Below are 58,303 nucleotides of genomic sequence, written 5' to 3' on the forward strand. Positions count from 1 at the left end.
TTCCAGCTCCACCCTGACCCCCAAACTCTCCCAAGCAAAGTGCAGAAACCGGTCGGTCCATCCGGGGGTCTCTGCAAGGCACCCCGACCCAGTGCCTGCACAGCGGCTCGGATGGCCCTTCCCGACACTCATGTGCTCCCTTCGTGGAGAAAAAGGACTGAACCCAGGGACACACTTCCCAGTGTGCTGTTTCTGCAGGATCCAGAATCTTCCATGAGACTTGGGTTTGGCTGACACAGGATGTTGCTGGCTGGCCCAGCCACCCCCCTCCCCTGCCACTACACCAACGCAACACCCTACAGACCGGAACTTTCTGTGCTCACAGACACAATGAGGACAGGACACCTCAGGGGCTCAAGGGAACGAGACCAGGTCTTCATATCCAAACAGGTCTCTGGGGTGGGCTGGAACCCCCGGCCTCCACTGCGTGGACGTCCACACACCGAGGCCCCCTGAAGCACTCTGTACATGGGTGTCCCCGCCCTGCGCCTGCTGGACAGCGCACAGCCACAAGCAGAAGGACCCCTGGTCTGGGGGAGTTCTGTGTGGGCTCAAGTTCAAGGTCTGGTGGACTTGGGAGGGGTGGCCCCTCGAGCCTCTCGGAGGAGCCTTTCTCCGCTGCCACACTTGGTCACTGGGGCTCGCCCCCAGCTCTCGTCAGCTCTCCAATCCGCTGGTCCTTCAGCTTTACCAGGTGCTCCAGCCTGACCACCTTCATCTGCAAAATCTTCAGGAAAGCACACGTCTCCGAAAGCAGCACGCTGGGTGCCAGAGCTGGGTGGCCAAGCGTTCGGGGGCTCCCAGCAGTAGCAACAGCGTGAGGGAGGGCGGGACGTGAGAAGAAGGGGGGTGGTTATGGGAGGGGCTGGTTTTCCTGCCTCACCCTTTCTGGAGCACTCCTGGCTCCCGGCTGGCCAGAGCTGGCAAGGCCTCTTGGAGCCCCCCAGCCTGTCCCCTCTGCAAATGGAAAAGCCTTGCCTGGTCCCCTGGCAGGTTTTCAGGGCATGCTTGTGGAATTAATGTTGACCGAATGTATGCACTGCATCTGGGGAGCGTGTGCAACGTTTATTTCTACAAGTTAACAGCCAGGGGCACCTGAGGGGCTCCGCCGGCTGAGCTCTGCCTTCAGCTCAGGTCATGATCTCATGGTTCATAAGTTCGAGCCCCACGTGGGGCTCGCTGCTGTCAGCGCAGAGCCCACTGTGGATCCTGTGTCCTGCCCCCCTCTCCTTGTGCGCTCTCTCTCTCTCATAAATAAATAAATAAATAAATAAATAAATAAATAAATGTTAAGAGCCTAAGGGTGACTGGCTGGCTCACTCAGAAGAACAGGTGACTCTTGATCTCAGGTTCATGAGTTCGAGTCCCACACTGGGTGCAGAGTTACTTAAATAAATAAAACTTAAAAAATAAATAAGTTGAAAAAACAAGAAATCGCCAAGAAAACGTTCTCGGGCGCGTGTTCGTGCAGGAGGAAGCACCAGGCTCCACACCCCCTCCCCAGGCTGTCCTGCCTGGGGTGCCCTCTCGAGCCACATCACAGATCTTCCCTGCTGGAAGCACAGACCCTGCCCGAGCAGCCCAGAAAAAGGAAATAGCTGGACGTGAAAAACCATGTCTGCCCCCGAACTCCAAAGTGAGGTCAACGGCGTGACAGCCCATGCCCCAACTAAGGACAGATGGCTCCAGCCGGTCAAGGCGGGCAGCTGGCGTCTCAGCCGACGAGTCCCTTCCCTGCTCACTGGACAGCGTGGGCCGGCACGCCGCGGCACGCCATCATCCCCTGCGGCTGGCCACGGTGGCCCCACACCGACACCGGGCCACACGCGGACTAGCGCAGTCCACTGTGACGGACGTCCTGCTCCAGCTGACACGGGGGGGCTCCTGCCGGCCCCACAGCTGCCGCTCCCAGGACCCCCCGCACCCCCCACCCCGAGTCTACTCTCTCTCACGGGGACAGCGTCCAACCGTGCCGAGTGCAGCCACCTTCCCTCCAGGCGCCCTACAGCGCGGCAGTCAGGATCCACCATTGCCACCCATTGCCATGGGTGTGGGCACGAGGGTGACCTCACCGCGGCAGCAGCTTCATTTCTGCTTATCACTTCCCTCTCTGCTGCCCTTTGGCAAACTCAAACCGCACGATGATATCACCTTCCTGCTTCCTCAAGAAAACAGCTCATCAACATTTGGGCATCCGCTAGGGAACTGCGCTGTCTTCACAACTCCTGACAGCCCCTTTCACGCTGAGACCCGACTGGGGCGGCCTGCACACCTCCCACCAGCCCTGCACTGACTCAGCCCTACTACCTGACTCAGTGCCCCCAGACCCTGGGCCTGCGATCCAGCACTTCTGGGTGGTGGCACCTGTGACTGGGTGGTGGCACCCTGTGGGCTCTGAGGGCTGGTGACCGGCAGGGCTGGGCGGCAAGTCATAGGGGGCTGGAGGTCCACCATACTCCTCTGCGCTTCTGGGTATGTTTGGAACGTTCCATAATTAAGCTGTGTTCTAGACAATAAAACTACATGCACGTTCTCCCAGCACTGCCAAACTTCACACTGAGTCCAAGTTTCCAGAAGGCGGGGGTGGGGGCAGCACCTCCCCAGAACGCTTACAGCCAGTCCCTCCCCTTCCTGGGGGGTATCTGGGCATCGTGGGGCACCCAGGTCCCTGTACCTTGACCATCTCCTGCAGGAGGGCCAGTGCCTGCTCCTTTTCCTCCAGTAGTTGCTGCACTCTGGAGTCCAGGTGCCCCCAGGGTCCACCAGCTGGGTCCCAACTAGAAGGCAAACACCCAGCCTTTAACCCACAGGCTGGGGGTGGGGGGGTGGGGTAAAGGTGGAACAGCAGACAGGTCAAGAGACAGGGGCCTACCCCGTGCACACACAGCGACCTGTTTTCTCTGGAGTCCTCGGACTCTGTGGGGTCTTCGCACTGGAGGGCGCCGTGGGGCCCGGCAAGCCTAAGGGGTAAGCAGATGTTTATCTGGGGTCCGCCCCCCTTCCCCCAGAAGATCCTGCCCCATGGCAGAACGTGGGGTGGGGGCAGGGCACTGAGCCCCAGAGGGCACCATGCAGGCACGGTCTGGCCTAGTTCAGCCAGATGCAGCCTGGATGTCCCTGAACGGCGTGGCACCTGAGCGGGGTGTAGACAGGGCTGCGGGCCCCCTTGGGAAGCTGCAGCCTGGGGGGCGTTGGGAGCAAGGATGCCCCTGCCCTCCCGGAGTGTGAACTCATCTCTGACGCAGCCCTTCGTGGAAGGCTCTGATGGGCCTCAGTTCTCCAAATCTGGGGATGTGGAATACTACCAGTGTGCGGAGAGGCGGTGAGCTCTGCCCGTGGTCTGTCAGCAATCCCGCCAGAGGGTCCTGGGCCCTGCAAACATTTTAAAGGTCTATGGTAAGGGCAGGCCGAGGAGAGGCTGACCTTGTTCAGACTGGGGGTCGGGGGTGGCAAACAGGAGTGGAGAGAGCCCGGGCTGGGCTGGCCTGGGCGGGAGAGATTCTGCACAGGGAGTTATCACGGCCCTAGTGGGTGAGGCTGGAAGAGGCCTGAGGGCTCCAGAGGGTTGCAGGTATCTGTGGTCTGCAGGCCAGGGCCGTGGGGACCAGGGCCTTCATCACCACCTGGTTCCTGATTTTACTATCATGACAGATAACTGGGTCACATCCCAGCACGACAAACACAGCAGGGTCGGAGACCATACAAAGGTACCAACACGTACGGCTGGGTCAAGCAGGCACTGGTGGGCAGCACCATCCGTCACTTTTTCTCTCACTGCACACAAGATGGGCTCGATGGCTCCCGGCGTGTTGGCCACCACCTTTCGGATATCCGTCTCTGAGACCCACAAACGCAGCTTGTGAAAGACTTTCCTGCGAAGGAAGTGGGGCCACAGCCCTCAGGGTTGCACCTGTAGGGCCAGGCAGGGGATCTGGCTTTCCTTGGAGGGGAGAGGCTGGGACCAGAGCCCCTTCTTGCCTTGCACCCAGAGGAGTCCAGCAGCCATCTTGTCCCCAGCTGTCCCCTCTGGGACCAGAGCAGTCAGGCCAGGTGTGTCCCAGCCTGGGCCTCGCAGCAGGGCTGGCCTTCTGGGCTGAGTGCCCCCTGGCCCCGTGAGGAGGTCCTGCTGGTTCCCCTCCAAGGTGCTCAGAATTGGGACGTGACACACACTGCTAGAGCCACCGACCTCTTGTGTCCCTGGAGTTGAGCAGCGGCCTCTCCCTGCCTCCCCATCCCAGCAGAATCTGCCCAGGTCTCAGCCCTGTGCTCCCTCTAGCCCTCCAGTCTCCGAGCCAGGTCTGAGCCAGGTGGTGGCCTTGGCCTCCAGAGTCTCCGGGGAAGCCTGAGCTCCCCTCCCCGTCCAGCCTCAGGGGCTAAGGGACTCTGCAGCCTGCTCCCCACTGCACCCCTAGGTCACCCACACCTCACTCTGCTCTCATTTTCTCAGGGTCCTGGTCCTTCATATCACTCGTTACAACTGATGCTGGTTACATCTCCTTATTTATCTGTCTCCCCACTGTACTGCCAGCCCCATGGAGACAGGGGCCCATTCACTTCAGTGTCTCCAGTGCCTGGAGCAGAGCCAGCCGTCCACCCGCAATTTCTGCCGAGTCAGGAAGTGAGAGGTGTGGTCAGCACCAGCCTGACTGACGCCCTGCTGAGTGGCTCTCGAGCTGACTGGTGCCGGCCAAGTCCTCTTGGCCGGAAGCCCCCGGGAGTCTGTGCTGAGAGCTTGTCCCAGAGCCCAGGAGGGTAGGGGAGAGGCGGCCCACCCAGGCCAGCCTTGAGGGGAGGGCCCTCGCAGAGCAGCGCGCGGGGGCTCCGATGGGACAGGCAGGGAGGTGGGAAGCCTGCCTGTTGAGGATGCTCCAGTTGCTGAGTTTCTGGTCAGTGTTGCAGGTGGGGACATAGTTATGCAGGTCCACAAGCTGGGGGCGGAAGTGCTTCACAATCTCTGCCAGCATCACTGGAGGGGGCAGGGGGTGCAAGGTGGGCTGGCCTGAAGAGCTTAGCGCCCCTCCTTTCCTTACACATCCGTCTCCCATGGCAGGAGAACCGGGGAGGGCCCTCGACCTGGGGGAGCGGTCACAGGGGCCTCCGGAGCAGGGTGTGGGTGCCCCAGGGGGGCGGGCTAGGAGCCGGCCTGAGGTCGGAGGAGCTGCTGGAGGGAACCCTGAGGCTGCCCCCATCCTCCCCCAGGAATGCTGAAAGGCGAGGGGACCTCCCCCCAAAAGGCGGCCCCTCTCGGCCACATTCATCATCCTCCAGGGGCCGGCAGTGCAGCCGTCCTGCCCCTCCCTTCCACGGCGCCCGTCACGCCCCCCGCTCTGGTGTCTTCCTTCCTTTCGGGGAGCTTGCTGACGGCCGGCCAGGCACCTCCAAGCCCCCTGCCCGCACCCCCGGCTGTCCCCGGCTTCTCCCCGGCCCTCACCGCCGTCGCTGAAGTCCCGGGCCAGGTGGCGCTTGGGACGGCTGAGCGGGAGCCCGTCCAGCCAGGCGCAGAGGCCGCGGAGGGCGCCGGGCGGCAGCGGCGGTGGCGAGGCCCGCGGGGTCTGCCCGGTTGCGCCCAGCATGGCTGCGGGACCGGCTGTTGGGGCGGTTGCCGGGAGACGGCGCCCAGGGGGGGCCTGGGGCCGGAAGGGGAGGGCCGTGGGGTCGCCAGCCACGCCCCCCGGCCGGTACCCTGGGGGCGGCGGACTTCCGGCTGAAGTCTGGATGGGAGAAAAGGTAGAATTTTGGCGTTTTCCGTTTCCAGTGTTCATTTTATTTTAACAAGCACAGGGCCCTTACGTGTTATCAGTTGAATTCCACGTTATTGAGCACACACTCTTTCATCGATTTAATAGGAATCTCACGTCATTGAGAACTTGATCAATAACTGTCATAAAATACACACTTGTCCTTGCGGTTTCGGTTGCAGGCGCGCCAGGGGCCTCCAGAGCAGCAGCGGGGGCCGCAGGTGCCTCTCGGGGTCCCGGCCCTGCCAACTCCGTTAGCACTTCTCACAGCGGACCCGGCCCCTCCGAGGGCGAGGGCGGAGGGCAGGGAGCCCGGAGGTGGGGGTGGGGGGAGCGCGAGGATCCGGGCAGGGGGCACGGCGGGCGGGGTGGGGGTGGGGGTGGAGAGCGAGTCCGGCCCAGTTAGCAGTTCTCACAGCCACCCGGCCCCTGGGACAGAGAGCGGGGCAGGCCCGGTCCCTTCAACATGAAGGACATCTGCCCCGCTGCGGCCGGGGCCTGGCACCCGAGTCACCTTCTCTGCACCGGTGGCTTCAGAGCAGTCTTGGGACCGACTACGCTCTGGGAGGAGGAAAAAGAACCGATGCCGAAATCCACCAGCTTCGCCAGGAGCACAAATTAATCTCACTTCCTTTCACATTTAAGATGCAGGTCTCGGCTCATGCAACATGCAGTGGCTTCCGTGCAGTGACAGCAGTGAGGGCCGCAAGCCATAAGACCGACAGCTGACGTCTTGTAGCCGTTAGACTTCTCACTTGTACTAACAGGAAGAAAAGGCAGACTCGCAGCCAGTAGGAGTGGTGGTCAGGGAAAAGCCCTCTGACCGAGTATAAAGTGGATGTTATATCTACAGCCCTAACTTTTCCTTTCCTCGGACAGGGACAGTGTCGGGACAGTGTCAGGGCAGTGCGGTGGGGGAGATGCTCACCCTGCTACCCAGAGCCCTGGGTGTGAGAGGCTCACCTGTGGCGGCGGTCCAGGATGGGCTCCTCCAGCCCCAGGCTTGACCGGTGGCATCGGGGGTGGGAAGATCGGCTTGACAACCTGGAGGACACAGCCGACGGTGGACACCATCTGACAGCCCCTGGGTGCAAAGCTCCCCAGGTCTGCCCTGCTCCTGTGCACCTTGCAGAGTGCCCCCAACCCGTGGCTGCCACCGTGGGCAGCATGAAGCCCAAACGTGGCAGAACCCCATTCCTGGGCCCATCACCACCTCCCCCTCTCCCTCGACATCCCTGCCCCCACCCCTCCCAGCCCACTGTTTCCCAAGAAAAGCTCTTAAATTGCCAGAAAGTGGGTCTTGGGAAGTTCAAAAGCCAAGAATTCACTAAAACTTGCATCTGTGTGCTGGTCAGGTTCAGGAGGAGGCCCGGGGAGGTAGGGGTGGGCACTGGTCACCCATCCCCAGGAGAGACCCTGGGTGTGCCGTTCCCAATCACCACTCCTTGGCCAGAAACCTTTCTGTCCCAACTGCCCCCGTTTTCCTGTCAAAGTCCCTCCTGAGGCTATTTTTGCAGCTTTACTCTAAGTCTAAAGTTAGTTTAAAAAGTTACAAAGAGAAAGGATCTCCATTAAGCAAACGCCACAGTAATGGTTGCTGCTGGCAGGCCCACGGACAGACACAGACACGGGGGTCACAGTGGAAGGAGTAATCGACTATGTATCTCAGAGCATCTCCAGACATCAGCTCCAAAGGGACGCCAAGGGCTTTACGCAGAGAAACCGCAGACACTGGCCACGGAGCCCCTGCCACCAGCGAGGGGCACAGGTGTAGCTGGGGGAGGCTCTCACCTGCTTGGGCTTCAGTTCAGGGAGGGGCTTGGCAGGCGGAGCAGGTCTGAGCTGGTGGGAAGGAGGGGCAGCGATCAGACTAGGCCTGAGCTCGGCCCACCTAGGCCCCAGGTCTAGCACTCGTGCTGTCCCTCCGGGCTGGGCCATCAGCCCTCCTGAGATCCCCGCCCACCAGATCCAGTCCCCAGATGGCCTGGCTGCCCGGGCCCACCGCTGCTCACCTGGTCTGGGGGCGGCCAGGTATACACAGGAACTGTGGGGGGGGGTTTGGACGTGGCAGCTGGAGGCTGTAGGGAACGGACAGGTAGACTGGGTCTCACAGGAGGGCTGCCTGCCTCCAGCTGCGCTCCCAGCGCAGGACCCAAGGTTCCCGCCCCTCCCAGAGCAAGAATAAAGTGTGCTCTCCCTCACCCCGCTGCCCAGCAAGGCCTGAGCCCGGCTGTGCCTCCCATGCTCCCTTTCCTCAGCCTTGTAGGGGGCTCGGAGGGGGTGGACAGCAACGGAGGGGATCTGGGCCTTAACACCTTCTGACTGACCGTGCAGAGGCCAAGAGTCTCAGGTTCAAGTTCAAGCTCCAGTTCTGTCACTGGCTCACGTAGGTTCTCAGACTGCAGGCCCTAAAGCCTGCCTCTGCTCTGCGGGCCAGCTCTAAGCCCTGTTGTGAGGGATGGGGCGGCCTCCAAAGCCCATCGGGGACAGCGGGATGCAGTGCTTACAGCAGGGGGCGGCTGCTTGGGGGTCGCCCTGGGGACCGCGGGCCTGGCGGGCTGGCTGGGGTGGTGGGGGGGGCCCGGAGCCCCACCCTTGGCTGGCACACCACGCCCCTCGTGGAACAGGGGGTTGGAGAGCCCAATGGCGGTCTTGGGTGCTGCAGTCCTGGGGAGAAAGCAAGACTGGTCACTGTGTCCTGGCCTCAGGGTCTGACCCAGGGACCCAGGGGCTCCTGGCATGTCCTGCACCCAGCAAAATGGGGTGAGGTCCCACGGCAGCTCGGACCCTGGCTGGTACGGGCCGGCTTCTGCAAGCCCACGTCATCCCACGTGTTCTGGTGCCAGCAGGGGTTGAGGGGTTGTGTGGGGGGACAGAGGGGCAGACCATCCACCTGTCACTAAAAGTCATCACCTGTTCCCCCCACCTAGTGAGAGGCAGAGGCCCCAAAGCCCTCTCCGGGAAGGGTTATGTTTCTTCTTCCTCAAACAGCAGCGGGCATTTCCCAACTGTGAGCAGAAGGTCTCCCTGCACATGACAACGTGTGTGTTGCAACCCAGAGCAGGCTCACCCCCAAAGGTTGCGGCCCGAGGCCTTTCGGTAGATGACTGCACCTGCCAGGAGGGCCAGAGCCACCAGGAGCACCGCAGGCACCAGCACGACCATCAGGAGGCTCCTGGACCCTGGAGGGGTGCACAAGGCCAGATGTCAAGAGGGTAGTGAGGGCTGGGAGGGCCAGTGAACCCAGAACCCTGGGACCCTCCCTAGAGCCCAGGGCTTGTCTGAGGACCCTCAGCCCAGAGACCCAGTACATTACAACAGCACTCCAGGCTCTCAGATGATGAGTTGGAGGGCTTAGTGGTGGCTGGCCCCGGGCCCACAGTGACATGAGCCAGGTCTGGCCAGGCCCTGGAGGGGGTGGTGCTGTGGCTGGCTACACGCACAGTGGTTGCTGCAGAGGAAGACACGGTGGCAGTGGGGGCCCACAGACTCAGAAGGGGGCTGAGGACCCAGCAAAGGGGCTAGCGCTTCCTGTCACTGCTCCTGCGCCCTCCCTCTAGGATGGGCCTCTCGTCTGTCTCATTGGGGCCCAGGTGGCCACACGGGCCCAGACCTGTGGGGCCAGAAAGCATGGGGTTGAATCTAACAATGCCCGGAGGGACCTGTGGGCACATGGTGTCCTTGTCAGCCCTGACCATGTGGTCTGGACCCCGTCAGGCTGTACAGGCATGCGGGCCCCAAGGCGGCCGGGCGTACCTGTGTGCACGGAGGGCAGCAGCTCTGTGCAGTGGGGTGGTGCCCAGCCCGGGTGGCACTGGCACTCATCCTTGTGGTTGCACACCTGGGGGTGAGTGGGGGTCAGGGCCAGGCCTCAGGCCCAGGAAGGGCTCTGCCGCGGCCCCCACTGATGGAGGACAGGCCGAGCTCACCCACGAGCTGCCACGACCAAGGCCAAGGGAACGTGCTGACAACAGAGGAGGGCCCTGCTTCCCAGCACCGCATGCGCGGGAGGCGCAGGCCGGGCAGCTTCTTGTGGGCCGTTCTCGGGGCCCACCCCCAGGCCTCCCTGAGACGGGAGCCCCCGAGAGGGGCGCTCCAGCCCCTTGTTTCAAGCTCTGGGTCCCGGCATCACCACACAGGTTACTGAGAACTGACCACAGTAGCCACATTTCACAGCGGGTCATTTCAACCACAAGCAGCCCACAGGTTCCCCAGCACGACTGCCCTGGGCCTCAGTGCTCACATGGGACGCCCAGATCCCCACCAGCTCAGTCCCTCAGCTGCTGGCACCGCCCCCCGGGCACTGGCCCTGTCCCCTGTTCACCTGGGCTCATCTTGAGCACTGCCTACCAGTCTCCTTCAGCCCCAAAAGGCAGGTGGCGGGATGTCCCGTGGACTCACGTACCCCATGGTTGTTGCACTGGGCGGAGCAGTTTCTGGATCTGTAAACTTGCAGGTGCTCGCAGCGGCCTTTCCAGCAAATCTGGAGGGCAGGGAATGTCTCCTCGGGCAGCCATTCTAGGGCTGCTTCAAGCCCCTGCACCCCAACTTCTAACGTCGGCTGAAGCTGCCCCACAGCCTGCCCGGTGAGCTTTGGGGGAGATTGGCTGTGGTCCCGGCATCCAGGCTTGGTGTAAATGCCCTCTGCCAGCTGGCCGGCCAGCCCACCAGGGCCAGAGGTCTGGCCCCACCCTTCTAGGGGTGCGGTGGGTGCCTTGGGGGGACTTGCCCAAGAGAAAGGTGAACAAACCACATGAACAAAAGACAGAGTCCCTGTGCACAGTCCTTGGGTCACAAGTTTAGGACCTGTGGGTCCAGCAGCCTGACTGCCATGTGGGACACGTCCGGGCTCACGGCCCTCAAAATCCCCTAAAAGCTGCAGCCAGCTGATGTGCCCTCCAGCAAACGGGGTCGGGGGGCTCTGGGCGCTCACCCTCTCCTCGCCACACCTGGTGCCTTCGGGCACTGGCTCGTAGCCAACACCTTCCTCCAGGACGAGGGCCTGGCAAGCAGCCGAGGAGGAGGTGAGGGTGCAGGAGCTCTGCTCTGGGGGTTTCTGTCCCCCCTCACAGTACAGGACGCCACACCTGTTGACCCTGTGCAAGAGGAACATGCCATGCTCTGCTGGGTCTCCTGTCTGGTGCGTGCTGACCCCACCCCCCTTAGGAGGACCGGGGGAGCTGCGGGAAACGAGGTCCAGAACCCTTGGACAGGCTGTGGGGTCCACTGATGGGTACTCCACTGAAAGGCAGGCTGGGCCCCCTGGAGAACCCCCTGACTCGGTCCCCGGGCAGCCCTGCTTACAGGGACATCCCGTGGTCCCGGACCCAGGGCAGTCAGGCTACAACCGCTCACCTGCTGGAGCCAAGGGGGATCCTGCCCCTACAGTCGGGCGAGATGCTGTAGGTGTAGCATGTTTCCATGGCAGCCCGTGAGCCTGTGGGGGCAGGAGGAGGTCAGTCCTCCCGCTCAGGACCCGCGGCTGCCCGTGGGCCTGGGGGCCCCTGCCTCACCTGGCCCCCACAGGTCCTGGCACCTCTGGGCCAGCGTGGGGCAGGCTCCGTTGTAGCAGTAGCCCCCCGGGCAGGGTGTGCCGTTCTCCTGGAAGGCGTCCTCTGGGCACCCCGGCTGCTGGCCGTCACAGTGCTCCTCAAGGTCACATGCGTCCTTTGGGTGACGGCACAGCTCACCGGCGGGTGTCACCTGCCCGGAAGAGCAGAGCTCACCTGGGGAACACAGGCCCGCAAACAGACCCGTGCCTCCCGCGCTGGCAGGCACCGACCCGGGGTCCTTCCCACCCGCTGACCTGCGGGCACAGCCGGGCTGGGGCGGGAGGTGTCGCACTCACCCTGCACTCCCGGCAGCAGGCGCCCTGTGCGCACTCGGCCCCGTGGGCCAGCCGGCAGGTGGTGGCGTTACAGCAGGGGTTCCGACAGTCCTGGAGGGCAGGGCCGGACACAGCAAAGGTCAGAGCGGGCTCCAGGTGGACCCCAGGACCCCCTCCCCAGCAGCCCCTGAGGGTGGTGACGGGTGTCGGCGAACAGGAGCGTTCTCTGCCGTGTGGCTGTGGCGCGCAGGGCACCTGGTGGGTCAGGCGTGGACGCCCCCGCTTGCAGGACGGAGACGGGGGCCTGTGTACCTGGGGTGGGCCGCAGTCACACTGCTCCCCACGTTCCACGAACCAGTTCCCACACACGGGGTCGCCCACCAGCCGGCCAGGGTCTGGGGCGTTGTCCAGGCAGCCCGTCCGGGGCTTCTCCACGAACAGCTCCAGGTCGGCACGGCTGCACTGGCTGAACATTCTGGGGAACTTGACGCTGGGGGAGGGGGGTGACTCTGTCAGGGGGTGCGGGGGGGGGGGGGCTCCGCTCCGCAGGCAGACCCGGGCCTCACCCGATGCTGGCCGCCATGACGCAGCCGCCACCTTCCCGCGGCACGGGACAGTAGCAGCCTTGAATGTTCTCGTCATGGGCCATGCCCAGGTTGTGGCCCATCTCATGGGCCATGGTGGACGCCACACCGATGGGGTTCTGGTGGTGGTCCTACAGGGAGAGGCTGAGCTGGCTGGTGCTGCCTGCACCACCTCCACCCCTGCCCGCGCCCCACCCCCACTGCCCCAGGTAAGGCTGGGTGCTGGGCGCGGCCTCCTGCCAACCAGGCTTCTTAAAGCTTCAACGCATCCTCCAGGGGAGGTGGCCATCCAGGTGTTCCAGCCCATGTGGATGGCTCGGGGACGAGCATGTGGACCTAGGTCCTCGGGGCTCCCCTTCGTGCACTCTGCTCCAGCTCTGAACCGGGCTCCCCACCCAGAAGCCAGCAAGCCTAGGCCAGATTCCCTGCACACCTGGTTCACAGCCCCTGAGCCCCGGGAGCACATGGACGACACCTTGGCCAGTCCCACGGTGGTCCCGGTGAAGTCGACCCCGCTGGAAACAAGAGGCGTGCGTGGACGTGGATGCCCTGAAAGCTGCCTCCCTCCCGCGTGCCCCTCGTTCTCACACAGCCCTCCCTGGCTGCAAGGACCCAGCTCTCTGCGTCCACTGCCCACATACGTGATCAGCTGCGCGTTGTCGTGCTGGTAACGCCCCGCCAGTTTCTGCGCCCGCCAGGTGAGGAAGTTCTCCAGTGTGGTGTTGGCGTGGGAGCTCACGTGAATCCCGTCCCTGTGGTTCCAGATCTCCAGGCCCACCAGGACCACACGGACATTGAGCTCCTGATAAAGCTTCGGGCAGAGAACCCCTTGGTCGAGCTCAGGGACAGCAAGGGCCAAAGACACAGAGGCCACTCCCTGCTCACCTAGCCCACGGTCCCACCTGCTGGCCGTGCCCCCCCATCTCTACAACCAGGGTTTCTACTGAGCTGGGAGGGAGCGGCCCCCACCTTGTCCACATGGTTCACCACCTCCAGCACCCGCCTGCGTACAGCCTCTCTGCTCCCCAACAGCTGGAACTGAAGGACGGCAGACCGTCAGGTGCACGCAGCCCGCGGGCCTGCCCCAGCCCCTGCCCCAGCCCCCGCCCCCGCGCCCCACCCCGCACTACCTCTGTACTGTCCGTGACCACGTACAGCTCCACGTAGCGGGTTTCCCGGGGCAGCACCCAGTTCTGGGGGCACAAGAAGCTGGTCAGCCGCCCCAGCCACCGCCCTGCTGACCTAGGCCCAGTCTTCACATACCGACCCTGTCCCAGGGACCTGGAGCTGGCACCAGCCCCCTGCTCACTCCTGGGGGGACCGTCCAGGAGGCTCCAGTGCAGACCAGAGCTATCTCTGCAGCTGCTGGTGGAGCCAGGTCCAGGCCCACTGGCCACGGGGACTGCTTGGAGACACCCTGACTACGGGGATGGTGGACAGAACCCTCACTCAGCTTCAGCTGACCACACTGCAGTCTAGGGGACGCACAGCCCCAGCAGACAGGAGATGATGAAGCTGGTGGGGGGGGGGGGCGCCCGCTCACCCGGGGCCTGAAGGCTGCTGAGATCCGAGGCCCCAAGGCCTTCTCCAAGCTGGAATCGCTGACCCCGCAGGTCCCGGCCTTCTGCTGCAGGTGCTCTGCCTGGTACAGCGCATGCCGCCCCTCTTCACTGGCCCCATCCAGGGGCTCAATCAGGTGGACAGTCGAGCCAGCCCGGAAAAAGCCCCTGAGGGTGGAAGGAAGCCAGCAGGTTCCAAATTAGCACATTCCCCCCCCACCCCATGCCCATCTGGGGAGGACAAACCCTTGCAGGACAGAAGGCCTCCTTCTGGTGCCCGAGGACACAGGCCCCCCAGGGAAGTGGTACACCGGGGACAGCACCCACAGCCCTAGGAGAGCTGCGTAGCCTAGGGGACCCGTGACTTCTAACAGGACAGACACCCGTGTACAGAAAGGCTGCCATGTGAAGCCCCGCTTTCCTTGGCCTCGGTTTACCTCCCTGGGGCATGTGGGGGAGGGCTGAGGCACCGATGTGCTGACACCCGCCCCCCCCCCCCGGGTGTGCAATGCCCACCCACCTGAGGCCGGCACAGGTGCTGAGGCTGGCGGCAGAATGCTCGTGCCCCTCCACGTGGCCCTGGTAGAAGCAGTGATCCTGCAGGAGATGGGAGGGTAAGTGGTGCACAGCCCTGTGCTCCCTCTGCCCACCACCGTCCTTGGGGGGCGCCGCCCAGGGGCCTGTACCTGCCTCTGTGGCTGCTCCGCCACTTGGGAGCCGTTGGCCGTGCTGTAGGTCTCCGTGTAGCCCGAGCCCACCAGCTCCCTGGAAAAGAGCCACCAGGTGCTGGGGGCATGGGTGGGACCGGCGTGGGCGTGCTGAGACCCTGCAGGCCCGGCCTCCACTCACCTGTTCTTCCGCAAGTGCAGGGTGAAGTTGTGCCCTTGGGCCCCAAGGACATAGCTCACACTCTCCGGGTACCGGTCCTGAGGCAGGGGAGAGGGAGGGGTCCAGGGTGAGGGGAGTACCCCACCTCAAACCTGGGGGCAGTGGAGCTCGGCTGGGTGGGGATGCTGCCCAAGTCCGGAGTACTCTGAAACCTGAAAGACCCTCAGAGGAGGCCTCGGGGTCATTCAGAGTCAGGCCGGTATTACGAGGCTGGGGCTCTAGATCTCATTTTCCCCATCGGTCCACACAAGGGTAATGACTGGGATCCCCTTCCCCAGGAAGCAGGGGGAGGGGAGACAGAGACATGGCCCCGCCAGGCTGCCCTTAGAACCACTGCAGCAGAGGAGGTGGGGGCAGGGCCCATGAGGGGGCACCCCAGGGGAGAGCCCCGGCCCGCTGACCTCGCTGACCTTGGAACCGCCCCCAGGGTGTACCGCCCCCAGGGTGGGATGAGGGCCCAGGGTGGGGGAAGGCTTTTCCCGGATACTGAGGTCAGGAGAGGGCGGTCTCCACACTCACAGGCACACCCACGTGGATTTTAAGAATGCCCCCAGGCAGCCTTGGGGAACCCCAGGCCAGCCCCAGATGCCTCACAAAGGTGCGTCACCATAAACACGCCTCTGGTGAGCCATCCTCTCTAGCCTAGGAGGGATTTGAGGATCTAGCCCTTGAGTGAAACTGGGGCGTGGCCAGGGCCAGCAGGGTTCCTGAAAGGCACCCCCACCCACTAGAGGGCAGGGCGAGGCAGGAAGTAGGAAGGTGAGGCCTGGGGGTGGAGGCAGTCCAGGCAGCCCAGGAGGGCTGTGAGCCCTCTCAGAAGCCCGCCTGGCCCTCAGCCCCACAGGCTGCCTCTTCATAACTGGCTGGGCCCACTGGGAACTACAGGAGGGACCCCAGGCCAGCTTCCCTGGCTGAGACTTACCAAGTGGGAGGGCAGGGCTCGGCGAGCACGGGGTCGTGGCAGACGTTGGGGCCACACCACCTCGTACTGTTCCACATGGGGCAGGGGGACACTGGGGACGGCCACTGTGGGAGAGAAGGGGGTCAGCAGGCCTGTGGTGGGTCTGTATCTCTGCCTCTGGGGGAGTCCTCTAACAGCACAGGGACCAGAGATTTGGAGACCCAGTTCTGCTGCCCAAGGCCCAGGTGTCAGGTTCTGGGTTCAGAGGCCACAGGACCCTGCCCTGGCTGCCAGGACAGCTCCTCCCTCAGAGCCCAGGGCTGACCTAGACGTCCCCTCCCCTCCCTTGGGTCCAAGGGCGCACAAGGGCCCTCCTTGCCATCTCAATGTCTCCCATAATTGGGCCTAACTGGGGAGCCCACCGGCCTGCCTGACAGGCCATTCACCCAGCCCAGATCTAGAAGCTCCCAGGTATCCGACGACAAACAGCCCAGGAAGTGGGGGTGAGGCCCAGAATTGGAGCACCAGCACACCCTTTTCTGTGTCTCTCTCAAAGTGTTAGGCCAAGTGTTTCCATAACTGTTATCTCGCAAACCTCCTGAAGAAAGGGGCCCTGTCTGCCAGAGAAGTGACCCCCTCCAGCCTGGGGCTGGGACAGCACCGCACCCCAGCCCAGAAAGCTCCCAGGAGCAGCGGTGAGGGCTGGGGCCAGTAGCACACTTGGCTTCTCCCCACACCAGAGGTGGGTCCCCTGTGTGTGTGTGGGGGGGGGGGGGGGGCGGGGTAGACTACCACCTATACCTGGCCCCAGGCCATTGCTCCTCGGTCCTCCCTTCCTTGCCACGCTGGGAGTCCAGGTGGGAGTGGGCACTCACCCCAAGGCCCCGGGGTGGGTAGGGAGCCATGGGGTTCTCCACCTTGCCCTGAATCCTTGGCGGGACCAGCGCTGGCGGGACCAGCGCTGGCGGGACCAGCGCTGGCGGGACCAGCGCTGGCGGGACCAGCGCTGGCGGGACCAGCGCTGGCGGGACCAGCGCTGGCGGGACCAGCGCTGGCGGGACCAGCGCTGGCGGGACCAGCGCTGGCGGGACCAGCGCTGGCGGGACCAGCGCTGGCGGGACCAGCGCTGGCGACACGCCCTAAGCTACTTCTCCTTGGTTCCCTTTTGAAGTTTCCGCCTGTCACCTGAGGGCTCTGAGCTGAGGGCTCCCTTCCAAGCGCCCAACCGCTGGGTCTGTTCCAGAGCTCGGCGGGGTGCAGACGGCCAGGGGGCAGCCCCTCGCCCTGGGGACAGCCCCTCGCCCTGGCACTCACCTTGCAGCCACAGAGCGAACAGCGGGAGTCCGAGGCGGCGCATGGGGGACGCACACAGGCGTCCGGGGCGGGAACAGGGAGCGTACAGGGGGTCGGGGGTCCGGGGTCGAGGGTCCAGGTCCAGGACACAGCAGCGCGAACTGGGGGCGGCCCCGCGCTCGAAACTCGGTCTGGCCGCCGCGCTCTGCGCTGGAAGGGACCTCCCCCGCCCCGGAGCCCAGCCCCCGGCCCGCAGCCTATCGGCCCCTCTGACGGCCGGAGGGGCGGGGCTTGGGCCTCCGCGGGGGGAGGCCCCCGTCCCCCGCCCGGACGGCATCTACTCCTGGGCCCCTGGTGTCCACGAGGAGGGGGGCTCCCGAACGGCCTCTGGTGTCCACAAGGAAGAACGTCGTAAACGTGGATGGCACTAACGAAGGGGGCCGCGAACGGGCCAAGCCGGGCCCCTCCTTGCAAGTCTGCACCCTCCCCGGTGCAGGTGAGGAGCCCAGGCTCGTCCTGCAGCCTGGCGGGGCAGCGGCTTGAGTAAGGCTCTCTCTGAGGTTGGGGGGTGCTCAGGTGCGGATGTACCCTCGGACTTCCTGGGGAACAGAAGCCCACACGGGACCCAGTACCACTTCCTGCCCTGCCGGCCCCCACACTGACCTGGCCCCCCCGGGCGGGCGGGGGGAGGGCTGTCCCTGTCATCTGCCGCTAATCCAAGAGGGTTTGCCCTCAGCTCAGTGGCCCTGGAGCCACGTTCTGGACGGGCTTCCTGAAATGATGCACATCAATGCAAGTCCAAACCTCGGGCGAGGGTGTGGTGCCCCAGGCAGTCCCAGACCAGAGGTCAAAATTTCACAGCCCAGTAGTTACCCCAAAGCAAATGGAAAGGAAAGGGAAAGCAGCAGGGGTTGGCGGCGGGGCCCGTGCCCTTGCGAGCAGAGCAAGACACAGAGACGGTCTGGACGTGTGGGTTCCGTCCCTGTGCTCACACACAGCTGGATCAGGGAGGCTCATGAGCCCCCCTTCCCAGCGAGCTCACTTCTCTTCCTTAGCTGTGCAATTATTTGGGAACAAAAATTAAAAGGCAACAGTCCCCGTAAATTTAGGCAAAACCCAGAGCTGCCGCAGACGCACTCGCTCCGCAGCCAGCAGACCAGACCACCCATGTGCAGCCAGACCAGCAGGGGTCTGCTCCTCCTCCGACACAGGACCCCCCCTCCCCCCGCCACCAAGGCTCCTCTTGTCCCACCCTCACCACTGGCAACCCTAGGGTGTAGCGGGCAAGCCTGTTGCCCAGAGCCCAGGATGGGGACACAAAGTTTCCGGGTCTCAGGGCAGGGCACGAGGGCGGCAAGCCCAGGGCCAGCGGGCTCCTCAGCTCGGGAAGAGGTTAGCACGACACCAGGGCTCTGGTAACGCTGGAGGCAAATAAGCGAATTTGCCACTGCACACACAGCGGCCTGGACAAGAAAGCCGTCTGTGGCTTGTGAGTTGGATCCCCTCCATGGTGCCTGTTCTTCAAGGCAGCAGCTGGACTGAGTGTCCACCACCCTGCCTCCAGGAGCCTGCTTCCGGCCCCTTCCACCTGCCCCCCAAGACCCCCTGCAGCAGGCAGGCAGAGCCGAGTCTGGACAGCAACACAGGACGTTTGGCGGGTGGGCAGCATGGCTGGAGTGGGGAGCAGTGGGGTGGGGGGGTCACAGCTGTGCCACCCAGGGCTGAACCCGCCCTATGGGTTCCACTCTGCACTTCAGCGGGTGCTCCTCAGGACTCCCCCACCCTCCTGCCCAGTCCGGCGGCAGGACAAGGGCCGTGCTGCCCCCTGGTGCCCGGACCCCAGCCTTGCTGATTGCTGCGACACCAGGTGTGCACAGCTGGACACCAGGCTTGGATTTCGTCCCCTGTGAGACCTTGATAATCATCCTGAAGTTGCTCAAATGCTGCGTGTTTTCACCTTTTTTTCTTTTTTTGAGACAAAGAAGGTGCCCAAGTGAGCGAGGGGCAGAGACAGAGAAAGAGAGAAAAAGAGAGAATCCCAGGAGGGGCAGAGAGAGGGAGGGAGGGAGGGAGAGAGAAGAGGGCGCATCCTCACCCGGAGTGGGACACGAGCTCACCCAGAGCTGGGACACGTCCCCACCTGATGTGGGACTCAAACTCACCAATGGTGAGATCACGACCTGAGCCAAAGTCAGGTACTTAACGGACCGAGCCACCCAAGCGTCCTTCACTTTGTCTTTATTTGAGAACAAAAACATTTTTAAAAACTCACCCTATTCAATAGAAGAACTCACACAAACACACCTATGGAGGCACCCGGCCCGGTGCGGGTGGCTGCTGTGAAGGGAACCTAGCGCCCTGAGCAATGATGGCAGCTTGGCAAGACGCCCCTCGGATTTTGTATTTAAACGGTAACGACACACACGAACACATGTGGTTCAGCAATATTCATTCACGTAATGGCTTCTGAACTCATTCTTCTGCAACACCTGCTGGCCTCACTGGGCGGTGACGGCAACCCTGGGCGCAGATGCCGGGGGGCCCCGTGGGACGGGCACTTGGGGCGCTGCCTTCTGGCTCCTCTCTGCAGACAGACGCTCCAGGCGCTCCGTGTAGAAGCCATTGAAGTCAAGTCTGTGGGAGGAGAGGGGCTGGGCTCCTGCACCCCCAGGTGCAGAGGCGCCCTCCCCGGGGCAGCCCGTCCGCCCCACAAAGGGGGAAGGGTGGTCTCTGCACCAGGTGCAAGGGACACGCACCCACACGAGGGCCTCAGGCTCCATCCGGCCTCCGCTTTTTCAAGCAATACTGACACCAGAACTCAAACACACATGAAAATTAAACAACAACAAGCGTCCCAGGCCCTGTCCTTAGGATATCCGATGCCCAACACAGGACACCTTCCCAGGCAGGGACACCCCCTCAATCTCCTGGAAAGAAGCTGAGCCACTGCCTCCCCTCGGAAGAGCTGTGTGTCCAGGATTCACGGGCAGTGGGAACCTGACAGCCCCAGAACCACAAACTGGCTGAGCGGCCTGCTGGTCCCTCTCCCCACGGGGCCCCTCCCAGAGTCACCAGGAATGTGCCACCACACCCCCGCACCCCCCACCACCCGAGAGTGACAAGGCACAGACAGCCCCAGGAGCCCAAACGGGGCGGGTTTAGTACGTGCCGCCACGACCCTCACTGTGCGCTCACAGCCCACAGCAGAAATGGCATCCCCGGTCCCATCCTCCCTCCCGTGGCCACCCCCTGGCTGCTCATATGAAAATGGGGGCAGGGGGTGGGGGCTGACGCGGCTGCCGTGCATAGCCTAGGGCTATGGGGGCACTGACGGGGCAGCCCGACACACGCTGGCGCACACACACTAGTGAACACAAATCGCTACGCACACCCGTCTGTGACTTCAGGGGGTGACGCATAGGAGGCTAAGGACAGACACCCTCACACCCGAGCAGACCCTGCCTCAGTGACACCTTCCTGAGGTGGCCCAAGGCTGTGTGGCAATGGTGAAGGGGGAGCCGGCGAGGGAAACCCGGGAGTCCCATCAGGCAGGGACAGGAGGGCGCCCGTGGCCGCGCGGGAAGCCGCCTGGAGATGACGCACCCACCTGGAGATGACGCTGGCCATGCTGTGCTCACAGTCACTGGTGCTGTAGAGGCTCAGTCGGGCCAGAAGGTCAAGCAGATGTGCTGAGAAATTCTTATCAAACTTGTTGATGGTGGCCTCGAAGCTGGAGGCCAGCTGCGGGGCGTCCACGTGCTCAGCCAGGTACTAGAAGACAAGTTTGGGCACCGTGAGCGCCCCCAGCCCGGCCTCGGCACTGCTCTCACCAGCTCAGCTTCCCCGTCCCTTTAGATCTAATAGAAGAAAGGATCTGGGCAAGTTTTTGCGTGATAAAAGGTGAAAGAGGACAACATAAAGCTTCCTGAGACCACAGGACAGAGACACAGTCTGGGCAGCTGGCACCCTGCTTTGCTCCCACCCGCCTGGGGTGTTTTTTCTGCAACTCAGGTTTTCGAGCTAATGCAGCATTCTCTCCTGGCTCCCTCTCACTGGAGGGAACGGACCCAGGGGCCCGGGAGCAGGGGCCTGGGCTGGTGCTGCAGGGCCTATGCCCCGACATCCTCTCCAAGGAGGCCCCTCTAGTTAAGGCTGGGCTCTGACCATAAGGACGGCAGGGCCCACAGCCCCACGCCTGCTGTGTGCCAGGCCCTCCAAGGGGCGCCCACATCTGGGCGTTCCTCCCCTTGGGGGAACCGTGGCCTTGCCCTCAAGCACAGTGGGGCTGAGGTTTGGACAAGTCGAGCGAGAAGATTCTCTGGGACTCATATTTAATATCTAATTCAAAGCAAACTTTTTTAACCAAAAGAAGAGTGAAGGGCGGCAGCAGGCGCGCCTGCTAAGCTGCAGGCCCAGCGGTGCCGGACGAAGCACACCTTCCTGGCGAGCTCCTTGCGGGTGCGCTCCTCTGCCCGCTCGGCCTCCGTGGGCGGCCCCAGCATCGTGCCATGCTCCAACATCAGGCGGCCCAGCTCACCGTCCAACTTCATGCTCTGCGTAAATCTCTTGGGGTCAGAAAGAAACACTCCTGTTAGCGTCAACCCACCTGGCCCAAGTGAAGGGTGTGCCTCCGCACAGCCAGGCGGTGTCTGCTGTGCCCATGTGACCTTACGGGCGCCTGCCCAAGGGCTGGTCCACTGACTGACTGAAGAACGTTTCTCCCCCGATGGAGCCCCATGTGACCGCGAGAGGTCTAAGGAACCAGTTCCCAGGCTCCTGTCCTCTGGAGGTTGGCCAACACCTCGCACGCTCTCCACTGGCCCCACCGACTCAGACCCCCTAGGCCCTGAAGCCCCAGTGAACCCCCACCTCACCCCCTCTGCCTTCCAACACTTATATTCTGTGCCAATACTTCGGGGCAGCTGCTTGTAACTGAATCAAGTAACTCAAGTCGGACAAAGAGAACAGCAGGTGTCCAGAAAAAGGCCCAGAACAGAGGCCCACACCGGCGGAAGGGGACTCAGAGCAGCACCCCTGCAGACAGATGGCAGGAGGCGAGTGGGCTGTGGGGTGGCCGCACCTGCATGCAGTTGGTGAACATGACGCACACGGACATGAGCCTGGAGAACACCTTGAGTAGCTCCGGGTTGGTCAGCATGCAGTCCTTCAGACAGTTGTCCAGGAAGCTCGTGTGGTGGCCCAGCACGTCATCGATGTTGGACGCCTGTGCGGAGAGAAGGACCCGGCCTTCACCCTGGGAACGACTTCGCAAGCAGACGGACTCCGCGGGCCTGGCTTCAGCTGCAGCTTTGCACGTTTCTGGTCTGTCGCCATTTTTCAGATGACCCTGTGCCCTCTGAGGGACAACATCACCCCCAACACGCCTGCTCTCGCACACGCACACGCACACCCTCACCGTGCTCGTAGGGAAGCCTCTTGTGTGTGCGGAGGGCTTCGCTTCCTCCCCATCAGCCTGCGGCCGGCGCTGCTCTCACCCCCGACCCCTGACCTGCTAACGCTCCCTCCTCAAGAACCCGCTGGAGCCTCCTCAACGTTCCGACACGCCAAGCTACGACTCACAGACTTCAGGTTCTTCTCGAGGACGTGCCAGGTCGGCTCCATGACTTCAAACATCATGTAGTACTGAATGTTCTGAACAAAGTTGAGCATCCGCTGCCGCAGAGTGAAGGCGCCGGCAAACCTGAGCGAGCACACGGTTTCAGCGCAGATGACAGGGAGTCGGCGCATCTACAGCATGTGGGGGCCACCCGCCTTGTCGTCAGGGCGTCTGCTCCGGGCTCATGCCCCTCCACAGGGGCCCACACGCGGACACGAACACCACCAGCGTGTGGGGCACCCCTGGCCGACAGTGAGCAGCTGCATGTGAGCCAGCAGGAGGAAGCACACGCCCCCAAACCTCGAAGGGCTCACGCTAATGGGCCCGACCCCCCACGTCTGCACAGACGGCTGAGGGACAGAGCCAGTGACCACCGCGGTCGGCAGTGGCCCTGCTCCGCAACGTGAAACGTGTCACGGGTCTATAAGCTACAAAGGTGTGCGACAAATTGCCTTTTTGCAAGAGGGGAGCGCGTGCGCGCAGACGAGACGCACCACTTAGCGGAGTGCAGGGAGCACTGCTTGGCGGCCTTGTTGCCGATCCAGACGTTGCAGAGTTGCCGCTCTACGTGCTTGCAGTAGAACATGTGCCTGAAGAGCATCTGGTAGCGGGTCAGGGCTTTCCTGCAGGGAGCGGGAGGAGACAGGCGCGTAGGTAGGCTTCTGGGCGGCACCAGAGCTCATGAGGCTCGCGGCAGATGGCGGCCTGGGCTTCGGCGGCACCGAAGCGGTTCTGCGCTCCGGCCACCAGGCGCCAGGCAGCCCACCCTGGACGCAAATGGGTGTGGAGGCGCCTTGGACGTCCTGCAGAACAAGGCAGGTGCCGGGCGGATCCAGTCCCTTCCTCCTGGCAGACCTGCTGTAAGGTCCAGAGACGCTAGTGCTGGAAGGGTCAGGAAGGACCAACACTCACCTATTGATAATCAGCGACAGGGGCCACTTGACGACGTAGTCGAAAGAGAAGGCCTCGAGGCCACTCAGCGTGAGCTCGGTGGGGTCGGCATGGACCATCGCCTTCTCCTGCTTGGTCTCGATGGCCAGAACCCGCAGGAGCTGGGTGATGAGGTCATGAGGCATCAGATCGATCTTGGGAAAGACCAAGAGAATGGCGTCGAGTCCTGACCACGGCACCAATCCAGCTGCAGCACAGGCCGGAGAAGCAAGTCCCTGCGGTGGACTCCGTCTCCGAGCCCAGCTTGCAAAACAAGCGCCTGCCAAGAGACCCCCACTCAAAAAGGAGGCGTCTTTCCTCCACCAAAGTAGGAAAACAAACGTACAGAGAGATCACTTAAGATATACCTGACGATATAAATGAAAAGCTATGAAGTCAGAAAGGCCTAAATCCCTCCAGATTTACAACTTTACCGCAGGTGCCAGGCTCAGGCTGAAAGAGAACGTACGTGGGTCTGAAAACACAGTACAGCTGACCCTTAAACAACGTCGGGGGTCAGGGCGCCAACCCGCCGTTCAGCTGAAAATCCACGCGCAACTTCTGACTTCCCCTACCCCCGACTACCGATAGCCTACTGCCGACCGGAAGCCTTTCCGGGACAGCTGATGGACGCACGCTTTGCGTGTCGTACGCCATACACAGTGCGTCCTCGTAACAAAGAAAGCTAGAGACAAGGAAACGTCACTGTGCTGCATGTACCATAAAACACCCACGTGCGCACACGCGGGCTGCGGGTATCACTGTCAAGAGTTGGTTCCTCCCGTGTCTTTACCTCAAATGTCTTTCTCAGGCAGCTGCTCCAGCTCTCGGGACACGGGGAGCGGCCTGAAAGGTGCTCCCCCCCGCCCCCTCACCCCCAGCCCACCTTGAGATCGTCCTTGAAAGGGTCCGTGTTGGCAGTGCTCATGCGCAGGGCCAGCTCCAGCAGCGCCTCCAGGCGGGTGGGAGTGATGTCGTCCACCGGCTTTTTCAGCTCCTCCTCGGTGAGGTCCATGAAGTGCACGAAGAAGTCCCCCTGGTCCATCAGGAAGTAGCGCTTGATGGACCTGCAGGTGGACGCAAGGTCATCGGGAAGACTGGCCGACGCGCACAGCGGCCCGGACTCGGAGAGAGGCAGGCGTCTGACGAGGAAGAGCTGCGTGCTTGCAAAGGGCTCCCACCAGAACCAGCGGTTTTGATGATGGGGGCGGCGGGGGGACAGGGGGAAGCCAGGAGGGGCCACACGGCCCAGGAAGGACATGTCAAGCACACGGCCTGCCAGCGCCCCACACCAGGAAACATGTTAGAAAGGGGAGACCAGCAGTCAGCTTCAAACAAATGGCAACAAACAGCTCTTAGGCAGGGGCAAAGAACTCAGTGCCCGGCTACGCTGCCTGGAAGGGGCTGGTGGGGCCGGGGGCAAGACTGGGAGGCTGTGTCACTGCAGACAAGGTGACACAGGCAGACACTGCCCTGCTGGGCCTCGGGGAGTTAGGACCACAGTGGCAGGGTCACAAATGTGCAAGGTTCTCAGGCTGTCTTCTCAGGCAGGACAACCTGGCAGTGTGCTGGTTTTTACATAAATAGGACAGAGCCACTAAAAGTTAATTCGTGGCCTTGGTCAGACACCCTCGATGGTTACGCATGCTGAGCTAGGAGGCCAAGGACAGACGGCACACCTCAGGTGCGCCACAAGCTCCTTCTCTTCCATCAGGAAGGCCAGCAGGACCTTGCTGGCATAGTTGAAAGCCTTCTCGATTTGCTCAACATATGCCCGCTCCTTCAGAGTGTAGATGATCTCCTTGGCCACTGGGCAGGTGACATCGTGGCCACACTCTCGGACTACATTCAGATATTTTCCTGAAAAGACAGGGAGAAAGCAAATTAAAATTTTCACCATAAGTACAATAAACCACAGACCTGAACCTCGGATGCTGTAACCCAAACAGTAGCTAGAGAACCGGAAAGAGAGGTTGAGAACAGCCTACAACCCTCTATACGTGGCAGAGAAACACAACCAACTGACACCCACGGAGCACAGAAGCGCTAAGTGCTAGAACAGGCTGGACTCTCCAGATCTTCTAAGAACACAGAAATAATTTCAAAAATATTTCAGAGAAGGAGATTCTAAACCGTCTTCCGACCCTGTCCTAGACAGCACAGCTCCCAGAACCAAAGTGCCGAGTTCCCGGCCAGCAGCGTGTCAGGTACGTCGGTCCATGTGATGGTGACAGGAGCATCACTGGCCCAGTGAGGCCTGCATCCTTGGCTGTTTTCCTGTCATGGTATGAGACCAACCCAGTGAGAAACAGATCTTTGGTCTCTGTCCCTGGTTGCTGGCGCTGAACTCCTAAAACTCTTGGGATTTTGTTACTCGTGAAGCCCCTTCTGACCACACCTGAGTTCAGGCCAGCGAGGGACTCTCGGCAGCTTCCCTAGACGGCTTCAGGGTGAGGGCTGGTGGCCAGGGACCCAACCCCATCATCACCGCCCACTGAGGTCAGGATCGGGAAAGGCTGAATAAATCACCAACGGTCAATCATTTCATCAATCATGCCTGCATAATGGGACCTCCATAAAATTCCTAAACCAAGGTGTCTGAAGAGTTTCCAGGGAGGGGTACACATCCACACGGGGATGGTGCACCCCAAATCCACAGGCACAGGAGCCCCTGTGCTCGGGACCTGCCCAGACCTCACCCCACGGGACCCTTCACCTGGCTGTTCGCTTGTATCCGTTATAACACACTGGTAATTTAGAGAGTAAAGCGTTTCCCTGAGTTCTGTGAGCCGTCCTCGCAAAGGGTCGCACCAGAGGAGGGGGCCATGGGAGCCTCCCATTTGCAGCCACTCAGACACGACCCAGTACTCGCTGATGTGTGTGCCGCCCCAAAGGACTGAGCCTCAAACCAAGGAGCCCGCCACAAACCCCGGGTGGATGGGATGAGGGCTAATTTACAGGACGTCCAGCTTGTGTCCACAGAGAACAGGAGAGCGGGACGCCGGTGTGGAAAAGCCCCGCGTCTGGGGTCAGCTGGGAGCAGGGAAGCAACTTTCCTGTCAGTGATAACAGAATTCTAGAAGCGAAGTGGCAAAGAAAAGGCGTCTCTGAGACAAACCCCCAGGGTCAGGGCACAAAGCAACGGCACCCAGAGCCACAGGAGTCGGACGGGACGGTCGCCAGGCAGGGAAGGCACCACCGGGTACAGGGCCGTGACGGCAAGGCCACAGGCAGAGGCACACCGGGGCCGCAAGGCTCACCCGTGCTGAGGACCTTGCCTGCCATCTTCTGCAGGAAGGAGGGGATCTGGTGCTGCACGACGGTGTACCTCTGGTCCCAGTACTTGTCGTTGTAATCCTCCTGGATCTTCTCCTTGCGCAGCTCGTGCTCTTCCACCATGAACTCGCTGCAGGCACAGCAGACGCTCTCGGGGTCTGGCCCACCAGAGCCCCCCCGCCCCCGTCGGTCCCCGGCTGTCAGCAACGGTGAACCCACCCACACCCCCGGGGGCAGCTGTTTCAACCGGGGGCTCGGAGAAGACCCGGGGCCACGGGGCCACAGGGGGACCTCTACCTCCACCCCTCCCAGGGGAACTCGGCACTTCCCTCCATCACAGACACGGACAACGCACGACCCCAACAGCAGGGGCGCGACCCCAGCACACCTTCTTCAGATACCACTCTCGCAAGGCAGGATTTTAAAACTTGTTTTTTCAAGTTTACTTAAAACTTTATTTTATGCGAGAGACAGAGAGACAGGGAGAGTGCGAGCAGGGGAGGAATAAAGAGAGAGGGTGAGAGAGAATCTCAAGCAGGCTCTGTGCTGTCAGCCTGATGCGGGGCTCGAACTCACAAACCCTGGGATCATGACCTGAGCCAAAACCAAGAGTCGGACGCCCAACCGACGAGTCCCTCAGGCGCCCTGCGTGAGGCACAATTTTAAAATCGTGTTCCTGGGGCACCTGGGTGGCGCAGTCGGTTAAGCGTCCGACTTCAGCCAGGTCACGATCTCACGGTCCGTGAGTTCGAGCCCCGCGTCAGGCTCTGGGCTGATGGCTCGGAGCCTGGAGCCTGTTTCCGATTCTGTGTCTCCCTCTCTCTCTGCCCCTCCCCCGTTCATGCTCTGTCTCTCTCTGTCCCAAAAAATAAATAAACGTTGAAAAAAAAAAAAATTTAAAATCGTGTTCCTGGGGCGCCTGGGTAGCTCAGTCGGTTAAGCGTCCGACTTCGGCTCAGGTCATGATCTCACGGTCTGTGAGTTCGAGCCCCACATCAGGCTCTGTGCTGACAGCTCAGAGCCTGGAGCCCATTTCAGATTCTGTGTCTCCCTCTCTCTCTGCCCCTCCCCTGTTCATGCTCTGTCTCTCTCTGTCTCAAACATAAATAAACGTTAAAAAGCATAACAAAAATAAAATAAAAATAAAATAAGATAAAATAAAATAAAATAAAATAAAATAAAATAAAATAAAATAAAATAAAATAAAATAAAATAAAATAAAATAAAATAAAATAAAATATAAAATCGTGTTCCTTGTAAGGCCCTCCCCTCAGACTGTTATCTGCACCATTAGCAGAGAAACACTACCCCAGCCACAAACTTATTTTTAAAGTAGTTTAAGAAATCTACCTCAACACAATAGACTCCTTCGTGAGCTACCCAAGCTCCGTTTACGTATTTAAACGCGTGATGTGGAGAAGGAACGCTCAAGTCTCACCCCCGGGAAGGAAGGAAGCTCAGGCCAGGAGCCGCCGCTCCAGGCGACTCCGACGCCCTCCGCTCGACAAGATAAAGCCTCCCGGGGCTCGTGCGGGCGTCTGCCCCTCGCGTACCTCACCGGTGTTCTCCTCAGGCCCCGCGAGCCCTACCTGTACGGGTCGTTGATTATCCCTCTATAGATCCACTTCTCCAGGATCTCGAAGTAGGGCACGCTGGCAGCCTTGGTGAGGTACAGACACAGCTCCTGGGCCTGGCTGTCCCCCGTGTAGTTGAAGCTCCGGTCATGGAGAAGGCTCAGGGTTGACCCCCCAACACACTCGCCTTTATCCACCGAGGTGGCTGCAAGGACATGGAGGTGGCGCTCAGTGCGGCGAAGGGGGTGCCCTTGGCACTTGAGGCCATGTCACGAGAGGCCAGGGCCTCAGTTCATCTCCGGTCTCCCGGGGACAGGTGCCGCTCTCGCGGGACACACTCAAACCGTAACGCTCTGATCGCTAACTAAAGCCTATCAGGAAGAGCTTCCAGAGTTTTCCTGCCACAGACTAACACCTGACGCCCCGTGAGCTCTGGCCGCACAACACGCCGGTCCTGCCGATGCTCCCGCGGGAGGGCCGGCACGTCCCCGGGGGCGGGAGGGCAGGCACGTACCCAGGGAGGCCAGGATGTCCAGGGTGCGCATGGCTGGCTGGATGTAGAACCAGAGCTTCTGCAGGGACAGGAGGCCCTGCCTCTGCAGCTGCTCCAGCTGTGTGACCAGGATCAAGTACTCCTTCACCAGGGCCCTCATGGCGGCCGCCAGGGCGTGGTTCACCTGCCCGTATTCGAAGGAAGACTTCTCTTCAATGAACCTAGGAGGGAGAGGGCACCTGAGCAGGTGAGGCTGAGTTTTCAGATCAGATGTCACAAGCTCTGGGTCCCCTCCCCACTCAAGCTCTTACCCTTGAAGGGAACCCGTAGACACCAGCCCCCTGCACTTGTCCCCAGGCCCTTCGGGACCGTGCCAGGAGTGAAACCCGGTCACGACAAGACAAGCGCGCTCTTGGGGTTTTGTTTTGGGGGCACGAGGACTGAGCTGCAGGGATCGGGAGCACCTGGGAAGGTGGGCGCCCACCTGGTCACCGTGGAGTAACTGGCAGCCACCGGGAGGACCCTGTTCACCAGCTCCCGGATGGACAGGTCGAGGTTGGGGTCCACGAGGAAGGTGCGGCTCTGCCTCCCGGTGAGAGGCTGGGCGGTGATATACCTGCCGTCCACACCCACCAGCACGTAGAGCAGGTCCTCCACCACAGCCGACTCCTGGGCGGTCAGGGGCAGCGTGCCTGTGGGCCGCGGACACCGCTGGGCCGTGGCCTCGCGTCCAGGGTCCCCGCTCCCACAGACCTCGCTCCCGAGGAATCTCCTCGGCACCCCCCCCCCCCCCCCGGCTCCCCGGTGCTACGCCCTCCAGCGCTCACGGGCACGAGAACCAGGCTGACGGGAACCTGACTGGCCCCGGAGCGGTGCGCCACAGCCTTAAAGCCCCCGGCGGAGAAAAACTCCCACTCAGATAAACGCCTGGCCTTAAAAGGATGTGGTTAGGAATTAAGGAGCGCTTCTGCCGTAAGCTGTTCTCACAGCACTGGTCACGGCCAGCAAGTCTGGGTTGCGGCGCGACAAAAAGATTTTCCTCAAAGACTTTAAAACCGGGTACGCGCAGTATGAGGCGGTCCCCTCACAACCACGCCGCGGACTGAAGGACAGTCGCGAGCCATCCCCAGGGCCGCCCGCCAAACACCTCCTGACCCAGGCAGCCCCCTGCCTGTCTCGGCTCACGGGCCCTGACACGACCCCCACTGCTCCCCCCAGCAACACCTGCCGGGAGAGACCGCCGTGCGCGGGCAGCCAGAGGCAGCAGCGGCAGAAAGGTGTCTCCACGAAGCCGCCCCCCACCCTCGCACAGCCGGCCCCACGCGTGCCTGTGTCGGCCCCACAGTGCCCCAAACCGGGGCCTGGAGGCTCAGGGTGGTGCTGCACCACACACGCAGGACACGGGCTCCGAGCAGGCAGCCGCCGTCTGTGGCCCGGGTCACCCGGCACGCGGAGGCGCACTCTGAGCTCTGGCTCCTCTCCACGACCCCGTCACGACAAGATCACCCACAGCTCCCGTTCCTCGTGAGCAGGGCTGTCTTCCGGGAACGGCCACCAGCCTCGGCTGCCGCTCACTTGAAACCTGAGCGTCACCCCACTTAGAGCCCCGGCGCACGCTCTCAGTGGGGTTAAGGGGTACAGCGCCAGGTCAGCTGGTCCCGAGGGAGGGGACCTTGGCCTCAGGGGGCAGATGCCACCCTGCCCCTCCAGCACCCTGCCCACGTGTGGGAGACAGCACCGCAAGCCGTGCTGCTGAGAGGCAGGCGAGATAGGAAGGGACTGCTCCGAAGGGGACACTGCACCGCGAACCGCGGCCAGGAGAACGATCCAGCAAGGTCTCTGTGGCTCGCCAGGGTTTGGGGAGTCGCTGCAGAGGCGACGTGGGGCACAGCCCTGCCGCTCAAACCCGCTAGCTCTGGGACTGTGGAGAGCACCCCAGGGAGGAGGGACAGAACACGAGGCTCCGTGCCACCAGCCACCTGGGCCAAGTAAAGAAAGCAAAACACCTGTTCCTCAGCCACACTAGCTGCATTTCAATGCCCATGAGCTCCATTCAGCTGATGGCACCATACATTTTGGATACACATATTCAGAACATTCCTTCAGCACAGAAAACTCTGGGGAGGTAGAGGCCCAAGCTAGTGAGGGCAGGACAGTGTGTGAGCAAGAAGGGTTGGTGAAGGCTGGGCCCGGGACCAGGCTGGGGCAGCGGGAAGGAAATGAACACAGGGGCCACCCCCAGCTCCAGGGCCTGACAGTGACACCGGTCGCCACGAGAGGAGTGGGGACACCAGAGGGAAGGTCAGGAGCCCCGCGGTAGACACAAACGGCAGACAATTGGCCCCATGAGCCAAAATTCAGGGAGACATCCTAGGGACAGAGACCTGAGATCACAACAGGGGCATGATTCCTTCAAACTAAAAGGTCACTGTGGAGAGGGAAACAATCAGAAAAGACCCAGGAGCAAACCATGGGACCACTTGGAAGAGGAGGGCGGGGGGGGCGGGGGAGGGCAGACACAGGGAGGACACAAGAGCTCGGCCCTCCTGAGCACAAAAGCACAGGAAGAACGGTGCCGCACGCCGCTCACACATGCCAGATGTAAGAAACAGACGTACCACATACCTATAGGCACAGCCATGTCCGTGTTGACGCCTGAGCCAGGCAGGAAGTCCCCAAGGAGGGTGGGTCTGTCGTATACCCACGGTGGAAAGACGGGGAGGCGCTGGCCTGAGTTTTTTTTGTTCTGCTTATCTCGAAGCAACTTTCTTGTCAGTTCCAGAGACTGCCGAGGGTGTTTTCAAAAAACAAAAAAATATATACTTTTAGTATGAACGCTTAACGCTAACACATACGGCACTGGAGAGATCGCCTGCTCAACGCAAATGAGGAAGCGGGATGACTGTCTCCACGCCCGTCACAGTGTGAGGAGCTGGGGACGAGACGGGAACCCAGCCTCTTGTCAGGGTCCCAGTCTGCAGAACCCACAGGTAAACCGGCAACACCAGCAACAGGCTGCACCTTTCTGGGGACAACTCACACGGACCCCGTCACTTTTCCCGGAGACACCAGGTCTAGTCACGACCTGATGGGTCACGGATGGGTCAAGGAAACCAGGCCACCCCCCCCCCCCCCCCCGCAACAGCCAGCTGGAGAAGCGCGGGCGTAGAGGAGAGATCCACCCAGGGAAAGGCCGACCCCCGACATGCCCGGAGCAGCAGTCCTCCTGCGGAACCAGCCACCAGAAGCTGACCAGGGCAGGCCGAGGTGGCCCGGCTGTCAGCAGAGCCAGCTCAAAGGTGGCCAGGGAGAGAAGCAGGTGAAGACCATTTTCTCGTCGATCACACAGGGTGGCAGTGAGGGGACATGGGAGGTGCTGATAGGACACGCCCACCAGCACTGGCTGTCATGTGTCAGAGCCATGGTGCTCAACAGGCACGTGCTCTGCTCAACCCTCGTGGGGACGCAGCTCTGAGGGAGCTTGAGAGCCACAGAAGTTATAGCCTGAGAAGACAGCTGTCCCTCAAGTGACCAGGGCAGGACACGAAATCAAGAGCAAGGAAAAACAGTAAGCAGAGAAGATAGAACACGACGTGGATGAAATTATCTACAAAATACAACCTTAAGAAACAAACTGTGAAAACCTAATGGATGGAAACGGAGACTCACAGTATACAGGGCAAGACCCACACGAGTGCCTCGGACACGCGAGCCCAGAACAGGCGAGCCGGCGCGGGTGACGCAGGGCCTCGGGTTTCTGACCTGCAGCGTGCGTCAGAACTGCCGTCCCTACGCAGCTAGGTCCCCATCGGGAGCGAGCCGCAACCCCTCCACGTCCACGTTCCTCTCTAGCTCGCACACACCCATCGCCACACCTGCTCCAGCAGGCGTGGCCCGTGGACGGCGGGTGCAGTACCTGCTGGAGCGTGGAGCCTGTGGCCACGCTGCCGAGCTGCTTCCTCAGCTCTTCCAGCTCCTGCATGGAGATTTTGGAGGCCGTGGCGGGGCCGCTGAAGCCACTGGTGCTGCTGCCTGCAGCGCTGGCCGCGAGCTCGGCTCTCTCTTTGGCGTTCTGTTGTAAGTACTGCAGGGTCTGAAAACACACGAGACCCTACATTACACGCCTGTGCTCTGCTGGGCACGGCCAGGCCCCCTCCTTCCCTCCTGACCCCAGCCACCCACGGAGGGCAGCGGCAACTCCCGAGTCTGTGGGCCGCAGTCTCTCCGTGTTTTCTGCCGTGAGGTGTCACATCCTCAGACAGAGAGGAAGATAATCCCGCGGATGCTTGACAGCCAACTCCCAAACCCTGTTCCCAACTCAGCCTTTTCTCTACACTCGGCCAGTCTCCCGTCCCGCACGTGGCAAGAGCTCTTCCCTCTGTGTGACGGTCAAACATGCCTGGTGTGGCACCACAACCTTCTCCAGACCCTGGGCCTGTGAGTGAGAGGCCCAAGCACATCCCCAGACGCCCTCGGGTGCAACAGCATCTCCGGCCTTGACGTGACGCTAGGTGTTTTTCTTAGGGTCACAAGTAACATGCCCATTCAAAACAGACAAAACCCCTGCGTGAGACTACGAGATACAAAACCCTCCAACCACAGGGGTAACCGCGGTCAAACTTCCCGGGGGCACCGCCAACATGAGCTACTGTTCCTCCTGATGCACCACCGACACACCCCTGCGGTGCGTCAGAGTGCTGGTAGCACAAAGCAGGGAAGGAGCCCCGTGTTGGGTGCTGCAGGCGAGCAGAAACGTGCCGTCCGACAGCAGACTCACGATGTGTTATCGCAACTGAGCCAACCCACGTGCGTAGAACAGGTTAATCAGAGCAGCTCCACACACAAGTTCCGTCAGGAGCACGCATCACACTCTCGATGAGTCCACAGCCATTACCTCTCTGTCTTCCGTGAGTTTCGATAACAGGTACACCAGTGGGTCAAGGTTCCTTGTGTTTTTAGATTTCAGTTCATCATATTTCTTTAGAAAGTCTTCTGGAGTACGAGAAAATTCTGCTATTTTAACCTCAAAAGCATAAACATGAAAGATTTAGTGACAATAATAAACAACTGTTAAAAATCTTCCAGGGGCGCCCGGGTGGCTCAGCCGGTTAAGCATCCGACTTCGGCTCAGGTCATGATCTCGCAGTCCGTGAGTTCGAGCCCCGCGTCGGGCTCTGTGCCGACAGCTCGGAGCCTGGAGCCTGCTTTGGATTCTGTGTCTCCCCCTCTCTCTCTGCCCCTCCCCTGCTCATGCTCTGCCTCTCTCTGTCTCAAAAATAAGTTAAAAAAATGTTAAAAAGTTTTTTTAAATCTTCCAGAAAATTAAACACGAAAACCAAGACAGTGAAATTAGGTAGGTTAAATAATCATACACCCCCGAAATAAAACTTAAACTCAACAAAACATCTCATTAAACCTACCCATGATCTCCCACAATTTCCCTCCTGTGTGCTTCCTCAGCCTGAGATCAGGAAATGACCGTTTAGATCTTTCTACCAGTTTATGCATTCACTTTACACATTTAACTCTAGGGGCTCCTGGGGGGGCTCAGTCGGTTAAGTGTCCAACTTCAGCTTGGGTCATGGTCTCTTAGTCCGGGGGTTTGAGCCCCGTGTCAGGCTCTGCGCTGACAGCTCAGAGCCTGGAGCCTGTCTCCCTCTCTTTGCCCCTCCCCTGCTCATACTTTGTCTTTCTCTCGCTCTCAAAAATAAATAAACATTAAAAAATATATATGCATTGGGGCGCCTGGGTGTCTCAGTAGGTTAAGCATCCAACTTCAGCTCAGGTCATGATCTCACAGTTCATGGGTTCGAGCCCTGTGTTGGGCTCTCTGCCCCTCCACAGCTCGTGTTCTCTCTCTTAAAAGTGAATAAACATTACAAAAAAATGTTTTTTAAGTTTACGCATTTAACTCTATTCCCTCTGGAACCAGGGATAGGCTCAGGGGTTATGTTCACTCACTGATTTATGGTGCTCCCCTTATAATAAATTAAGATCACTTCTGTGTTCCCAGTCTGTCTGTTCAGTGAATTTTTCTAATTATCATTGTGCCATTATTAAACTATTTATTAAAAAAAATTTTTTTTTAATGTGTATTTATTTTTAAGACAGCAAGAGACAGAGCATGAACGGGGGAGGGTGAGAAAGAGGGAGACAGAATCCAAAACAGGCTCCAGGCTCTGAGCTGTCAGCACAGAGCCCGACGCAGGGCTTGAACTCACGGACCGCAAGATCATGACCTGAGCCGAAGTCGGACGCGTCACCGACTGAGCCACCCAGGCACCCCATTATCAAGCTATTTAAATAATACGAGCTTTACAGAGTGTTTCTAAAAACAAATTTCAAAATTATCTCGTACTGAAGATCCGTAATTTTGAATTATATGCTATTTGAATAAAAACAGAAAAACCTGCTTTAGAGGGATTGCAATGCAGTTGATACAGAAGCTTCCTTTCCATCCAGAGGAATATCTGAGTCTCCTTCCTCAGGGGACTCAGAACCTGGGTTCTGAGGTCAGGGTGACAGCCCAGCAGTCTCCCTGAGCCACCATTTATTCATTTGTACAACAGAGTGAGTAACAAGGGCCATTATGAGGAAGCATCAGAAGCATGGAGTTGAGCAGAATTCTTGGTCCAAGAAAAGCCTTTGACAAGTATTGTCTGCCATCTGCACTGGTAATGCTGTGGCTGCTCAGTCAGGAAGCTTATGAACTTTGTGCACAAACTGTACCAGGGACAGGGCCCATCTTGTCCAGTGCACAGCACTGCACCAGGACGGGGCCCATCTTGTCCAGTGCATAGCACTGTTCCAGGACAGGGCCCACCTTACCTAGTACACAGCACTGTACCAGGACAGGGCTCACCTTACCCAGTGTACACAGTGCAGCAACAGGACGGGGCCCACCTTGTCCAGTGCACAGCGCTGCACCAGGACAGGGCCCACCTTGTTCAGTGCACACAGTGCAGCACCAGGACGGGGCCCACCTTGGCGCTGTGTGCAGATACAGTGGTAGTGACATATGGGGTCCTATTCTTCTGCAGCAGGTCGATATAGACCTCAGCACCATCCCCTCCGTGGACACGCAGCAAGCTGAGCAGCTCATTGACGTCGTGGTGAATCCGAAACTCACTCATAGTTTTGGCTCTGAAACAACATCAACAATATGTTCTCCTAAAGCTAAGAGGAAAGCCGTCTACAAAAAACAAAACTGTGCTAACAGCTCTAGTGAAGACGAGGCCTGAGGTAAACGAGCAGTAGACATAGCACACAACCCATATGCTAATTAACTAATGAATATTAATTTGCAACTGGGCAAGTGAGACTCTAATCTTGTGCGACAGAAAACAAGTTCCGCACGTACAAATATCATCAACTCATGCTAAACATCGAAAACTGGCCAGAGTCAGGAATCTTCAAACATAAAAGCAGAACGGTTAAGCGTCAGCTGGTGCGTAAGTCACTAGCACACACTTTTAAAATCAGGAGAAGTTCACAATAACCAGTTATGGGCATGAGGCACAGCAGGGCATGGGCTGCGGAGTCCCAGGCAGTCTGAACCCTGACTTGGCCAATTCTGGGCTGTAAGGTCCTCGGCAAGGAGCCTGATCTCTCTAGGCTTCTTCTGCCAAGGGGTGAGTAGTAAATCCTACCCATAGAGGTAGTGCGGAGATCAAATAAAATCATCCTTATAAAACACCAAAGGGCCCATACGGATAAGTTCCCATGGTATTGTTACTAGGCAAGCAGGAACAAATTCCGTTACTACATAGGGCCGACCATGAGGAAACATTACTGGAGAAATGGCTGGTTTTACCAAAGGAAAACTGGATCTGAGTCACCATCAGTTACCTTAGTGATCATGGAAGAGCCTGAACGAGGCACTGCAAACCACAAGCAAGACAGAAAAGACAACACAGAAGTCTCCCACTGAGGCCTCTTTGAATCTCAGGGCAATCGGTTTTACACACATTCTACATTCTATAAGGGTTCCTAAGGAATGTGGGTTGTCCTACAATGGCTAGACTAGATGTCTTATGATGGATGGACTGCAAGGTCATGCTAGAGGGCAAGGGCACTGCGTTTACCATGGAAAGAAAACACCTGTCCCCCAGATACAAGTAGGTGGAGACAGGGCTTCAGAAGAAAGATCATCGAAGTGAATGTGTATTTATTTTAATTTATTTTAATATTTATTTATTTTGAGAGAGAGCGAGCGAGCAGGGGAGGGGCAGAGAGAGAGGGAGACACAGAATCCGAAGCAGCTCCAGGCTCCGAGCTGTCAGCACAGTGGCTCTCAAACCCATGAACCGTGAGATCATGACCTGAGCTGAAAAGTAGGACGCTTAACCGACCGAGCCCCCGAGGCGCCCCAACGTGAACATTTATTCTAAAACTATCCTCACATGGGGCGCCTGAGTGGCTCAGTCGGTTGAGCGTCTGACTTCGGCTCGGGTCATGATCTCGTGGTTTGTGGGTTCGAGCCCCCCCGTCGGGCTCTGTGCTGACAGCTCGGGGCCTGGAGCCCGCTTCGGATTCTGTGTCTCCCTCTCTCTCTGCCCCTCTGCAATGCACTCTGTCTCTTGCATTGTCTCAGAAATAAACTTTAAAGCTACCCTCACCAAACCTTACATTTGTGGCAAAAATACAAGTGCAGACATCCTCCCACTACAAGTGTTAATACTCCAAGGAAGCTGGTCCTCTGTGGGGATTTGGAACAATTCTTGCAAGAATGGTGGCTCTCACCCGCAGGCAGCAGCTCTCCTTAGAGGCCCTCTGGAAACGCGTAAGGGACGCTTCTGATTGTCACAGTGCCTAGAAGGGTGCTCTTGGTGTGTAGTGGGCAAGAGACCAGCGCGCCTAAACGTCAACAGAAACGTCCCACCAAAAACGCTAGCAGCGTCCCCGCTGGAAACAACTCGGAGGGGCTCACGACAGCCCACTCCGTCTTCCTGATGCTCCGGAGTCCTTCTCTCAGTCGTCACAGACACAGACTTCTGTGGCGGAACAGAACTTCCCTCCTCGTGGCATTGAGTGCGAGCTACCAGAAGCCTCCTCCACATTCCCTCACCCATGAGTTAGGCACACACGAACACCCCTCCCCCCCCCCCCCCCCCCCCCCCCAGTGAACATTTCAGGAAAACAGTCTTCGTTGAGAGTTCAAAACTAATTGCGGGGCGCCTGAATGGCTCAGTTGGTTGAGCGTCCGACTTCGACTCAGGTCATGATCTCGCGGCCAGTGAGTTCGAGCCCCACGTCGGGCTCTGTGCTGACAGCTCAGAGCCTGGAGGCTGTTTCAGATTCTGTGTCTCCCTCTCTCTCTGACCCTCCCCCATTCATACTCTGTCTCTCTCTCTGTCTCAAAAATAAATAAATGTTAAAAAATTAAAATTAAAAAAAAAAAACGAATTGCACAAATGGGCTTGTAAAACAAAATTTGTGAAAAAAAGGTCAAGAGCCCTGATGCTTTTTCAGAGACAGAAAAATAAAGCATAAGCGATGAATCTGTCCAGGGCTCTTCTTAGCTGTGAAACGGACTGGGGATGGGGCCACAAGCCTTTACTTCCAGGATGAAGGAGCCAAGAGTTTTATTATGCTCTTTAAATGGCAGCTCTAAAATTATCTTCTAATTTTTTAAAGAAACAGTACCCCCCTTCCTGACTATATTGCACGCATGGGTGTCCTATCAACGCCGAAGTACCTGGGGGAGGAGGGGAGTCCGGCCATGGCCACCCCGCCCACCCCCCCACAGTAAGTCTCAAGCGTCCTTGCGTCCCTTGGATCACCCATCGCTGTTTTAACTAGGTAACTTTCACCAGGTAGGCAGCCGTGTCCGCGGCTGGGCAGAGGCGTCCTCTGCTTTCTTCACCGGCGAGCACTGAGCACCGGGCACAGAGTCCTGCGCACCTCAGGAGCTGATGGGAGGGAGGACACTAGAAAGGCAGGCAGAACGCGCAAGGCCTGACAGGCTACGAGAGAGCCGCTGGACTAAGGTAACGGGAAGCCACCGAAGGGCTTTAAACAAGGAAGCATTGCCGTAGGACGTGAATTTTGCAAAGACCACTCTGGCTCCAGTTTAGTTACTGGTCTGGAGACCAGCACGACCCAGAGGCCGCGCCAGCCCTTCAGGTGGGAGGCAAACGCGGCGTGGACAAGGGTGAGGGTAATGAGGGCGGAGGAGGAGTGGGAGTCTCCACAGCAGGGAAGCCGCACGGTTAGAGTTTGGGACGTGAACCGTCGGTGGGGCAGCTCACAGGCCAGCTCCGTACCCGAGCGCGGGGTCCAGGGGCGAGACGCCCGCTGGCCGTGCGCCCCTGAGCGGTCGGCGCACGGCCGGCGGCGGAGCGCGGGGAAGGGAGACTGAGCCCCGCCGCCTCCCCCCCGCAAGGCTCAGGCCCCAAAGCCCGCGGCCGGACTCACCGCGCGTCCGGGCGCCGGTCCGCCTAAGCTCACAGCGAAACCCGCGGCGGCAGCGGAAGTGGCGCGAGGTCACTTCCGGCCCCGCCCCGGCCGGCTCGCGGACGGTGGCCGGCAGGCTGTGGTGCCTCCAGCGCGCAGGGCGATGCAGCTGCCGCCCGCGCTGCACTCCCGCCTGGCGGGGGGACCCGGGGCGGCCGAGCCGCTGCCGGTGGAGCGGGACCCCGCGGCCGGAGCCCCGCCCTTCCGCTTCGCGGCGCGCCGGGTACGCTTCCCGCGGGAGCACGAGTTCTTCGAGGTCTGTGAGCCCAGGAGGGAGAGGGCGGTTGTCAGCGGGGGCGGGGCCGGCGGGCAGGGCGGGGGGCCGTGGGCGGGGCCGACGCTCGCGGTTGGGGGCGGGACCGTCGGGCGGGGACGGAGCCGACGCTCGCGGATTGGGCTTCGGGCGAGGCGGCAGATACGGGCCGGGGGGCTTGTGGATGGGGCGTGCGGATGGGGGCGGAGCGGACAGGGGCGGGGCTGGCAGACCGGCCCCGCCCATGATGTGCGTTTCCTGCAGGATGGGGACGTGCTGCGACACCTCTACCTTCAGGACGTGCTCACACAGGTGACAGAGGCGCCGGAGAGGCCCAGGTACTCGCCTCTGGGCCCAGCGCTGCCCCCTCCCTGGATCCAGCCCGCTCGCTCCTGGGTGATCCGCCACCCTACCCTCTGCCAGACCACCGTCCATGCTCCTCTGTTCTGGCTTCACTCCCTCCTCGCTGGTCTGTGAAAATTTAGTTCTTAATAAACTAGAATTTGGGATTGCCAAAGAAACATCAGAGCTTTGCCGTTTATCAGGCTGCTTAAAGGAAAGGTGTCAGTTGGAAGGATAAGGTCCTCTGTCATTAGCAGGACGGCATTCCCACAAGGTGGTTTCCTTTGCCAGGGTGCCTGAGTTTACCTGTCAGGTGGCAGGCTGCTGCCAGGTGTTTGACAGCCTGGAGGACTATGAGCACCACTACCACACTCTGCACAGAAACGTCTGCTCCTTCTGCAGACGGGCCTTCCCCTCAGTGCACCTGCTGGACGTCCACATCCTGGAGTGGCATGACTCACTGTTTCAGATCCTGTCCGAAAGGCAGGACATGGTGGGTGATGTGTCCATGTTCCTTGGGGCCAAGTGCAGTCATCTCGGGCGGAGGAGGGGTTTGTCCCCAAGCTGTTTGCCTAGCTGGGGGGGGGGGGGTGGTCAGCACACTGCTCCCAGCTGGAGGTCAGGGGCAAGGTGTGGGGGGACTCTGTGGGTCAGGATGGAGGTGATGCTGTTTCTGTTTCAGTATCAGTGCCTGGTGGAAGGCTGTGCAGAGAAGTTCAAGACCAGCAAAGACAGGAAAGATCACCTGGTGAGATGTCACCTCTACCCTGCGGACTTCCGATTTGATAAGCCAAAGAAAAGCAGAGGGTACGCGAGGTGGTGCACGTGCCAAGCTTCAGGATGTGGCCCCTGAATTTAGAAAAGCGTTTTGAGTGTGTAGACTTTAAGGGTGCTGTTGGGTGGGGAGTTCTCAGGCAGGAGGAGTGAAACCAGTAGGGGATGGTTTTGCTGGCCCTGTTGGGAACGACTGGGATCTCATCTTGGTGTCTGCCCTGGGGCACCTAGGAATGTCACCTGATTCTTTGCTCTACCTGTATCTCCTCCTGGGGGCTGCAGCCCCACTTGCTTTGCTGACCTCGTCCTCTGGGAATCTGCCCCAGGCTGAGAGGCCCTCCCCTCATGCAGCCCCTCCAACTCTTCGTCTGGTTGGTGACTTGGACAATAAAGCCATTTTGTTACACACCACTGCTCAGAACAGCCTGGGGAAATGCATCAGGAGTCATTCTTAAACTTGTATCTCTTTGCCTTTTGCAACTGGTTCCTTTGGCAGAGTCCGTCAGAACATCCTGGGAATCGTGTCGAAGTGTTACCAGGCTAGTAGTCCTCAGCAGGTCTTTGCTCTTAAAGTACTGTGAGTCTGAGAGCCCACTGCAACACAGGAGAGTCACGAGGTTCTGAGTGTAAGATGACTCTCTCCTCTCGGAGGGACCATTTCAAGGAAAGGAGTCCTACAATGCTGGATTGAGTAGGGATTGGGGATGAGACTCGATAGCAAGGTTAACATTAGCAAACTTCTCGTGGTTGTGGAAAGACAGTGGGCACCCTTGGGAGGCATTTACCACGTGGCACCACAAAAATACTTTTTTCAAAACATGAGGTGTAACTGTCACTAAATTTGCAAACGTGGCATCTGTCATGTGATCATTCACTTAAGGTTTTGTTGTAACCCTTGTGCTTGTCCCGATAGTCTGGAAAGTACGCTTTGCCAAAACAGTTAAAAAACGTTCTTTTGCAAGAAAAGTAGTGTTTTTGTGGTCAGTCTTGGGGGGGAAGACAGGGCCACAGGAGCCACCACTCACCCTGTCTCCACAGCCCAGCCACACCCGGGGCCGCTGTACGAGCGTCCGCAGAAGCTCCGAGGGATGACGGGGAGCAATCAGGAGGGGATGCCATGGAAGTCTGCTCTGAACACGCGGCCTCCCTCCCAGAGCCTGTGGGCGAGCGGCGGACCTCCAGCCACAGGTCAGTGCCTGGCATCCTTCTGAGGCAGGTTGTGAGTGTGTGCTTTGTGAGGAGAATGCTGGGCTGGGCCCTGGGCAGTAGTCTCCCTGAGAGAAGGGAGTTGGAGTGTTGGCTTCAGCAGGAGTTGAGAGCCCGACCGGTCCTGTTTCTCTCGAGTCACTTTGTGTCTTGTGCACGCCCTGTTTTGGGCCCTGAGGCACAGGAAGGGAAGGCACCATCGCCCCCCTTGCATCGTGGCCTAAACTGGGATGGAAGGAACGTTGGCTGTCGTTGCCGAAGTTACCATCTACTGATCTGTTTTTCTATTGCTAATTGTGTTCTTATTGGGCTAAACTTGTTTTCGAGTCTAATTCTGGGAAGGACACAGGACAGTAGGAAAGAAATTGCCAACAAGTGCAAACCGATAAGAAGGTAGACTCTTACCCCCAGCTGCCCTCGCGTAGCCGCCCAGCCTTTGGCCTGCAAGTGGGTCCCGGATGCCGTGGCAGTCAGGGTTCCTTCCAGGTGGTGGGTCACAGGAGGCCTGGGCCTGGAACCCGTGTCAGGAGCGGCCCTTTTGGCTGAGTCTCCCAGGCGAGAGTGTGTTGGTAGAAGCGGGTCTGAGGTGGATGGCCAGGTGTAGGAAGGGAGCTGACCCCGGGGCCCAGGGCATCTTGGGAAGGGACAGCCCTGTCCTGAATGTTCCTCAAAGTGGAAGAGAAGGAGCTCGCCAGAATAAACTCACGACGCTATTTTATGAGTTGGGTTTTTGTTGGGAAAAAAAATGGTTTAATACGGAGACGACTCTTCTCTTTCAGAATACCTTCTACCATCTGTTTCGGTCAAGGTGCATCACGAGGATTTAAAAGCACCAAGAAAAAAAAGGGACACCAGTGACAACGTGGACGGAGAGCCACAGAACTCTGAGCTGACTCTGAGCGAGCGGTGGCCTTTCGCAGGATGGGGCGTCAGTGTTGCACTTTCTCTCGCATTCTGGTGCGGCCGCCCTCAGACTCAGGCCTTTGCCACCCTCCATCTCAGCCCAGCTCCGTGTTGCTGAACAACTGTGTGACAGCAGAAGCAGTGACAGACCCACGGATTCCCGACACATGCTCTGGTGAATGAAATGGCCCGCCATGCCACCTCCCTGTGCAGGGCCGTCCTGAGGACGTGCCGTATAAATACGTAGATATTTGCCATAACGGTCTCCAGCCGTGACTTCTCTGTGGTCGAGCTGCGTAGGGAAATGGGCAGCAGCTCTCCGTGGGGAATCTGTTTGCAGGGCTCGGTTTTTGGAAAGATTTACAAAGCCACAGAGCCTCTGGGGGGTGAGGATGTAGCACCAGAGTCGCTGACGCTCCTGGCTCAGCAAGAGGTCCCAGGGCTGCCTTCCCCAGCGGCCATCAGCTCAGAGCTGATGGTGGGGTGAGAAGCCGAGGGGCTCCTGCACCGCAGGTGGGGTGTCGGGCTCTGGGAGAACCCTGCGGCCAGGGCCGGCCTCCCCGTGAATTGAGAATCTGGAAATTAACCCACATACTTGTGCTCAACTGGTGGGGAAAGAGTAGTCTTTTCAACAAGTGGTACTGAGATAACCGGACATCCACACGCAGAAGAAAGTGGTATACGCGTAAGAGATGGAAATACACGTCCCCCCAAAAACTTGTGCACCAAATGCCTGCAGCAGCATCATTCACAATGGCCAAAAGATGGAAACAACTCACATGTCCCTCAAGTGAGGAACGCGTAAGCAAAACGTGGTGTATTCATAAAATGAAACACTGGCCAGAAAAGGGAATGAACCACTAACACTTACTACAACATGGACGAACCTTGAAAGCATCATGCTGAGTGAACAAAGGACACACACACACACACACACACACACACACACGGCCTGTATTCTATGATTCCATTTCTATTCCATTTCGAGAAACGCCCAGTGTGCGGACATGTACAGAGAAAGGAGGTTACTGGTTCTTAGGGCTGGGGATTATGCGGAAATGGGGGAATAGCCAGAAAATACAGGGTTTTTTTCTGAGATGATGGAAATGCTCTGAAGTTCCCTGTGGTGAAGGCTGCACACATCTGTGAATCTGCTGAAAAGCGTTGAATCCTACACTTCAGATGGGTGAACCGTATGGTGTGTGAGTGTGTCTCCATAAAGCTGTTTGAAAGAACAAACACGTACCCGGCTGGCTCAGGCAGAAGAGCCTACGACTCTTGATCCCTGGTTGTGAGTTCAAGTCCCACATTGGGTATAGAGATTTAAGTATAAAAATTAAAAGTCTTACAAGTAAGTAAAACAAAGAAATCGCGAGGCAATCCGGGAAACCTGGACGCTGCTGGACACTCGACAGGCACCAGCGCTATTCTGTGGTGGTCATGCTGCGGCTGTTTTCCTAAGTAGTCTTTAGAAGGTACTTCCCGAAATATTTGTGAAGGAAATGACATGATGTCTGGGGTCTGCTTCAGAATGATCTGGGAGGGAGGACTGTTTGGGGCTGAGATGAAACCAGGCTGACCCTGGGTAGATGGCTGCTGAAACCAGGAGCCAGGGGCACAATGACCCTAACCGTGCACACGCACTCGCCCCCTTCGACAAGTAAAGTAAAAAGGAGGAAAAGGAAGCCAAGGCAGGTGTGGACAGGACCAGCCTCAAAAGACCAGAGCTCCGGGTCATCCTGTCCCGAGGGCAGCCCCTCACACTCCCGCAAGCACAGCAACTGGTGAGAAGCTCACACCCACCCAAACCTTGTCCCCGGCTGCTCGGAAGGAGCATGAGGCAAACAGCTTTCTTTCTGGACTCTGAAAGAACCGAGATCAGGCCCTTGGGCGGGCATAGTGAGTGCTTACAGGGGAAGTGCACTGAGCCCCCTGGCGAGTGGGAGGGAGCAGCACCGACCCTGGAGAGATGATGAGGCAGCCTCTCCATGAAGTGGTCCAGTTAGACCACAGCAGGTGGGCGGGCAGGTGGGCAGTGGGCAGGCAGATGGGGGGGGGGTGCCCCAGAGGCTTCCTGCAGCACTGCAAAGCAGGCCAGGCTTCCAGAGGACAGGACATCACCCTGCCACCTCTCCCCAAGCAGATCACCTTACATGTTTCTCCTGATTTGCTGTGGACTTCATGTTACGGTATTTTGCTGTACGTAAGTTCTTTACGGTTATGTGGTCAGTCTATCATTTATTATCTCTATGATTTTTTTTTAATTTAATGTGTCAAAAGCTCCCCCCTCCACGGGTTTATTCTAGGAGTTCACACTTGTCTCAACACTGGAGAATCTGTTACTGTAATACACCATGTTAACAGCCTGAAGGGAAAATCATATCATTTCAATATGTGCAGAAAAAGCATCTGTCAAAAGACAACACTCATGGAGGAAAAAACTTCGTATTAACTAGTTGCGGAATGGAACCACAGTCACCTGGAAGAGGTATTTTGAGACTCCCACCACACCTAGCATGCTTGTGGTGGGGTTAAAAATACTTCCTTTAGGGGCGCCTGGGTGGCTCAGTCGGTTGAGCCTCCGACTTTGGCTCAGGTCATGATCTCGCGGTCTGTGAGTTCGAGCCCCGCATCGGGCTCTATGCTGACGGCTCGGAGCCTGGAGCCTGCTTCGGATTCTGTGTCTCCCTCTCTCTCTCACCCTCCCCTGTTCATGCTCTGTCTCTCTCTGTCTCAAAAATTAAAAAAAAATTAAAAAATTAAAAAAAAATACTTCCTTTAAAAATCAAGAATGAGGTGGGGGTGCCTGGGTGGCTCAGTCGGTTAGGCGGCCGGCTTTGGCTCAGGTCACGATCTCACAGTTGGAGGGTTCAAGCCCCACGTCGGGCTCTGTGCTGACAGCTGGGAGCCTGGAGCCCATTTCAGAATCTGTGACATCCCCCCTCTCTCTGCCCCCTTCCCAGCTCACGCTCTGTCTCTGTCTCTCAAAAAATAAACGTTAATTTTTTTTTTTTTTAATCAAGAATGAGGCAAAGATACCCCTTCTGGCAACTTCTGTGCACCCTTATGCTGGAGGTGGTCACCTGCCCAGTGAAACAAGAAAAGGGTCAGGTGTGTGCGGTGTTTAGTTTCAGCTCCGTTTAGCAGAAAGCCCAAACATTTGCTTCAACAAAGTAGGAACGGCTCGTGCCCCGTGGCCTCCGTGGCCTCCGTGGCCTCCTGGGGTCGTGGGGCCCTCCCTCTGGGAGCTGCACGCACCATCCCGAGTTGCAAAAATGGCTTCAGCGAGGGCAGGGTGAGTGCATCATTCCGCAGTCTACAAATTTTCAAAGTACAACCTTCAGAACAAATAGCACCTTCAGTGTTTCAAGGAAGAGTGTAGCTGTTTGGTGTGGCTTTCATACACGCACCCCAGACACGCTTCCCTCCCCCTTGCTTCCCATGCTGTCCTGCAGTGCTGGTCATGTCAGGCGAATTGCTACACGCTTATTTTTCTGAATGGCCTAATCCACGGAATACAGCACATAATGGAGAATATCAGAAATAGCAAAAACCCTGTATTTTGGTGAAGGAGACGACACTTCTTTTAAAGTCAAAATGAAGGGGCACCCGGGTGGCTCGGTCAGTTGAGCGTCCAACTCGATTTCAGCTCAGGTTTTGATCTCACAGTTCATGAGATCGAGCCCCATGTCAGGCTCTACCTGACAGTAGGGAGCCTCCTCGGGAGTCTCTCTCTCTGCCCCTCCCCAGCTTGTGCTCTCCCTCTCAAAATAAATAAATAAACAAACAGTAAAAGTCAAAATGAAAGTCCCAGAACTTTTAGGCCATCTGACTAGCATTGTGTGTTATCACATCAGAAAACCAGCACAGCCCACATCCTCGGAAATACTATCCTGGAGCCGGGGAGCACGCGCAGATCGGAGCCTGGGGGCCGTGCTGGGGCCGTGCCCCAGTCCAGGAGAGCCTGCCCAGCACCGGGATGGGTCCACGGAGCAGGTCACAGGGCAATTCAGGCGATGCATAAATTGTGTTAGTATTTACATGTCCATCGTTTTACTTGACAGAAACTAGCATTTCCTTGTTAGGAAACAGCTCACAGGGACAAAAGCACATGTGAGATCGCATGTCCTGGAAGGGACAGTAGACACCAGTCCCATGACCCAGCCTGAGAAGTGCCCAGTGTTGCCTTTTCGGAAGTTGCCCTCCAGACTGCTTCCTTGTGATCCTTGGGATCTGACCCGCTCCACCCTGGGGGCCCACGGACACAGGACCTGGGGGCCGGGCCGGAGCAGCGCCCTCTGACCCCAGCAGGCGCTGCTGTTGCAGGGGTGCCCTGCAGCTACTGTAGGTGCCCAGCAGGGGCTCTGAGAGCGCCTGGGCCGGAACCTCGTCACTGCGCCAGCAGGACCCTGACTTCCGAGCCTCAGGGTTGGCTCCCGGGGCTCAGAGGGCTTCTCGTCACCCAGACCGCCAGGCCTATTTGTTATGTCACTTGTTTAATGACACTGATGAGACACCCAGGCTTGGTGGCTGGGTCATCGTCTGCGGTCTCCATGGTCCCACACCCTGGTCTGGCCCTACCAGGGGTCACCCACAGTCCATGCCACTGCACAGCTCGACCTTCTCTTTGTCCCCCGCACCCTCAAAGGGGCGTGTCCCCCTCGTCCAGTTGGCCTCCCAGAGGCAGGGCTGCTGTCTCTGAGTCCGCCAGCAGCACCTGGGTGTGAAGCACGGAGAGGGCACAGACAGGGGTGGGGCACGACTCTGGAGTTCGGGGATGTGGGTCCTGAGACTGGGGTGGCAGAGGCCCCAGGCCTCTGTGCGTGTTCCCGATGGATGAGCCCTTCCAAGTTGCTCTGGCAAGCTCAAGACCTCCTATGGGGGACACACTGGCTGGAGGAGGGCCTCAGGTCCACACAGCTGGGGGCCGGGCCAGGACATGCAGGGACCCGAGTCCTCCCTGGGAATGCAGACAGGCAGCAGAAGTCTCGAGGAGGGACAGACGTCTGCCCCGGGGCAGTACCCCTTTCCAGAAGAGGAGAAAGTCTTGGTCTTCACAAGCTGGCTTCAGCCTTGCCCAGGAACAAGGGCACCTGGCTGGGGCGGTGGGGGGGGGGGGGGAGCCACAGAGCTTTGCTCACTTTTGGGTGGTCTGTGTGCCAAGCCCTGGTCAGATGAAAGGGCTGTCGACCAGCCCAGTGAGGGGACCTGGGCAGAGAACCTCCCAGGTAGGCATCTTGGGTCAGAAATGGTTATGGAGAGACACCTTAGCAAGCTGACTGAGCGTTCCTGACTGGGTTGGGGCTGCTCAGCCAGACTGTGTGGGTGGTGTTGGGAGCCGCGTGTGCAGAGCCGTGCTCTGTGGCGAGAGCACCGTTGGGGTGGAGACCAAGGGACGGTGGACAGATGCCAGGCGGTGGGCACCTCGTGGTGGTTTTCCTTGTGTTGGTGTCTTGGTCAGCTTTGCCTTGGAGTATCTCAAATGACCACCATGATCCTCAAACTGTTTGCTAAGTGAGCCTTGTCTGGCTGTACGATTTGGCCCTGACTTTCAGGTACTTCAGATTTGAGCGGATCAAAGTGCTGGCCCGCAGGCAGTGTCCAGACTGGGGGGGCATGGCCCCTCGGCCCCTCAGTGAGCTCCCTGTGTGCCATGGCCCCCAGCCACCCTCTCCAGTGTATTTACAGACTTGTGTCCTTGCGGATGGTGCCTGGAGTTGGGTTGTGAGTGTAAACAGCACACTGCAGGGGCAGTGGTGCACACGGGGAAGGTGGAAGGGGAAGGGGCTTCCCGGCCCTGTCTGGTCGCCACTGGTCACCTCAGCAGCTGGCACTTCAGGAACTGGGTTGGTGTCCCTTTAAAATCCATTGTGGGGCACCTGGGTGGCTCAGTCGGTCAGGCGTCCCACTTCGTTCGGCCCAGGTCACGATCTCATGGTTGGTGGGTTCAAGCCCCACGTCGGGCTCTGTGCTGACGGCTTGGAGCCTGGAGCCTGCTTCGGATTCTGTGTGTGTGTGTGTGTGTGTGTGTGTGTGTGTGTGTGTCTGCCCCTCCCCCACTCACACTCTGTCTCTGTGTGTTTCAAAAATAAATAAATGTAAAAAAATTTTTTTTTTGTTTTAAATCCATCGTGAGTTCTCGTTTTCCCAGAAACCTAGGGAGGATGATGGCTACTGACAGGCAGGTTCAGGTAACGGGACTTTGAGCAGGTTCCTGCGCTGTTTCCGGGGCAGCCTTCGCAGGGGGCAGGGCTGGGAGCCCCCGCCCGCGGTCTGGGCCCCACGGGCTGCAGGGCGGGTTGGGCGGCAGGACGGGGGGGGGGGGGGGGGGGGGGGGGGGGGAGGGGGGGAGCTGCCCCCGCGGGCCCCCCCCCCCCGCCCCCCTCCCCCGCCGCAGCGAGCAGAAAGCGGGCCCTGTGGGTTTTCGCGCCACCACCAGGCGAAGCGGAGTGTTGGGGACGCCGCGCAGTCCGTCCAAACGGGGGACCGTCCTCTTCCAGTTCACTCGGCGCCCGATTCCCGAGTTAACCCCGCTGGTGGGAAAGCAGCAGGCTGGGCCGCGCGGGTGGCTCTCATCCCGCCTCCTCAGACGCGCCCCGCGGGCTCCCCCACCCCGGCCGAGCGCCCTCGCGCGCACCCACCCGCACACGTGGACCCCACGCACGCCCCCAGACGGTAGTTCACCGCAGCCTGCTGGGCGCGCCCTACGAAAACCTTAAGTGTGGGGGGTCCCTAAAGTGGGCGTGTGGGTTTCCATGTGGTCGGGACGGCACCAGACCTCATCCGGGGACGTAGCTGGTGAGTTTCACCTAAAGGCCCTGGCTCCAAACTGTCTCCCCCGCGGTTCGGGCCTCAGTCTCGTAGCCAGTTCTGAGCGCCCTGCTGCCCGGGTTAGGGGCGCAGGAGCGCGCCACGGAGTAAACCCCACGACGCCTCACGGTTTGCACAAAACGGGAAGCTCCGAGGGCGCTGCACGAAACCATTCACCGCTTTTCACGGAAGTGTGGGAGGCACGGGGTTTTTAACCCCCGTTTTAAAATGTGTGTAAGGTGCCCACGAGTGCACTCGAGGCATCGGTCATCACGTGTATCGACGACGGCGGAAACACAAAAACGGAAAAATGAGACACAAAGGCACCGGAGGCTCCGGAAGGCCACCCAGGGCCGAGTTCCGCGCCCGGACGCACGCGGCCGGCGCGCTGGCGCTGGGACCCACGTCGCAGCCCCTCGTTGCCCTAGGACAGGTAATACATGCGGTAGGCAGCGACGGGCGCGGCGACGAGTCCTGGCGCCTGCGGCGGGGAGCCCGCTGCGCCCGCGTACGCAGCCGGGGGGCCGGGCAGGGGCGCGCCCAGGGCGAAAGAGGGCAGCAGCGGCTTGGCCGCCAGCTTCAGCTTCTCCAGCTCGGCCTCCTGCAGCCGCTTGGCCTTGGCGCGGCGGTTCTGGAACCAGATCTTGACCTGCGTCTCGCTGAGGCTCAGGCTGCTGGAGAACTCGGCGCGCTCGGCCACCGACAGGTACTGCTTCTGGCGGAACTTGCGCTCCAGCGCCAGCAGCTGCGCGGTGGTGAAGGGCGTCCGCGGCTTGCGGTTGGTCCTGTGCTTTCGGAGGGCGCAGGGCGGAGGGCTGGGAGCGCCTGGGAGGAGAGACAAGCACAAAGCGGATGCTCCGACGCCAGCAGCGCGCCCCCTTGCCCACGCTTCCGAACCCCGGCAGAGCCCGGTTACGCGTGCCGGTCGCGGCCCTGAGGCACGACGAGACCCAGAAAGCACTGGGGTAAGAGAGGCAGGCCTCAGGGGGACGGGGCGGGGGGCCCTGGACTCGGGGTCTACCCTCCAGGGAGGGGGGACCGTGCTCACTCCGAGAAGCGAGGGGCTTGGGCAGGAGGCGGCCGCAAGAACTGAGCGGCGAGCACTGGGGCGAGGAGTTGGCGAAGCGGGAATTAACCGTCGCGGGGACGGACGGGGGCGGGGGGCGCTGGCGCCGGAAAAGCTCTGAGCCAAGAAGCCGCGGGTTCAAGGGCTTCGGGCTCCGCGTCCGGATTGGCGCGCGCGAGGGGGCCCGGGTGGGTTCGGTCTTTTCTTTGCGCGCAGGCCAGGCGCGTTAGTGGCTACTTGGCGAAGTTAGGGGTGCCGGCGGCCTTTCCGCCCTCGTCCTCCCAGCGCGGGCCGGGGCGGGGGCTCTCCTGGCTGCCTGGGACCGAGAGACAGGGCACTTACGTGGGGAGGACGAGCGGGCGGCCGGCGGGAACCAGGCCCAGGGCTCCGCGGTGCCCCGTGGCCTCTCCTCCCGGGGCTCGGTGGGCCCCGCGTCCAGCCCGCGCTCCGCCTCCAGCAGCGACTCGACGCTGAAGGGCAGCGGGCCGGGCCCCGCGCGCCCCCCGCCGAACGTCTGGAGCCCAGCGGGGTTCATGCTGAGCGACGCCGGGGCCATGCGCCGTCAGGCGGGCGCAGGGCTGGCGAGGCCCGGCCGGCGCGCCGAGAAGGTGGCTCGCGGCGCGATCGACCCGGGCTTGGCGGCACCCCCGCCCGCGGAACCCTATAAGAAGGCGGTGCCCCTTTCATGCGCCGTCATCCAATCGCCGCGGCCGCTGCCGCGCGAGCCTGGGTGTCCATTGGCTTCGCTGACCTGGGAGGGCCGAAGGGACAGGCCGGGGTGGGCCCGCCTCCTGGGACCCAGTGCCCCTGTCCCGCTCCCAGCGCCCGCCAGCCTCTCCCGGAGCTCTGCGGGCCGGGCCCGCGCTCCTCCGGTCCGGGAGGTGGCCGAGGCACCCCGGGGAGCTCGTGGAGCTGGCCTCGGCTCCCCCACCCGGAGGAATCGACGACGGGTGCGGCCTCGGTGGAGCTGGCGTGGGAACACCGGCCTTGACCGCGCGCGGTTCCTGCGAGGCCGAGCGCGCGGCGCCATCAGAGGCGGGGTCGGCCCCGTGGCTCCCCCGCCGCTCTTCTGCTGCGCCCCAGCCGGGATTTGGAACCCTGGGTCCTCTCTCCGAACCCTGGGGGCCGCGTAGGACGGACCCGAACCCGGACCGGCGACTGCTTCTGTCCCCTTGAAGTCGCCTTGGCCCTGGGTGGCTTTTCAGGCACCTGTAGCTGCTTAGCACCCTCCCGGACAGGGGCCGCCGTCATGCTGCCCGAGTGTCTCACGGCCTGGGCTTAGGAGCCACCATCGGTGTGGGTCGAAGGGCCCTGGGCACAGGGGCTGGGGGGTGGGGGTGGGGGGGCGACCTCTTACCAACTCGGTCACAGGGCTTGGGACAAGCGCAGAGTCACTGGGTCACTGGGTGTTTACTGTCGGGCTCTCCCGCTCAGCACTTTCTTCCCAGGCCCACCGGGACCTGGGACCAGGGCAAGATCCAGCCGGGAGGGGCCTCGGTGGGTTGGGCTTCCTGGGGGGGGGGGATGCTCCTGGGGAGATAGGATTCCCCCCTCCCCCTGTGCAGCTCGGAGAAGTGGGAGCAGAGGCCCAACAGAGACCTGTGCTTATTCAGATTCTTTTTCCCAAACTGGACCAAATCTGGTTGAAAAGCCTTCTGTGCCATAACACTGAACCCTCCGTCTGCAGTGTCTCCCTGAAGTTTTGGAACAGATCATGAGATGCGTTGGCCTGTACCGACTTCTTGTCTGGTTAACATCCCAGAGCACAGAAACAGCAGTGTGAATCAGCATATTTTTAGTTTTGAAAAACCAAAGTTGCTTTAATGAGATCCAGCTTTGGGGGACAGTTAACTGTCTGGCTCAGCCAGAGAAACTCAATTAAAAAGTGTTTTCTCCATGCACATTTAGAAGCGGGGCTGAAAGGGCTCTCACACCAGGCTCCAGGGCCAGGTCTGGTGTCTTGGGCCAGGCCAGCGCCCTCTATAAACCAAGACGGATTGCCCCTTTCTAACGTAATAAAGACGTTCCGAGTTGAATGAGGATAATTGCATCATTAAAGCACTTTCTGTGAAGAACTCTCTCAGGGTAGTTTATCTCCAGCAGGCCAGTCCCAGGAGTGTTTGAAGAAGAATTTTAATAAGGATGACAGCCAGCCGCCCTAGCCTGCCCCATGTCTGCCCAGGACACTCTGAAGGTGGCATCTGGGGGGGTGAAGCGGGAGTCTGTGCTGTGGTTCGGCTGGCCGGGGCAGAAGGATGGGGTCTCGGGGCCAGCCTCCAAGAAAGTCTTGCCCTTCCCTGTGGTGTCCAAATTGGCGTTTGTCCCCCCTGGCAGGGCAAGGCCGGGCCGGTGCTGACCGGGCCCTTGCCGGGCATGGGCTCCAGCAAGGTGGCAGAGAAGGGAGGGAAGATTTGGAGGCTGGGGGGGGGGAGTGTCCAGGATCGGACGTGAAAATCCAGACCCCAACACTCCGCACAAACAGGTCTCCGACGCAGCACAGTACCCTCCGCACCCCTGGGGCCTGGCCAGTAGGACAGGGGGTGGTGGACCGACAGGGGACCCCGTTTCTGTCAGTGTAATGGCTCTGGACGTAGAAACCCATGTCTCATGTGTCAAGAAAGACTGGACGCTGTCCTTGGCCACCAGGAGGGCTGAAGTTGACTGTGGTCACTTGGCTTCCCGGCAGCCTAGGAGCAGGCCAGCCAGCCGTGTTGTGTGAACGGGAGGCCGGGAACAGCCTCTGGCCGCAGGCCCTTCTTGAGGCCACTGCCCCGCCCCCATCGCAGGCGTGCCCCTGAGAGGGTGGCAAAACCCCACAGACCGTCCACCTCAGCCCGCACTTGGACAGACCTCTTCCCAGCTTGAGTGGCGCTGTCTCCCGCTGTGATCTGCTCCCACTCTGAGCCGTGAGGGACAGAAGCTCAGGCAAAGGCCACCTCCTTTTGGCGCTGACTTCGGGGGCAATGAGCACGTCCTTAGTTCGCAGAAGTGAGTGGCAATCACAGAGCCGGAGGTTGGGAGGCCCCGCTAGGAGCGCCCGTGGGGGAATCAGTGTAATGAGATGGCTTTTGAGAAGGGACTCATTCTGTAGGGTTTATATGGCCAAGTTCGGAACCGCACCGGACTGAAGCAGAAATGCTGCTCACAAAAGTTGGCGGAGGGAAGTGTTGGCCACTACGGGCGCGAGGTCAGGGAAAGCCCGTGACATCACTCTTCTGAAGAAAGTCATCTTCCCCTCTCGGATATCGGTGATGCGCATCCAGTCCTTGATGAAAACCCCCAGTGGACTTTCCCTTGTATAGCAGCTGGTGGTAATCAGGTGGCACACAATGGGACCATTGCTCAAAGGACGGGCCACCTGCTGCCGGGCCTCTTCCAAAGGCCGCACTTCCCACACAGTGTCATCTTCCGGGAAAAGCCTGTTGGAAACCACCATTTGTTCGTCACCCTCTTATGTCGCTGTCGCCAGCAGTATGGCAGACAGCCTCCCATCCACCCTGAAGGGCCCGGACACCCCCTCCCCAAAGGCACGTGTGTTGGGAGTTTGACTTTTTCCTTCTCGACTTGTTAGGAAATTGCTCCAGACGCCGGTGGCACTTTCCCCACAACTCTGGCCAGAGGGAGACCGACTGGCGTGAGCTCCAGCGGCAGTGGCACGAGAAGGGGGCAGCTGGGACACGAGGTCCACCTGGAGACGCTCTGGTATCACGTCACTCAGGGGAGTGTTCCGGAGGGGGATCGTCAGAGGAGAAGCCCATCCTGGTTGAGCGAGCCCTCTGTCCAGAGCCCCCGGCTCCCATAGCTTTGTCCAGGGCAGTAGAGAACGGCCCCTCCAGGGACATCGCAGCCCCAGCTCTGGGCAGCGCAGCAGGGCCCTGGGCAGAGGCGGCGTTAAGATCGTTAGTCACCTGACCTGGAGATGCAGAGACCATCCTGCCTCGTGCAAGCAGACCCAGCCTCACCCTGAGTGTCCTTGAAGGGGAAAGGGAGAGCCAGAGACAAGCACTGTGAGAAGGATGCAGCCAGACGCCGCTGGCCTTGTGGGCAGCTTCTAGAAGCCAGGGGCGGGCTCCGGCAGCCAGCGCCCCCTTCACTCTAGCCCCAGGGAACCATCTGCACTCCTGTTAGCGCTGTTTTACGCCACCCCTTTTGTGGTCACCTGTCACAGCTGTAGTCGGAGTCCAACCTGTCTTCTAAGGCACCTGTCATCACCCTGCCTTTTGTGGGAGAGGAAACCGAAAGAGAGAGACAGGTGCCATGCTGGGGGCCGGGCAGAACGGAACCGGCCCCGTGTGACTGCGAGGTCCATGCTCTCCCTCCACAGCCGCGAGCAGGGGGGGCAGGCCCGGCGCTGCCCCCAGCTTCTCCTCCACAGCTCAGCCACGGGTCACAGGCGGCAGCAGAGCCCCGTGGCATGTGGGGACGCTTCCTCTGGCGCCACCTCTCCCAGGGTCCAGGCCTCCCTGACGCATCCTGGAGCCTTCCTCCCGGCCTCCCTAGCTCTGCCCACCCGGCCCCATCTCCACACCCCCTTAGGTGGGACGTGCCCTCAGGGGCCACTGCTCTGCTACACTGAGCCCGGGGCGCTGACTGACCAAACTTGGTGATAGAAGGCAGGTGACAGGTGGTTCTGTGCCTTCGTAAGAACCAGGCGCACCTGCTACTGTCCACCCACTCGCAGCTGCTCGCTGTGAGCCCGAGACCCAACTGTCCTGGGCCTGAGGCTCTGGACGCCAGGGCCAGGTGGGGCAGAGTTTCTGAGGACAGATTCGGCTCCCTTCCGGGGCTTCCCAGAGGAGTGGAGTGGGGCTCCCTCTCAGTTCTGTCAGCCCCACATGCTGCCTCTGTGTACTTTCTGTCTCTTCCTGTCTTTCTGTTGTCTCTGTCTCTCTGTCTATCTCTGGCTCTGGCTGTCTCGTCACCCTGGGCCAGGGCCTGGCACTGGCTGACCTGATGAACGGGCGTGACCCATTGCACACACGGGTCCCGGGCACAAGGGCAGGACTCAGGCCAAGTGCACAGTGTACCTCCCCCTGCTCCCCGTTTCTCTGCAGGCCTTGCTCCTGTCCCTCTCAGGGCCTCAGTGGCCCAGACCCTGGCCCGAGACTCCCCGGAATGCTAGGCAGTCCTTCCAGGAGTGGGAAATGCTACCACAGATGATCAGCCAGCGTCCCTGCTTGCTGGGACACTGTCCCCTAAACTCGGATGCCTGGGCCACGAAAGAGCGGATCTCTGCAGGGCCAGGGGCCTGGCCGCGGCTCCTTGTCACATACATGGTGGTCACCACGGTCAGGCAGGGAGGAGGGGGAGTGTGGCAGGTCCAGGGAGGGATGCCTCGTGGGCCCTGGATGTCCGTGGAGGTGGGACCCCTCCGGGGGTCAGACCACCGTCAGACTGCACACGGCCAGCCTTGGCCCAGCCTGGATGAAGAAGCAGACGGAAACACACACTGACCTTCTAGGTGGATGAGGGCCTGCGGCTTGAATCCCTGCTTCTCTCCTCATACCCTTACTCCTTCCTTCACCGCACGGTGACCTGAGCCTGACCCCTGGCCACCTCCTTATCTGTGGCCCTGCCCTGCCTCTCCAGCTGGCATCTGTGCTTTAGGAGACCACCCCGCTCCTCAGCCTCCTGCCTGGCAGGGCTCAGCGCCGAGAAGCGGCCAATGGGCCGTTGCCTGTGTCCAGCGGGGGTGGGGCACTGTCTCCTGGGGGTCCAATTGCAGAGACTGGGTGGGTCGGGGGGCCTTGCTGGGGCACAGGGCAGTCAGCCAGCCGAAGCTGCCCCTGTGCAGAGAACCCACCCCCGCACCCCCGCTTTCCCTCGCAACCCTCCCCCTGCTGTGGAAAGAGCTGCATAGCCCCAGCTTCGGGCCGAGAGCACAGGGGCCTGTGGGAATCACATGAGGCTTGTGGATATTGACAGGATGCTGTTCAGGATGACTGAATTGTAGATATTTGTTTCATTTTGAGGATTAACAATCTTTCTTTGGCGATCCTTGAGAAAAGGGCAGTGGAGAGGGGAAAAATCCGCTCAGGCAAAGACAAGGATGAGTGTGGGATGGTTTTAGAAACCAGGGGAGCCAAGCTGCCACTCCGGACATGGCTCCACTCAGCCGCGGGGCCCCAGAGGGGAAAGTGATTAGACCCAGGGCTTCCAGCACATGGGCAGTGGGGCACCTGCTCCAGGCCAGGCCAAACAGAGAAGGACGGTGGCGTGGACGTGAACGGAACCCTGGAGGTGTCGTGGCCACCAGCTCTGTGGGCAGCCTGGGGTTAACAATGCTGTTGATCTCAAGCGACCAGCTCTCAGATTCATCACCTGCTGTTTCTCGCTGATTTCCACTGTGATCTTTATTGCTTCCTTTCTTCTACTTGGTTTGAGTTGTTTGCTCTTCTTTTTTTCGGTTACTTAATGTGGAAACTGAGTCATAGATTTTCTAACCTTTCTTCTTCTTTTTTGAAGTTTATTTTTGAAAGAGAGGGCATGAGCAGAGGAGGGACAGAAAGAGAAAGTGAGAGAGAAAGAGGATCCCAAGCAGGCTCCGCATTGTCAGCACAGAGCACAACTCGGGGCTTGAACTCATGAACTGAACCGTGAGATCATGACCTGAGCCAAAATCAAGAGTGAGACGCTTAACCAACTAAGTCACCCGGGTGCCCCACCTTTCTTCTTTTCTCGTACAGCATCCAGTGCTATGAATTTTCCCCCGAGTACTGCTTTAGTGGCACCCCAGTTATGCTGTTTTCATTCTCACTCAGTTTGGAATACTAATTTCCCTTTTGATTTCTTCTTTGACTCAGGGTCACTTAGAAGTGTCTTATTCAGTTCTCAAGTATTTGGGGATTTTCCAGGGATATTTCTATATTCATTTTCAGTTTACTTCCATTGTGGTCAGAAGACACACTTTAACATGAGTCCTTTTACATGTATGGAAACTCATGTTATGTCCCCAAATATTGTCTGTCTTGGTCAATCTTCTGTCGCCTTGAAAAGAACATGAATTTTTCTGTTGCTGAGCACAGTGGTCAATAAATGTCATTTGGGTCAATTTGGATGAAACACACCTATCGACTGTACCCATGCTGATTTTCTGCCTACTTGTTTGATCAGTTATTGAGAGAGGAGTATTGAAATCTTCAACAATAATTGTGGGTTCGATTTCTCTTTGTGGTTCTACCAGTTTTTACTTAACATTATCTTGAAGCTGTCTTGTTCATTTCACAAATGTTTAAGATGGTTATGTCCTCTTAACAGATTGATTACTTTATCAATATGATGTGATCTTCATTTTTGTAATTTTTTGGCTCTGAGGTCAACTTTGTCTAATATTAGTATAAAGACTCCAGCTTTCTTTTGACCAGTGTTAGCATGCTATATCTTTTCTATGCTTTTACTTTTAACATAGTTGTGTCTTTGTCTTCAAAAAGTGCTTTCTGGGGGCGCCTGGGTGGCTCGGTCGTTTAGGTGTCCAACTCTTGATTTCGGCTCGGGGCATGATCTTACAGTTCATGGGTTCAAGTCTTGCATCCCACTCTGCACGGACGGCACGGAGCCTGCTTGGGATTCTCTCTCTCCCTCTATGCCCCTCCCCCACTTGCTCTCTCTATCTCTGTCTCAGAATCAATAAATAAACTTTTATTTTTTTATTTTTTATTTTTTTTTTTAATTTTTTTTTTCAACGTTTATTTATTTTTGGGACAGAGAGAGACAGAGCATGAACGGGGGAGGGGCAGAGAGAGAGGGAGACACAGAATCGGAAACAGGCTCCAGGCTCTGAGCCATCAGCCCAGAGCCCGACGCGGGGCTCGAAC

The 58,303-nt window shown here is 59.5% G+C and overlaps 5 protein-coding genes across 10 annotated transcripts; 1 reads left to right on the forward strand and 4 right to left on the reverse strand.

The window, feature by feature from the left end:
- Positions 1 to 354: 354 nt before the first annotated feature.
- On the reverse strand, positions 355 to 5,575 carry LOC112854722 (sperm flagella and cilia-associated protein 1-like). Its single transcript, XM_086681267.1, has 7 exons — positions 5,432 to 5,575; positions 4,855 to 4,966; positions 3,722 to 3,872; positions 3,306 to 3,372; positions 2,873 to 2,960; positions 2,675 to 2,777; positions 355 to 727 (listed from the first exon to the last, which is right to left on the reverse strand). Exons 1-7 carry the CDS (start codon positions 5,571 to 5,573, stop codon positions 632 to 634), a joined length of 759 nt encoding a protein of 252 aa, XP_086537393.1. The 5' UTR covers positions 5,574 to 5,575; the 3' UTR covers positions 355 to 631.
- Positions 5,576 to 5,741: 166 nt separating this feature from the next.
- ADAM8 (ADAM metallopeptidase domain 8) lies at positions 5,742 to 17,038 on the reverse strand. 3 transcript variants are annotated; one of them, XM_086681256.1, is made up of 25 exons: positions 16,812 to 17,038; positions 15,519 to 15,622; positions 14,558 to 14,634; positions 14,395 to 14,473; positions 14,229 to 14,305; positions 13,693 to 13,876; positions 13,280 to 13,342; positions 13,119 to 13,187; positions 12,791 to 12,960; positions 12,583 to 12,664; positions 12,132 to 12,280; positions 11,878 to 12,055; positions 11,587 to 11,676; positions 11,252 to 11,441; positions 11,094 to 11,175; positions 10,672 to 10,834; positions 10,144 to 10,221; positions 9,495 to 9,579; positions 9,055 to 9,189; positions 8,809 to 8,920; positions 8,246 to 8,405; positions 7,751 to 7,816; positions 7,530 to 7,580; positions 6,702 to 6,782; positions 5,742 to 6,498 (listed from the first exon to the last, which is right to left on the reverse strand). In XM_086681256.1, the coding sequence occupies exons 1-25, from the start codon at positions 16,852 to 16,854 to the stop codon at positions 6,490 to 6,492; spliced, it is 2,577 nt and encodes an 858-aa protein (XP_086537382.1). In that variant the 5' UTR covers positions 16,855 to 17,038; the 3' UTR covers positions 5,742 to 6,489. The 3 variants fall into 3 exon arrangements, with proteins under 3 accessions (XP_086537382.1, XP_086537381.1, XP_086537383.1); XM_086681255.1 differs by having other exon boundaries at positions 5,742 to 6,299; positions 16,812 to 17,037; XM_086681257.1 differs by lacking the exon at positions 9,055 to 9,189 and having other exon boundaries at positions 5,742 to 6,299; positions 16,812 to 17,035.
- A 1,975-nt stretch (positions 17,039 to 19,013) lies between these two features.
- Positions 19,014 to 39,265, reverse strand: TUBGCP2 (tubulin gamma complex component 2). Of its 4 annotated transcripts, XM_086681258.1 has the most exons (18): positions 39,097 to 39,265; positions 35,664 to 35,823; positions 33,575 to 33,703; positions 32,597 to 32,773; positions 31,306 to 31,465; positions 29,165 to 29,372; positions 28,702 to 28,901; positions 28,203 to 28,392; positions 26,598 to 26,743; positions 25,017 to 25,197; positions 24,224 to 24,404; positions 23,320 to 23,492; positions 22,902 to 23,030; positions 22,371 to 22,491; positions 21,871 to 22,014; positions 21,227 to 21,355; positions 20,398 to 20,561; positions 19,014 to 19,424 (listed from the first exon to the last, which is right to left on the reverse strand). In XM_086681258.1, exons 2-18 carry the CDS (start codon positions 35,811 to 35,813, stop codon positions 19,289 to 19,291), a joined length of 2,718 nt encoding a protein of 905 aa, XP_086537384.1. In that variant the 5' UTR covers positions 35,814 to 35,823; positions 39,097 to 39,265; the 3' UTR covers positions 19,014 to 19,288. The 4 variants fall into 4 exon arrangements, with proteins under 4 accessions (XP_086537384.1, XP_086537385.1, XP_086537386.1 ...); XM_086681259.1 differs by lacking the exon at positions 39,097 to 39,265 and having other exon boundaries at positions 33,575 to 33,672; positions 35,664 to 35,801; XM_086681260.1 differs by lacking the exon at positions 39,097 to 39,265 and having other exon boundaries at positions 33,575 to 33,693; positions 35,664 to 35,801.
- On the forward strand, positions 39,181 to 44,979 carry ZNF511 (zinc finger protein 511). Its single transcript, XM_086681263.1, has 6 exons — positions 39,181 to 39,391; positions 39,653 to 39,726; positions 40,022 to 40,223; positions 40,413 to 40,537; positions 41,543 to 41,692; positions 42,490 to 44,979. The coding sequence occupies exons 1-6, from the start codon at positions 39,239 to 39,241 to the stop codon at positions 42,566 to 42,568; spliced, it is 783 nt and encodes a 260-aa protein (XP_086537389.1). The 5' UTR covers positions 39,181 to 39,238; the 3' UTR covers positions 42,569 to 44,979.
- A 4,272-nt stretch (positions 44,980 to 49,251) lies between these two features.
- LOC112854717 (homeobox protein MSX-3-like) lies at positions 49,252 to 51,106 on the reverse strand. Its single transcript, XM_025918268.2, has 2 exons — positions 50,832 to 51,106; positions 49,252 to 50,248 (listed from the first exon to the last, which is right to left on the reverse strand). Exons 1-2 carry the CDS (start codon positions 51,043 to 51,045, stop codon positions 49,848 to 49,850), a joined length of 615 nt encoding a protein of 204 aa, XP_025774053.2. The 5' UTR covers positions 51,046 to 51,106; the 3' UTR covers positions 49,252 to 49,847.
- Between the last annotated feature and the right edge of the window lie 7,197 nt (positions 51,107 to 58,303).

This window comes from Puma concolor, chromosome D2 (genome assembly GCF_028749965.1).
Source record: "Puma concolor isolate L17-30 chromosome D2, mPumCon1.1.hap2, whole genome shotgun sequence".
In the NCBI taxonomy this organism is placed as follows: domain Eukaryota; kingdom Metazoa; phylum Chordata; class Mammalia; order Carnivora; family Felidae; genus Puma; species Puma concolor.

Excerpts from the sequence above, each read along its gene's own strand:
- LOC112854722 (XM_086681267.1), bottom strand. The coding sequence starts at position 5,573 with ATGCTGGGCGCAACCGGGCAGACCCCGCGGGCCTCGCCACCGCCGCTG. Across the intron at positions 3,373-3,721 it reads AGTGCCTGCTTGACCCAGCC|GGCCCAGGACCCTCTGGCGG; the intron begins GTACGTGTTGGT and ends AAATGTTTGCAG. Across the intron at positions 728-2,674 it reads TCCTGCAGGAGATGGTCAAG|ATTTTGCAGATGAAGGTGGT; the intron begins GTACAGGGACCT and ends GCTTTCCTGAAG.
- ADAM8 (XM_086681255.1), bottom strand. The coding sequence starts at position 16,854 with ATGCGCCGCCTCGGACTCCCGCTGTTCGCTCTGTGGCTGCAAG. Across the intron at positions 13,343-13,692 it reads CAGCAGCCTTCAGGCCCCGG|AACTGGGTGCTGCCCCGGGA; the intron begins GTGAGCGGGCGC and ends TTGTGCCCCCAG. Across the intron at positions 12,665-12,790 it reads GACAACGCGCAGCTGATCAC|CGGGGTCGACTTCACCGGGA; the intron begins GTATGTGGGCAG and ends TCTTGTTTCCAG.
- TUBGCP2 (XM_086681258.1), bottom strand. The coding sequence starts at position 35,813 with ATGAGTGAGTTTCGGATTCACCACGACGTCAATGAGCTGCTCAGCTTG. Across the intron at positions 25,198-26,597 it reads AGGCAAGGTCCTCAGCACGG|GAAAATATCTGAATGTAGTC; the intron begins GTGAGCCTTGCG and ends CTGTCTTTTCAG. Across the intron at positions 19,425-20,397 it reads ATGGCCAGCGTCATCTCCAG|ACTTGACTTCAATGGCTTCT; the intron begins GTGGGTGCGTCA and ends CTCCTCCCACAG.
- ZNF511 (XM_086681263.1), top strand. The coding sequence starts at position 39,239 with ATGCAGCTGCCGCCCGCGCTGCACTCCCGCCTGGCGGGGGGACCCGGG. Across the intron at positions 39,392-39,652 it reads GGGAGCACGAGTTCTTCGAG|GATGGGGACGTGCTGCGACA; the intron begins GTCTGTGAGCCC and ends CGTTTCCTGCAG. Across the intron at positions 39,727-40,021 it reads GAGGCGCCGGAGAGGCCCAG|GGTGCCTGAGTTTACCTGTC; the intron begins GTACTCGCCTCT and ends TTCCTTTGCCAG.
- LOC112854717 (XM_025918268.2), bottom strand. The coding sequence starts at position 51,045 with ATGGCCCCGGCGTCGCTCAGCATGAACCCCGCTGGGCTCCAGACGTTC. Across the intron at positions 50,249-50,831 it reads CGCCCGCTCGTCCTCCCCAC|GCGCTCCCAGCCCTCCGCCC; the intron begins GTAAGTGCCCTG and ends CTCTCCTCCCAG.